The 72,089-nt window shown below is 44.7% G+C and overlaps 3 protein-coding genes across 4 annotated transcripts; 2 read left to right on the forward strand and 1 right to left on the reverse strand.

Annotated features, from left to right (window-relative positions):
- The first annotated feature begins 18,576 nt into the window (after window positions 1-18,576).
- On the forward strand, window positions 18,577-21,319 carry LOC121575057 (caveolin-2). 2 transcript variants are annotated; one of them, XM_041887866.2, is made up of 3 exons: window positions 18,577-18,992; window positions 19,395-19,582; window positions 19,836-21,319. In XM_041887866.2, the coding sequence occupies exons 1-3, from the start codon at window positions 18,753-18,755 to the stop codon at window positions 19,984-19,986; spliced, it is 579 nt and encodes a 192-aa protein (XP_041743800.1). In that variant the 5' UTR covers window positions 18,577-18,752; the 3' UTR covers window positions 19,987-21,319. The 2 variants fall into 2 exon arrangements, with proteins under 2 accessions (XP_041743800.1, XP_041743801.1); XM_041887867.2 differs by having other exon boundaries at window positions 20,894-21,319.
- A 1,352-nt stretch (window positions 21,320-22,671) lies between these two features.
- LOC121575877 (caveolin-3) lies at window positions 22,672-25,339 on the forward strand. The gene is made up of 2 exons (XM_041889165.2): window positions 22,672-23,036; window positions 24,590-25,339. Exons 1-2 carry the CDS (start codon window positions 22,914-22,916, stop codon window positions 24,929-24,931), a joined length of 465 nt encoding a protein of 154 aa, XP_041745099.1. The 5' UTR covers window positions 22,672-22,913; the 3' UTR covers window positions 24,932-25,339.
- Window positions 25,340-33,722: 8,383 nt separating this feature from the next.
- On the reverse strand, window positions 33,723-58,643 carry LOC121575876 (isotocin receptor-like). Its single transcript, XM_041889164.1, has 2 exons — window positions 57,626-58,643; window positions 33,723-34,382 (listed from the first exon to the last, which is right to left on the reverse strand). Exons 1-2 carry the CDS (start codon window positions 58,554-58,556, stop codon window positions 34,129-34,131), a joined length of 1,185 nt encoding a protein of 394 aa, XP_041745098.1. The 5' UTR covers window positions 58,557-58,643; the 3' UTR covers window positions 33,723-34,128.
- Window positions 58,644-72,089: the final 13,446 nt, after the last annotated feature.

Below are 72,089 nucleotides of genomic sequence, written 5' to 3' on the forward strand. Positions count from 1 at the left end.
GTACCTTCCTTATAACCCTTATAGTGGACTATGCTAGAATGTCAAGGGTTGGAGTGATTGAATCTAATGAATGTCTCTAGTATCATAGAGATAGACATACATACATACATACTGCATCTCTATATACTGTATCTCTAGTTCTAGTATTCCTTTATAACCTTGGTAGTGGTCCATGTTAGACACCCATTACCCTTTTTACCATACCCCCTTTAAACATAAAGTACTTTATTAACAGTTCTGTTGGGCAGTTTTGTTGGGCAGATGGGCGGTCCAACATCATGATCACAGTAATTAGTAGACAACAAATGAGCACTGGTTTCCACTTTCTCTAAAGCCCAGCTGGGAAGCCATCATGCTGGGAGGAAAGATTGTTGGTACTTGGTAGTAAGGCCATTATTGCATTGTTCCATTAGTTTGGTTTGTATGTACCTAACCTACTAAATGCAACATCAATAAGCTGAATTTAATTTTATTTTATTTGGGGTTTGCAAATACAACATAAATCACAAGTTAACAGACTTCATTTGAAATTCCAGAGGATGACATATGAAAGCATGAATTAAAACTCTAATTTCCCAAGTCGTCTTAAAATTATATAGAATCATGGAATCCCACATCATGGCAATGTTCTCATTAACTGTAGTTAATCGACTCTCTCTCTATTTACCAGGTGGTATATTAATTTGAAAGGGGAAGACAATTACATAGGTCTACTTGAGCACAGAGTCAGAGACGATCCAGTTCCTCAAAATAAATCTCTCGAGTTGCCATAGTAACCAGGAGTCTGGAGCAGTCCAAAATGTTCATTTAAAGACACGCTTTGAAGAATGATAACTTTCAATGGAACTACAGCCCTACCCTCCTCTCCACTAATGAAATAGTGGAAAAGAGATCTGGTATTGTTTTGGTAAAGGGAGTTTGAATGACAGTTTGACGTCACATGAAGCACAGGTCAGGCACAATTACACACTCCAACCACCATCTTTTGGTACGGTAACAGTTGTAAAACAACAATCCGAAATTCACATTCCTTCAGATAGAGTAATGCAGTTTCTAAATCAATATAGTGCCTCTTAGATGCAAACATTTTCTAGGAACAGTAATTGACATGGGAACTATTTGCTCCTCACAGCTTGTGCTAGTTATTGTCATCATCAGTGAACCTGTAGCCCTTGTCACCACTAGTGATGGCTAATTGGTGTCTGATTACTACAGTGATCAGATGTTTAAAATCAATGGGATTAGTCTGACTTCAACTATGGAGAGAAATCGAATCTGATGTTACCATTTTTGTGTGTGCAGTCAGTGCATGCTACAATCCACAAATTCATACTGTACAATGTCAGGTTTATTTTGTGTTCTATCTCCCTATATCCATAACTAAATATGTAGTTTAATGGTAAATTCTGTATTTTTAATTTAGCATTAATACAGTATGTACAGTATGGTCCCAGTTCTTGCTGAAGGGGTGAAGGTGTGTCTCCCTCACAAGTAAAATGTTTAAAACATTTTACAATGAGAGTGTCTGAGCATACGGTTCCTTCAGAATGTATTCACACCCTTTGACTTTTTTTTATTCACACCCTTAAAATTGATTTAATTGTCATTTTTCTGTCAAAGATCTACACAAAATACTAATGTCAAAGTGTAAGAAAAATTCTAAGAAAAAAAGAAGAAAAAGAAAACACTAATATATACGTTTTTTATAATAGTTCTAGGCCCTCTCCTATTCTCTCTATACACCAAGTCACTTGGCTCTGTCATATCCTCACATTTTTTTATTTTATTTTTTATTTCACCTTTATTTAACCAGGTAAACCAGTTGAGAACAAGTTCTCATTTACAACTGCGACCTGGCCAAGATAAAGCAAAGCAGTGCGATAAAAACGACAACACAGAGTTACATATGGGGTAAAACAAATCAAAGTCAAAAATACAACAGAAATACATATATATATACAGTGTGTGCAAATGTAGCAAGTTATGGAGGTAAGGCAATAAATAGGCTATAGTGCAAAATAATTACAATTAGTATTAACACTGGAATGATAGATGTGCAAGAGATTATGTGCAAATAGAGATACTGGGGTACAAATTAGCAAAATAAATAACAATATAGGGATGAGGTAGTTGGGCGGGCTAATTTCAGATGGGCTGTGTACAGGTGCAGTGATCGGTAAGGTGCTCTGACAACTGATGCTTAAAGTTAGTGAGGGAGATAAGTGTCTCCAGCTTCAGAGATTTTTGCAATTTGTTCCAGTCATTGGCAGCAGAGAACTGGAAGGAATTGCGGCCAAAGGAGGTGTTGGCTTTGGGGATGACCAGTGAGATATACCTGCTGGAGCGCAGACTACGGGTGGGTGTTGCTATGGTGACCAATGAGCTAAGATAAGGCGGGGATTTGCCTAGCAGTGATTTATAGATGGCCTGGAGCCAGTGGGTTTGGCGACGAATATGTAGTGAGGACCAGCCAACAAGAGCGTACAGGTCACAGTGGTGGGTATTATATGGGGCTTTGGAGACAAAACGGATGGCACTGTGATAGACTACATCCAATTTGCTGAGTAGAGTGTTGGAGGCTATTTTGTAAATGACATCGCCAAGTCAAGGATCGGTAGGATAGTCAGTTTTACGAGGGCATGTTTGGCAGCATGAGTGAAGGAGGCTTTGTTGCGAAATAGGAAACTGATTCTAGATTTAACTTTGGATTGGAGATTCTTAATGTGAGTCTGGAAGGAGAGTTTACAGTCTAACCAGACACCTAGATATTTGTAGTTGTCCACATACTCTAGGTCAGACCCGCCGAGAGTAGTGATTCTAGTCGGGTGGGCGGGTGCAAGCAGCGTTCGGTTGAAGAGCATGCATTTAGTTTTACTAGTGTTTAAGAGCAGTTGGAGGCTACTGAAGGATTGTTGTATGGCATTGAAGCTCGTTTGGAGGTTTGTTAACACAGTGTCCAATGAAGGGCCAGATGTATACAAAATGGTGTCGTCTGCGTAGAGGTGGATCTGAGAGTCACCAGCAGCAAGAGCGACGTCATTGATATACACAGAGAAAAGAGTCGGCCCAAGAATTGAACCCTGTGGCACCCCATAGAGACTGCCATAGGTCCAGACAACAGGCCCTCCGATTTGACACATTGAACTCTATCTGAGAAGTAGTTGGTGAACCAGGCGAGGCAGTCATTTGAGAAACCAAGGCTATTTAGTCTGCCAATAAGAATGCGGTGGTTGACAGAGTCGAAAGCCTTGGCCAGGTCAATGAAAACGGCTGCACAGTACTGTCTATTATCGATCGCGGTTATAATATCGTTTAGGACCTTGAGCGTGGCTGAAGTGCACCCATGACCAGCTCGGAAACCAGATTGCATAGCGGAGAAGGTACGGTGGGATTCGAAATGGTCGGTGATCTGTTTGTTGACTTGGCTTTCAAAAACTTTTGAAAGGCAGGGCAGGATGGATATGGGTCTGTAACAGTTTGGATCTAGAGTGTCACCCCCTTTGAAGAGGGGGATGACTGCGGCAGCTTTCCAATCTCTGGGGATCTCAGACGTTACGAAAGAGAGGTTGAACAGGCTAGTAATAGGGGTTGCGACAATTTCGGCGGCTAGTTTTAGAAAGAAAGGGTCCAGATTGTCTAGCCCAGAAGATTTGTAGGGGTCCAGATTTTGCAGCTCTTTCAGAACATCAGCTGTCTGGATTTGTGTGAAGGAGAAGCGTGGGGGGCATGGGCAAGTTGCAGCGGAGGGTGCAGAGCTGGTGGCCAGGGTAGTGGTAGCCAGGTGGAAAGCATGGCCAGCCGTAGCAAAATGCTTGTTGAAATTCTCGATTATTGGTGGTGATGGTGTTTCCTAGCCTCAGTGCAGTGGGCAGCTGGGAGGAAGTGCTCTTATTTTCCATGGACTTTACAGTGTCCCAAAACTTTTTGGAGTTAGTGCTACAGGAAACAAATTTCTGTTTGAAAAAGTTAGCCTTTGCTTTCCTAACTGCTTGTGTATATTGGTTCCTAACTTCCCTGAAAAGTTGCATATCGCGGGGGCTATTTGATGCTAATGCAGTACGCCACAGGATGTTTTTGTGCTGGTCAAGGGCAGTCAAGTCTGAGGAGAACCAGGGGCTATATCTGTTCTTAGTTCTGTATTTTTTGAAAGGGGCATGTTTATTTAAGATTGAGAGGAAATTACTTTTAAAGAACAACCAGGCATCCTCTACTGACGGAATGAGATCTATATCCATCCAGGATACCTGGGCCAGGTCAATTAGGAAGGCCTGCTCGCTGAAGTGTTTTTGGGAGCGTTTGACAGTGATGAGGGTGGTCGTTTGACCGCGGACCGCTACGGACGCAGGCAATAAGGCAGTGATCGCTGAGATCCTGGTTGAAGACAGCGGAGGTGTATTTAGAGGGTAAGTTAGTCAGGATGATATCTATGAGGGTACCCATGTTTACGGATTTAGGGTTGTACCTGGTAGGTTCGTTGATCATTTGTGTGAGATTGAGGGCATCTAGTTTAGATTGTAGGATGGCCGGGGTGTTAAGCATATCCCAGTTTAGGTCACCAAGCAGTACAAACTCTGAGGATAGATGGGGGGCAATAAATTCACATATGGTGTACAGGGCACAGCTGGGGGCTGAGGGGGGTCTGTAGCAAGCGGCAACAGTGAGAGATTTGTTTCTGGAAAGGTGGATTTTTAGAAGTAGAAGCTCAAACTGTTTGGGCACAGACCTGGATAGTATGATAGAGCTCTGCAGGCTATCTCTACAGTAGATTGCAACTCCACCCCCTTTGGCAGTTCTATCTAGACGGAAAATGTTATAGTTGGGGATGGAAATTTCAGAATTTTTGGTGGCCTTCCTAAGCCAGGATTCAGACACTGCTAGAACATCAAGGTTGGCGGAGTGTGCTAACGCAGTGAATAACTCAAACTTAGGAAGGAGGCTTCTGATATTTACGTGCAGAAAACCAAGACTTTTACGGTTACAGAAGTCAACAAATGATAGCTCCTGGGGAGTAGGAGTGATACTGGGGGCTGCAGGGCCTGGGTTAGCCTCTACATCACCAGAGGAACAGAGGAGGACTAGAATAAGGATATGACTAAAGGCTTTAAGAACTGGTCTTCTAGTGCGTTGGGTACATAGAATAAAGGGGGCAGTTCTCCGGGCGTTGTAGAAAAGATTCAGGGCATTATGTACAGAAAAGGATATGGAAGGATATGAGTACAGTTCAGGTAACCCTAAGCGTTGGGTAACAATGAAAGAGATAGCGTCACTGGAGGCACCGATTGAGCCGGTCTCGCGTGTATGGGGGGTGGAACAAAGGAACTATTTGAGGCAGTTTGAGAGGGACTAGGGGTTCTACAGTGAAATTGTATAATAAGAACTAACCCAAACAGCAATAGGCAAGGCATAATTTACATGGGAGAGAGGCATAAAGCAGTCACAGGTGTTATTAGAGAGAGCTAAGACAACAACTGGAAATAGCGATAACGTTTGGGCTAAGGCTAAACAGAATAAACAGGACAGGGTACCGTGTAAAGGAACAGTCCAGCAGGCATCAGCTGTGCAGCTGAGTGATCATAAGGTCCAGTGAACAGCAATATGTGAGTCCAAGAGCAGTTCAAATTGGTGCTTCAGCACAGCTAGCAGGGAGCACAGTTGTAGTTTGCGTGTGCTAGCGGGCCGGGGCTGGCAGATGGATCTTCGTGGTCGTCGCAACGGGAAGCCTGTGGAAACCACATCAGACTATTTCGCCGGGCAGACCAGTCGTGTTGGATCGGGCGGGGCTCAGTGTCAACACTAGGAGGTCCCGTCCGGTTGACAGAGAGGTAGATAGCCGGGAGATGGGCCTGAGGCTAGCTCAAGGCTAACTGGTGCTTGCTATAGGGCAATGGTAATCAGCCAACAACAGGTTGCAGCTAGCTAGCTGGTTGCGATGATCCGGCGCTAGGGTCCAGTGATTCCGGCAGAAAGTCCAATAAGCTCTGGGTCGATAACACGCTGGGTCGATAGCACGCTGTGCAGACTGGCCGACGAATTGTCCAGGCTAGAGCTAGAGATGGCTGGTGGATAGTGTAGGCCACGGACAGTGGTGAAGACGCTAACGGTGACTAATAGTAAGTAGCCATTCAGTTGCAGCTACACTATTTTCAGCTTACGGCTTACGGTTCTTGATGAAAGTTATAAAGAAATAATAGAATCCTTTCCACGTTGGGTGAGGCGGGTTGCAGGAAAGTATATTTAGTTAAAGAATGAAAAGTAAAAATTGAGAAATATATACAAAATAGACAAAAAAACAAGAAATGGGATATTTACACAGGGACAATGAATAAAAGCGACCGCACTGCTACGCCATCTTGGGTAATTGTGGTCTCTCCTATCATTGCTACGCAGACGACACACAATTAATCTTCTCCTTTCCCCCTTCTGATAACCAAGTGGCGAATCGCATCTCTGCATGTCTGGCAGACATATCAGTGTGGATGTCGGATCACCACCTCAAGCTGAACCTCGGCACGACGGAGCTGCTCTTCCTCCCGGGGAAGGACTGCCCGCTCAATGATCTTGCAATCACGGTTGACAACTCTGTTGTGTCCTCCTCCCAGAGTGCAAAGAACCTTGGCGTGACCCTGGACAACACCCTGTCGTTCTCCGCTAACATCAAAGCGGTGACCCGATCCTGTAGGTTCATGCTCTACAACATTCGCAGAGTACGACCCTACCTTACACAGGAAGCGGCACAGGTCCTAATCCAGGCACTTGTCATCTCCCGTCTGGATTACTGCAACTCGCTGTTGGCTGGGCTCCCTGCCTGTGCCATTAAACCCCTACAACTCATCCAGAACGCTGCAGCCCGTCTGGTGTTCAACCTTCCCAAGTTCTCTCACGTCACCCCGCTCCTCCGCACACTACACTGGCTTTCAGTTGAAGCTCGCATCTGTTACAAGACCATGGTGCTTGCCTACGGAGCTGTGAGGGGAACGGCACCTCCTTACCTTCAGGCTCTGATCAGTCCCTACACCCAAACGAGGGCATTGCGTTCTTCCACCTCTGGCCTGCTGGTCCCCCTACCTCTGCGGAAGCACAGTTCCCGCTCAGCCCAGTCAAAACTGTTCGCTGCTCTGGCACCCCAATGGTGGAACATGCTCCCTCACGATGCCAGGACAGCGGAGTCACTGACCACCTTCCGGAGACACTTGAAACCCTACCTCTTTAAGGAATACCTGGGATAGTATAAAAGTAATCCTTCTACAAAAAATAAATAAAAATAAATGGTAAAGTGGTTGTCCCACTGGTTATCATAAGGTGAATGCACCAATTTGTAAGTCGCTCTGGATAAGACCGTCTGCTAAATGACGTAAATGTAAATGTATAATTAGATAATTATTCAACCCCCTGAGTCAATACATTTTAGTATCACCTTTGCAGCAGTTACAGCTGTGAGTCTTTCTGGGTAAGTCTCTAAGAGCTTTCCACACCTGTATTCTTTTCAAAATTATTCAAGCTCTGTCAAATTTGTTATTGCTCATTGCTGGACAACCATTTTCAGGTCTTGCCATAGATTTTCAAGCAGCTTTAAGTCAAAACTGTAATTTGGCAACTCCCAGTGTCTGGTGGAAAGCAGACTGAACCAGGTATTCCTCTAGGATTTTGCCTGTGCTTAGCTCCATTCTGTTTATTTTTTATCCTGAAAAACTCCCCAGTCCATAATGATTACAATCATACCAATAACATGATACGCCCATCTTCCCCATTATCCCCAATGTATTTATACCTGTGTTCTCTGTTTGTCTGTTGCCAGTTCGTTTCGTTTCGGCAAGCTTACCAGCGTTATTCCCCTTGCGCCTGTCTTTCTCAAGTTCCTGTTTTCTATTTTTCCCGGTTTTGAGCATTCTGCCTGCCCTGACTCTGAGCCTGCCTGCCGTTCTGTACCTTGTCACACCACCCTGGATTATTGACCTCTGCCTGCCCTGACCCTGAGACTGTCTGCCGTTCTGTACCTTTTGGACTCTGATCTGGATTACTGACCTCTGCCTGCCCTTGACCTGTCGTTTGCCTGTCCCCTGTTTTTGTAATAAACTTTTGTTACTTCGACACTGTCTGCATCTGGGTCTGCTCCTGAAACGTGATAGTACGAACTGGCCATGACTGACCCAGCAGACTCGGACCAGCTCCACAATGCCATCTCCTCCTAAGGAGCCACCATTAGAAGGCACGAAGAGTTGCTTCGTGGTCTCATGGAAGGGTTCCAGACCTTGGCCGAACGCCATGACCGAGCGTTTAACACATTGCTGGAGCAATTTCGCGGGTTGTCTGTTAGGCAGCATACCATGACGGTAACCTCCCAGCCCTTCAGTAACCCGGCTGTTAGCAGTGTGGCCTCCCCGGCCACCCCGGTTTCCAGAGAACCCCGCTTACCTCCCCCGGAACGCTTCGCTGGAGAGTCGGGAACCTGTCAGGCATTTCTCGCTCAGTGTTTGCTCATCATCAAACTGCAGCCATCCTCCTTCCCCTCAGACTGCTCTAAGATGGCGTACCTCATCACGCTGATGTCCAGGAGGGCTCTCGCCTGGGCTACGGCAGTATGGGAACAACAGTCGGCCGTATGCTTCAGTCTGGAGGAGTTCATGCAGGAGGTAAAGAAGGTTTTTGATGCTCAATTGTCCGGGAGAGAGGCTGCCTGGAAGTTACTCCAGCATCAGCAAGAATCCCGCAGTGTGGCAGACTATGCAGTGGATTTCCGCACGTTGGCAGCTGAGTGTGCCTGGAAACCGGAAGCGCTGTTCGACACATTCCTGCACGGAGTATCGGAGGAAGTAAAGGACGAGCTTGCAGCCCGGGAACTACCGACGGATCTCGATTAGCTCATCTCCTTGACCATTCGGATCGATGGGCGACTACGGGAATGAAGGAAGGAGAAGAAGTCAGATTCCTCTCACCCGCCCAAGGATTCCACCTCACCTCCGAGGCATCCCGGAAGTCCCCGATGGTTTCGTGGCCGAGAGAACCCAAGGCTACCTGAATTTCCCAGAGAGTCTCCGAAGTCTGCCTTTCCACCTCACCCCGAGCCGATGCAACTAGGCAGAGCTAGGCTGTCTTCAGCCGAACGGCAATACAGGCTTCACACGAAGAGTTGCCTCTATTGCGGGACTAGTGGTCATTTTGTGTCCACCTGTCCACTAAAAGACCAGCCTCACCGGTAGGAGCGAGTACTCTGGTGGGCAATATGGATAACTTTTCCACTCCCCTCACTCGCACCCCCTTTTCAAACCATCTTGCTGTGGGGGAACCAGTCGAAATCTCTCCGGGTACTCATCGACTCTGGGGCTGATGAGAGCTTTATGGACGCTACCCTGGCATCCGAGCTGGGCATCCCCACTCAGCTCCTCTCTATTCCCATGGACGTTAGAGTGCTGGACAGGCGCTCTATAGGTCGGGTCACCCACAATACCACCCCCATCAACCTATGAGTATCAGGGAACTACAGCGAGACGATCCAATTCCTGCTAATTAAGTCTCCTCAGGTTCCCATGATATTGGGTTTCTCTTGGCTCCAGCGACACAACCCCTTTATTGACTGGTCTACTGGTGCCATCATGGGCTGGAGCCTGTTCTGCCACACTCATTGCCTGAAGTCAGCGCAGCCTGCCCCGGGACGTCTTCCTGGGGGCTCGGAAGTTGCCTCGGACCTCTCCGCCATTTCTGCGAAGTACCAGGACCTCCGGGAGGTGTTCAGTAAGGCCCGGGCCACTTCGCTTCTGCCGCACCGACCCTATGACTGCGGAATTGACCTTCTCCCAGGCACCACTCCGCCCCGGGGACGAATGTACTCACTGTCGGGTCCGGAGAACAAGGCTATAGAGACCTACATTAAGGACTCCCTAGCTGCCGGGTTCATCCGTCCTTCTGACTCCCCCCGCCGGCGCAGATTCTTCTTTGTCCCAGTGTTCAGCCCTGGACCTCAAGTTACATCCCTCCCTGCGCCTTCTTCTCCTATCGCCTCACCACCACGGAGATGAATTACGATGTGAGGAATTGTGAGCTTCTCGTGGTGAAGATGGCATTGGAGGAGTGGACGCACTGGCTGGAGGGGGCGGAACATCCGTTCATTGTGTGGACAGACAACAAGAACCTGGAATATCTCCGCACCGCCAAGCATCTCAATTCCAGGAAAGCTAGGTGTGCCCTGCATTTCCCCCAGTTCAACTTCTCCCTCTCATACCGACCGGGCTCTAAGAATGTCAAGCCAGATGCGCTGTCACGCCGCTATAGCCCTGCGGTTACACCCCCGGAATCTGAAACCATCCTTCCCACCTCGTGCTTGGCGACGGCACTCAGTTGGGGAATAGGGAAGCAGGTCCGGGAGGCACAGCGTTCCCAGCCGAACCTCGGTGGGGTCCCAGATAACCAGATGTTTGTTCCTGATGCTGTCCACTCCTCGGTCCTGGAGTGGGGCCACTACTCCTGGCTTGCCTGCCACCCGGGCTCCTGTCGGACCCTGGCCTTTGTGCGACAATGCTTTTGGTGACCTACCATGGTTCCTGACGTCTCCGTGTTCGTCGCCGCCTGCACCAACTGTACTCAGAACAAAACTCCTCGGCAAACTCCGGCTGGTCTCCTCCAACCTCTGCCTGTTCCTAACCATCTGTGGTCTCACATATCCCTGGACTTTGTCACGGGTCTTCCCCCATCTGATGGAAACACCGCCATCTTGACAGTTGTGGTACAGTTTTCCAAAGCTGCCCACTTCATTCCTCTCCCCAAGCTACCCTCTGTCAAAGAGACGGCCCAGCTCATGGTGCAGCACGTCTTCCGGATCCATGGACTCCCAGTGGACTTGGTCTCCGACAGGGGTCCTCAGTTCTCGTCCCGGTTCTGGAAGGCGTTCTGCACACTCATTGGTTTGTCAGCCAGCCTGTCCTCTGGTTTCCACCCTCAGTCCAACAGCCAGTCGAAGCGAGCCAACCAAGACCTGGAAACGACTCTACGCTGCCTGGTCTCCGCCAACCCCACCACCTGGAGCCAGCAACTAGTGTGGGTCGAATACGCGCGTAACACCCTTCCCTGCTCTGCCACGGGTCTTTCGCCCTTTGAGTGTTCCCTGGGTTATCAGCCCTAACTCTTCACAGAGCAAGAGGAAGAGGTCGGCATACCCTCTGCACAAATGTTTGTCCGCCGCTGTTGTCGTACCTGGTGGGGAGCCCGGTCGGCTCTTCTCAAGACCACCTCCAGGTATCGATGACAAGCGGACCGCCACCGGACCCAGGCTCCCTGGTATCATCTCGGGATCTGCCCCTCCGGGTGGAGTCCCGCAAACTTTCCCACCGGTTTATCGGCCCTTTCCCCATCTCCAAGATCATTAGCCCCTCTGCTGTTTGTCTTCTGTTGCTCCGTACCCTCCGTATACATCCCACTTTTCATGTGTCTAGGATCAAACCCATGTCTCACTGCCCTTTGTCTCCTGTTTCCAGGCCCACCCCTCTCACCCGTCTCATCGACGGCCAACCGGCGTACACGGTGAGGCGTCTCCTGAAGGATCGACCTCGGGGCAGGGGATTCCAGTACCTCGTTGACTGGGAGGACTATGGCCCGGAGGAGAGGTGCTGGGTCCCCGCTAGGGACATCCTGGACGCAGGCCTCGTCTCTGAGTTTCAACACCGGCACCCCGGTCAACCAGGCATGCCGCCAGGTAGGACGCCCCCTAGAGGGGGGATACTGTCAAACCCTCATCTGTTTCACCTGTCTTTGTGATTGTCTCCACCCCCCCAGGTGTCACCCATCTTCCCCATGATCCCCAGTGTATATATACCTGTGTTCTCTGTTTGTCTGTTGCCAGTTCATTTTGTTTTGTCAAGCCTACCAGCATTTTCCCCCTTGTTCCTGTTTTCCCAGTTTTTAGCATTCTGCCTTCCCTGACCCTGAGCCTGCCTGCCGTTCTGTACCTTGTCACACCACCCTGGATTATTGACCTCTGCCTGCCCTGACCCTGAGACTGCCTGCCGTTCTGTACCTTTTGGACTCTGATCTGGATTACTGACCTCTGCCTGCCCTTGACCTGTCGTTTGCCTGCCACCTGTTTTTGTAATACGTTTTTGTTACTTCGACACTGTCTGCATCTGTGTCTTCTCCTGAAACGTGATAGATACAGCCACCACAATGCTTGCAAATATGGAGAGTGGTACTCAGTCATGTGTTGTATTGGATTTGGCCCAAACATAACACTTTGTGTTCAGGACAAAAAGTTAATTGCTTTGCCACATTTGTTTGCAGTATTACTTTAGTTGCCTTGTTGCAAACAGGATGCATGTTTTGGAATATTTGTATTCTGTACAGACTTCCTCCTTTTCACTCTGTCAATTATGTTAGTATTGTGGAGTAACTGCAATGTCAGTTTTTCTCCTATCACAGCCATTAAACTCTAACTGTTTTAAATTCACTATTGGCCTCATGGTGAAACCCCTGAGCAGTTTCCTTCCTCTCAGGCAACTGAGTTAGGAAGAACGCCTGTATCTTTGTAACGACTGGGTGTATTGATACACCATCCAAAGTGTAATTTATAACTTCACCATCCTCAAAGGGATATACATATTTTTATTTTACCATCTACCAATAGGTGCCCTTTGTGAGTCATTTGAAAACCTCCCTGGTCTTTGTGAAATTCACTGCTCGACTGAGACACCTTACAGATAATTGTATGTGTGGGGTACAGAGATGAGGTAGTTATCCAAAAATCATGTTAAACACTATTATTGCACACAGAGTGAGTTCATGCAACTAATTATGTGAGAGGACATCGGTGTGTCACTTATAATGTATTACGTTATCCACATTACAATATGATTCATTATAATAATTGTGATATGTATGTGAGATACAACTCGATGGATTCTCCAATCACTGTGCAGGCAGGACATCGGATTCATGGAAATCCAGAGGGGGAGGGGTATGTCTCTTCATCAACAACAGATGGGGTGCTGACTCTAGTGCAGAGGAAGTCTTGACCCATCTTGGAATACCTGATAGTCAAATGCCGACCCTTCTACCTTCCAAGAGAGTTTTCATCTGTCATCGTGACTGCTGTATACACTGAGTATACCAAACATTAGGAACTCCTTCCTAATATTGAGTCCATGTCTCAATTGTCTCAAGGCTTAAAAATCCTTATGTAACCTGTCTTCTCCCCTTCATCTACACTGATTGAAGTGGATTTAACAAGTGACATCAACAAGGGATCATAGCTTTTACCAGGATTCCCCTGGTCAGTCTATGTCATGGAAAGAGCAGGTGTCCTTAATGTTTAGTGTACTCAGTGTATATTCCACCTCAGGACAACAACAACACCAAGCTGGCACTTAATGAACTATACGAGGCTATAAACAAGCAGGAAACCATGCACCCGGAGGCTGCTTTTCTTGTTGCCAGTGAATGTAATTCCACGTCACTAAGACACATGATGCCCAACTTTTATCAACACATCTGCTTCGCCACTAATGGCGATAAAGTGCTAGACCACTGTTACTTTACCCACAAGTAAGCATATAAGACCCTCCCTCGTTCCCCTTTCGGCAAATCAGATCATGTCTCTATACTCCTGCTTCCTGTTTACAAACAGAAGCTTAAACAGGAAGTACCAGTGACACGCTCCGTAGAGATATGGTCCAAATTGAGATATGGACTGCTTTGCTAGTGCTGACTGGAATATGTTTCGGGACTCCGCCGATAGCATCGACGAGCTAACCACCTCTGTCTCGGGCTTCATCAAGAAATGCATCGCTGACATTGTTCCCACAATGAAGGTTCGCTGCTTCCCCATTCAAAAGCCCTGGATTAACACAGAGGTATGCTCTAAAATAAAGGACAGGGCTACCTCACACAGGGCTATCGCAGCCAACCCTGAGGCTACGGCTGAGGACATACAAGAAGTCCCGCTATGGCCTCCGCAGAGCCATCAAACAGGCAAAAGGACAACATAGGAACAAGGTTGAATCCTATTACACCGGCTCCGATGCTCGTTGCATGTGGCAGGGGCTACAGTCCATTATGAAATATAAAGGAAGACCTAGCCGTGATCTGTAGCTCAGCTGGTAGAGCACGGCGCTTGTAACGCCAAGGTAGTGGGTTCGATCCCCGGGACCACCCATACACACAAAAAACAAAACAAAACAAAAATTTATGCACTCATGACTGTAAGTCGCTTTGGATAAAAGCGTCTGCTAAATGGCATATTATATTGTATTATATTATGATGCCTCTCTACCAGACGAACTCAATGCATTTTATTCACGCTTCGACAAAAACAACACCGAGCCGTGCACGAGGGCCCCTGTCGTCCCAGATGACTGGATGATGTAAGGTTTTTAATCTGATCAACACTCGCAAAGCCACATGCCAGACAGTATTCCAGGGAATGTTCACAGGCCAGATGGCAGGCATCTCCACGGTCATTTTCAACCTCTCCTTGTCCCAGTGTGTTTTCCACACGTCTCAAGCTGACCACCATCACTCCTGTTCCCAAGAACTATAAGGCTACCTGCCACAATGACTACCGCCCTGTAGCACTAACATCTGTAATCATTAAGTACTTTGAAATGCTGGTCCTGGCACACATCAACTCCATCATCCCAGACACCCTAGACCCACTCCAATTTGCATACTGCCCCAACAGATCTACAGATGATGCAATCCCAATTGTGCTCCACACTGCCCTCTCCCACATAGGAATACCTATGTGAGAATGCTGTTCATCGACTACAGCTCAGCATTCAACATCATAGTTCCCTCCAAGCTCGCCACCAAGCTCGGGACACTGGGACTGAACACCTCCCTCTGCAACTGGATCCTGGACTTCCTGACGGGCAGAGCCCAGGTGGTGAGAGTAGGCAACAACACCTCTGCCACACTGACCCTCAACATAGGAGCCACCCAAAGTTCTGTCCTTAGCCCCCTCCTGTACTCCCTGTTTACCCACGAGCAGGGGCGGTGTGTTCAATAGGGCGATATGGGCGACGCACTGCCAAACGGGAAAAGGAAGGGATTTTTTTTCTAATCAATTATATCACGGCAACAGTAGTTATCAGTGTTGTAATCTAGACGTCTGATCTGCCACAGTGCCACTAAATGTCCAATCAGGCTAAAGTCGTGCTTCAAATGGCCCCCCCCCCCCTTTTGGGGCGATTTCAGTCAGGTTGAAAATCGCCCAGAAGTCTGTCATAGACTCCCATGTAAAATCTATTTTTTTCAAATATCAGAGCTTTCAATACAATCTCTATGGGTTTCTGAGGGCTTGCACTTACGCGCTTTCGTCATACGTAACGTAACCATGAACGTAACTAAGAAAAGAGCGGGTAGCCTCATCAATCAATTCACGTACTACTATCAAGATGGCTATAGCGTTCAGTGCAACTCGATTGTCTCTTTGAAATAAGTTACTTTTTGTCGACGAACAAATCAAGATAAATTGGCAACGAAACAATTAGGACCTCCCAGACCAAATTTAATAATTCAACAGTTTTCTACTAAAGGGGGGAAGTCCTACACCCGAGGATTTTCCAAAAATTGGTACGAACGAAAAACCTGGCTAGCAGGCTGCGATGTAGCTAATGCAGTCTTCTGCTACCCCCTGCTTACTCTTTCACCCTGAAGGCGGCACGGCAGACAGCACCGCTTGGACAGCGACTGGTGTGTAACGGACATGCACCATCTTTCAGGAAAGATTAAGAAACATGAGCTGTCAAAGACCCACATGGATAGCTGTTTGAGATTGTCTGCTTTGGGGAGAGTGAACATTCCCACTCAACTGGATGAGGGATACAGGCTAGCTGTCCGCCGCCACAACGATGAGGTTAGTGTTGATAATCACAAGTTTACTGGAGAACTGAAACTGACAAGGCTGACAAGATAGGACCCTTTTGTCCATTGTTATTGGATAGGAACAGAACTTATAACCAGCTCCTGACCTAAATAGATCTTAGCACAACATTTTACTCAACATATCATATTCCATATTCACTATAACAAATATATTTACTACGACATTAGCAAGAACCGCCACATCCTCAGCCGGCTAATCCAGTGTGTGAAGTTTTCGGAGTGTTTGAGTTAGCTTTGCGAGGCAAAGATGAAACTGAGGGCTCCACCAACCCTGGTAAGCCAACACTTTTGAGATCAGTCAATAAATGCTTCTGGTATTGACTTATATGCTGCCCCTGTCTTCATGTTGTTGCTGGACATATCTTTTTTAAAATGTGTGTAGGTCACCTAAATCATCAGAAAAATTGCCCCCCCTGAGAATTTTTTCAGGAGCCGCCACTGCCCACGAGTGTGTGGACATGCACGACTCCAACTCCATCATCAAGTTTGCTGACAACACAATGGTGGTAGGCCTGATCACCAACGGCGATGAGACTTCCTACAGGGAGGACGTCAGAGAACTGGAAGTGTGGTGCCAGGACAACAACCTCTCCCTCAACATCAGCAAGACCAAGGAGCTGATTGTGGACTAGAGGAAACACGGGGGGTGCACACCCTCTGTTCCTAGTTCCTCTGTGTCCACATCACTTAACATGGTCCTCTCACACCAGAACAGTCATGAAGAAGGCACGGCTGAAACAATTTGAAATGGCCCCTCAGATCCTCAGGAACTTTTACAGCTGTACCATTGAGAGCCTTCTGACTGGTTGTAGCACCACCCACGTCCAGAAGGCCCTACAGAGGGTGGTGTGGACGGCACAGTGATTCACTGAAGGCGAGCCAGTTGGTGTCTGAGAAAGGCCCGAAAAATTGCCAAAGACTCCAGCCACTCGAGACATGGACTGTTCTCTATGCTCCCGTCTGACATGCGGTACCGGTGCATCAAGGCTCAGACAAACAGAATCCTAAATAGCTTCTATACCCTGGCCATAAGACTGTTAAATGGCTAACAACTACTGCTCTCCCTCTCCCACAGATTATCCACACTCTCTCTATGCCCGTCCACAGGTCTCTACCCACTCAGACACAACCTGCGCTGCTGCTAAAATGATTATTGATTACATTTATTACACCATTATGTTGCTGTCCATTGATTATTGGGTGCGATTACTATTAATATTTATCTATTTATCCTGCTAATGGTCACTATTATGCCTGTTTACATGCATATATTACTATTACCATAAGTATTTATGTATTCCTGCTACCAGTCACTTTTCAGCCCGGTTTACATGTATATCCAGATAAAATTAACTTTATATGTATAAACCCACCTCAACCACTCCAGTATCCGTGCACATTGAATAAGGTACTGGCACTGACCTGTATATACTTGCATTCTCTTATTCTTTAACTCTCATCGTAGTTCTTGTTTGTTTTTTATTCATACTTTTATTTTTTTATTATATTTTCTACTATTATCTATATTATTATATAATATTATTATTATTATCACTGCATTGTTGGGAAAGAGCTCTCATGGTTTTAAACCTATTGTATCCTGTGCACGTGACAAATAAACTTTGAGAATATGGCTCCACAATGAACACACATTTGGTTACTGGTTGGGTTTCCATTTTCTTTGGCTACATATCTATAACACATTTATTACACATTTTTAAGCATTTCATGAAGGTGTTATAGCAGGTCCCAACCACATTATTAAAGGTTAATGAAATATATCCATAGCATAACTATAGCGCAGTCATGTCATGCAGGAGCTCCTATTTAGGTATCTTTAAAATGAAGGCATGGCACGTTGACCAAGCCCTGCGCCAGCTGCCTCTATCAAAAGTGAGGATGATGTTCCCTGAGAGACCAGAAGGGGGCAGTGTTGTGCTGCAGCCTTTACACACTTTAGTTGATCCTCTTCTTCTTCGAAGTATGGGTGATATTCATTAGGAACAAAATGGGAGCAAACGGGCCGAAACAGTGAGAGACTACCTGAACTTGTCAATTAAGAATGCTAGTTTTCATTTTCCTTTGCAAAGCGTTATGCTACATGTGCACTATTGAATACGAGCCTGGACTGTTTTACAATACCTTCCTGTGGGAACCGGGCCAGGGAAAGTTATGAATTCGAATAAGTCACAGAGTGCAGGGTTGGCCAACGATATCACAAGAACGCATAACCTATCTATTTTTGGTGTCCGTATGTAAGTGTGTTTGTGAGATCCTGTTGCCATATCACTATGACATTCATATCACAGTTTTGGCTCACTGTAGGAAGCTTTCATGTGCACCATGTTTCTTCTTTCTCCTTTTCATATCAAGTGGAAAGTGTCTTTTTACTTCTGTTCATACATTTTGCAAGTCAAAACCAGTAACCTATTGAGTTGTCATTGTCCTCTGTAATGTAAAGTCTCTATTGGATCAGATGAGTAGATCAGTCTATATTCACAGAAGCAGGCTGAATATAGTCCCCTCTCTAGGTATTTATATCCTGCAGCAGGGAGGGTCTCTCCCTGGGCCTGAGCCTGTGTATGGCGAAGTGATCCACACACCAAAGCCCCTTTGAAAATTCCAGCCAGGCCAGTCTCACTTTCCCAATATAACCCACTGCTGCTGGCCACGCCCTTGTAAACAGCCTGGTTGGTCGCCCTCTTCCTGAGAGTGTCACAGTTTGACAGTGTGTGTGAGTGTGGTGGGTGTGTAGGTATGTGTGTGGGCAGAGCGAGTCTCTTTCTGGCCCTGGGCTTGTGAGTCCTGTTGTTCTCTACTCTCTCATGTTTTAATCATTTTTTTTCTTCAATTCAAATCAATTAGAAAAACGTTATTTGTTCCCTTGAATGGGCACCATGATGAGGGAAACAGATCCAGTGGGGACAGAGATTGACCTGGGAGACTCTGATGATGAAGACCTTGCCGAAGACCTGGATGAGGACTGTGTGGAGCCTCAGCTGCTATGGAAAGCTGAACTGGGGGATGGGATGGATGAGGAGGAGGCTGTGTCCCCGTTAGTTGACGTTAGTGACACCAAGCCCCTGCTGAATGAGAGAGACCCTAGAGGAGTCAACGACTGTCTGAAGGTATTTCAAGCGCATTTGTTGTGTTTATTCATTTTTAGCAATTTGCATGACTTCATGAGTGGGTTCTTTGTGCTTTCTGGATTGTCATCTGAAAAGGGTAATTCTGTCACAATCGTAATATTAGGTGATGTGGGGTCAAGCATATAATCTGTCTTAACCCAATTAGTCAAACCTAATTTCTTTTAAACTAGCAAACAGATCTGAAGCATTTTATACGGTAATACAGTCTGTGGCATGTCAGTTGGTTTTCTATGCTTGTACTGCCCTCTTGTGGGCATGTCATTGACTGCACTTTATCCATATATCTTTGAGTGGCAAAAATGTACTTTCTGTGCAGTAGTTTGAAAGGAAACATAAGTCATTGTGTGAACGTCCACCCTGAGACTATGACTCTGCCTTTAGGTGACCTTTGAGGATGTGATAGCGGAGCCGGTGTCAGTGCGTAGCGGAGACAGAGTGTGGATCTGGAGTAATGCCCTGTTCGAGGTCACAAGGGTCTGGATCTACCGGATAGTAACCGTCCTGCTGGCCGTCCCTATGTCCATCATCACTGGACTGCTCTTCGCCATCCTCAGCTTCCTACACATATGGTAAGTATATAATATCAGTTCACTGCCCACTGAGTACAGTATATGAACCATAAGTCAACATGTTGAAATTCTCTCTTCTCTTCTCTTCTCTTCTCTTCTCTTCTCTTCTCTTCTCTTCTCTTCTCTTCTCTTCTCTTCTCTTCTCTTCTCTTCTCTTCTCTTCTCTTCTCTTCTCTTCTCTTCTCTTCTCTTCTCTTCTCTAACCTTCTATTTTCTTCTGTTACTCCATGTATTCTTTATCTAACCCTGACAGGTTCTTTAGCCCATGCGTCCATTACATCCTTATTATCACATACTGGCTGCAGAGCCTATGGAGCATCATACTGGACATTGGTGTCCGCCCATTCCTCACTAGTGCCTCAAGGTGCTACAGTGGAATCAGACTTCGCCTGACACAGGAATGAAAGATTGATAGCGCTTCACATAGAGATAATGGGAATATCAGGATTGGGTATATGGGATTTTTCCGAACGTTACCCTACTATGGAATGCCCTCTGGGGAGACTATCAGGGCTGGACAAAGTCTTTGTAGGATGCTCTAGGATCAGACCAGGGGCACAACTACAGGCCTTTTGGTGGAACATTGGACCTTACAACTGAACTGAAATCAGTGCGATTGATCAAGACTGGAGAAAAGTGTTTATCAAGCTCCAACAAGAAGATTGGTTACCTATCTGAGAAGTTGTCACAAGTGAAGGTGAAAAGGAGAATGTGTAAAGGATCCACAATCATTTAGGGTAAAACATTTTAACTAGTTTACACTGGAAGTGTGCTTTGAAGTGTACTTTTTCACATGATGTGATAGTGTTAGATTATTCACTTGTTTGATGAGCACATTTAGTATAATTCAGATACAGCACTGGAATATAGTGTTATCTTATTCAAATCTGACCACACATTTCAAAATGTGCCTCCACTATTTTTGTTGTATTGTAGAAAATATCAAGTTTATCTTTATCTATTCTGATAAAAATGAAATATATCTTAAATAAAGTGTTATAGATTATGATCAATATATCAATATCAGACTTATTTTCTTATACAAAATCAATCCATTGAAATATCCCCTCTTCTTCTAATAGACACAACTTTTCTGAATATCAACGTTGTACTGAGTACAGTAATAAGATTCAAATAGATGGGTAAAGGGGCTCTTGTTCTTGAAAGGTGGTACAATCCAAATGTTGAATTTATTCATTTACACCCACTCTGCTTGCAGGTGACCTCATTATGTATGATTAGCCTTTCTTATGCTAACACCCAGTAGGATGAACTCCTTTCTGATGCTCTCCCTTTATCCTCACTCCACAGCTCAGGGTCTGGACACTCCTCTCTTCCCATTGGAAAGCCCTCTGCATTCCCCAGAATAGGAAATGGGACATTTCAATGAATTGAACAATAGCACAGGCAAACTCCCTGTATTTGAAGTGAACCATGTTTCACACACACACACACACACAGTGACTGGTCTGAATGTGATTTGCTTGACAGTACTTAGTGGGACCACTCAATGAGGTGAGGAGGTTGTCCTGTACTGATGTTAGTATGAAAAAGGCTTGATTTTACATAATCAGATAACCAAGGGTGTGAAGGAATAAATCAAACATTTGGATTATACGTTACCACTTTTCAAAAACAAAACAAAATATCCTGTTACCCAACCCCATGGATATTACAATCAAGTGAAGGAAACTGTGGTTGAAATAAAGCAGATATATTTGTTGTTGTTGTTTTAAACCATTTCATAAGTAAAGTCGTCCTACCATTTTATTACTGTATACTGCAAAATACTTACAACGTGAATTAGGAGATGAAAAGAGTGTCACTTAATTAATTACGTTACAGTTTTGTGGTTGCTATGGAAACAAGCAGATGTTCATGGTCCATTCCATCATCAGCAGCATGATACATCTCCTGCCAAGTTGTATTTTAGGTGAGTCTCAGGTTTTATGGAGAAGGGAAATTATTTTTATGTTGTTTATCACCACAGTCTGCTCGCAACTTAAGGTATAGAAGTAAATGTATCATACTGCATAGGCCTACGTCAGTCTCAGATCTTTGCACAGTTTTCTGTCCTAGCAGCAGATCCACCCGCTCAAACATATACGACAAGTCTCTGCATGGAGGGAATAACCAGAACATATCTTGGTAATGTATCATAAGGTACTATAAATAGATGCCTCATAGAAAGTGTCAAGTTTCAAGTTTTATTAGTTGTATGTACGGGATACACATGGTATACACCATCCAATTAAATGCTTACTTGCAGGTTCTTTCTCAACAATGCAACAACAATAATACGTAAGACAAGAATACGAACATAAAGTAAATGGCTCAGTAAAATTGAATTTTTTTTTTTGCATGAGTATCATACATCCAATGTCATCCAATGCTCTGTAGGGACACCACTTGTCTATATCTGAGCATTGCTATATGACAAAGCACACTTACAGTTAGTGTACTGGTGGGAGGTTTCCAATATCTTCACACTGTTTCCAATATCTTCATTTTCACCCCCTAATAAAAAAATAAAAAAGATATATCTTTACACTGTATGTAGTAGGCTACAATAATAACTGTGGTGAACCATCAGGGAAGTGTGAAATGCAACATATAGTAGGTCTGCTCTCTCCTTTAAGAAATGATTAGGGTCCCAGTGTGAGGTATGGCATGAGTGTGGATGGAGAATGAGCCACACCGGTGTGTGTTTACAATATATTGTCAATGTGTAGGAAAGGGAAACCTAGTCAGTTGTACAACTGAATGCATTCAACCACAATGTGTTGAATCAGAGGGGTTCTGACTTAATCGACGCCCAGGGAGCAGTTGTTGTTTGGCGTTAACTGCCTTGCTCAAGGGCAGAACGGCAGATATTTATTGCCAGCTCTGGGATTTGAACCAGTGACCTTTCAGTTACTGGCCCAACACTCTTAATCGCTAGGCTACCTGCTGCCCCTGTAGTCTATGTGTGTTTGTGTGTTTATGCCATGCTATGGCTACAGTGGCTACAGTCTGACAGGACAACTAGGGGCTGTCAGTAGTGGCAGCTGCCTGCTGGGTGCTGCTGGAATTCCAGGAGTGACATCACAGTGAGTGGTGATCCAGAAGCCTGGGCACAGCCACACTCTGTCCCACTCCCCACTCCCCACTCTGCCCACTCCCCACTCTGCCCCACTTTCCACTCTGCCCACTCCCCACTCTACTAAAGCTACTACTGCCCAGCTCCAGGATAGATAACAGCCCTGCTCAGACCGTTCGTCTCGGACCCCTGTACTCTTCCAGGACCTGGGACCTGCCTTGTACCTCTCTGCCCCCCTCCTCTGACTAACATATGACCGTGACCATGGCTGACATCAACAACGGTTATGAACAGAAGTTCCAGACGGACAGACATCATAAAGAGATTGACCTGATCAACAGAGACCCCAAGCAAGTCAACGAGGATGTAGTGAAGGTAGGCTACTTTACATTTAAGTGTGTGTGTGTGTGTGTGTGTGTGTGTGTGTGTGTGTGTGTGTGTGTGTGTGTGTGTGTGTGTGTGTGTGTGTGTGTGTGTGTGTGTGTGTGTGTGTGTGTGCATGCATGTGCGTGTGTGCACCAGATAGCTAAGTATGGGCCTATTGAAGTTTTGTCGCCCCGGACTGGATGTGGAAATGCCTTGGCTTTTTTGTGTCAGTGGCAGTATGTTGTCTCATTGTACAGAGGGTTCCGAGTCAGGTTGGGAGGAAAACGAAGGAAGTCCCTCTGTTATATGTGCACATGTGTCTATGTTAATGACTTATTCAATTATAATTTATTGCTTGTGCTATGGAGTAGCCTGGTGGATAACTTGATCTGGCTGTTTATCCTTTGGGTTACGATTGTGCCCCATCAAAATGTTCCCTGAAATAGCCTGTATTCCTGTAGTGCTTTACCAGCCCAGCTACAGATAGTAGCTCTATTTCTGGAAAGGCCAATGCAAGGGTGTGAGATGCAGTTAAACATGTTTATCTGCCAAGACTGACATCATTGAATTTGTTCTAATCTCATTTTTTTAACATAATGTCTTTGATGGTTTTCTGTGGTATTCTTTGATTTGCTCATTAAGCATTCAGCTTTTGTGGCTTTTATAGCACAAATGGGCCTCTGTATAGATATACAGTAAGTGTATTGGTAAGTACCGGTAGTGATATCATATAGACTGTAGCTTACAAATACTGTTCCTTTAATTAGATCTGTGACTTTAAAACAGGCAGGTTGTTAGAAAGAGAACATCTATGTGTTCATGTTATGAGAATGTATCCATTTGCCCTGTCATAAGTGACTTCTTAAAGACACTGTCCAGTGTCTCCAAATTTCTATGAAATATTATATAAAATATTATACTTAATTATTATAATATGATTGAAATAGTTTTTCTTCCAAAAAATTGCAATTAAGTATGTTAAAAAGCAGCTTTTCTGTGTTGGATTGGTGTGGCCTACTTCAACAACAGAATGGTGTGGGCGTATACTGGTCGTTAAAATATTCATGCGAGTAGACCGCTGATTGGCCAGCTCATCTTCCTCAGGAGTAGCAGGCATTTTGAAACGGTCTGTTTGAAATACAAGTTTGAGGTGGGGTTTTTGAAGTGTTTTATTTTCTTTCTCAAATGTATGCTTTGGCCACAAATATGAGTATAGGATAAGTCAACAACATTATGTCTGTATGAGATTTTCACTGGACAGTTACTTTAAGATATTTGCTCATGATATAAGTATTTGCTTGGGACAGTGAGAGGTTTCACAAAATATAATGATGGTCAAGCAACAGTTTTGAGCTAAAATAATTTAGCTAAAAGAAGGTCTAGCTGTGATTGGCTGTAGCATTATGTACTACAATACCCATAATGCTTTGAGTAAGATATTAGGTTTAATTGTAGTACAGATGTTCCTGAAGCTAGCATAATGTTGTCTTGTCTAATTGGCATTTGTGTCAGAAGAGGGATCCTGATATCAATTACAATGGCCTCTCTGTCTCCCCCTGCAGGTGGACTTTGAGGACGTGATTGCTGAGCCTGACGGGACTCACAGTCTGGACGGGGTGTGGAAGGCCAGTTACACCACCTTCACTGTGTCCAAGTACTGGTGCTACCGCATCCTGTCTGCCATTTTGGGGATCCCCATGGCTCTACTGTGGGGCTTCCTATTTGCCTGTCTCTCCTTCTGCCACATCTGGGCTGTGGTGCCTTGCATTAAGAGCTGCATGATAGAGTCCCAGTGTTTCAGCCGTATCTACTCCCTGGCCATCCACACCTTCTGTGACCCGCTATTCGAAGCCCTGGGAAAGATATTCTCAAGTGTTCGGGTGGTGCTACGGAAGGAGATGTAAGGTTCAGAAGCATGGGCCAGATTGAGAATTGTATAGGGTGGGGATGGTCCTGCCCGGTCTACTCTCCATCCTAAAGTAGGCTAATTCCTTGGCCTCCTGTCTGGTTGCTGATGCTGGGTCTGGGTCTGACTCAAACAGAGCTTGTAATTGATGGAGATTAGTTTGTTCAATCAGAAGACAAAAAGAAGAGTGCTCTCACCTGGTTGCCATACAGATGTAGGATCTTAATTTGATCACTCTTTTGTTGCTGAGAATTCAAACTTTTAGTGTATTCAAGGTATAAAAAGGCTCCTAAAGTTTTACATTTCCACTTTAAAAAGTCAGAATTGATTTTCCCTAATGAAAAATGTGTCAACCCCTACAAAACTGTCCATTAATTATAATCTACATAATAATTATAATTTCCTGTTGCTACAGGATTATTTCCCTGCTGTAGCAAACTGGCTCAAATTAAGATCCTACATCTGTACATGTAGATGGGGGGGGGTCAATCATGGTCTATACAACATGGTACACTACAAACAACACTCCCCCATGCTTGATTGATTTAATGGTTTACTTAAGCCAATTCCATGCTCTATTTTACAAAATTTTATTTGATTGTGTTCTCTTTTTAGTCATTTTTCACACATTGATTGTACAATAAATGAATTGTTTATTGTTACAGTTAGCTGTGATGTCTGTCTTTAGTTCTAGTCATGACTTCGAATCTGCCTACAGTACGTGATTGATGTAGAAAATATTCAGTGAAGGAATTCCCAGTATGCTCAGGCAAGGGTGAGGCCAGATGGATCTACACAAACATGTCTTAGTGCCAGTAGTGAAGAGTATATCTAATGTATCTATGTGTGAATGATATGGAAATGCAATCTATAGGAATTTACAACATGTTTAGCCATATCAGAAAATTATCTGATGACCTAGAGATGACCAGTATAAAGATGCCAAGTTTGGTCTTATTCAACTCAGGTAACCATCAACAAAGGATGTGGAATATTCTGTTTTCTGATATAAAGATTCACCATAAAATCCTATTTATGTTAAAGATAAAGTAAAGAACAGGAAGGCCTGCAGACTGTTTATGCTCCCAATTCATCTGAAATGGATCTTCATCAGGTCAAACAGACTGAGTGCTCACATCCTGAAATATACACATTTCACCTCACATGACCATTACGCAGATGACGCATGGTGTGTGTGGAAACAATTCAATTCACTTTTGAGCATAGTCAATCATAATTAATCACAGAGGTACATATGGTCATAAAGGATTATATATATACAAATCGGTTCAAGTTAAAACCTAGGCAACAGTAAAAAAAGAGATTACATTGGAAACTGTTGGAATACCTGCCCATATGACCATTACGCGCAGGACACGCAGTGGCAGTAGATATAATTACAGTGACCTATTTCAAAAATAACTTGTGTACCTCTAATAATTTGAAATCAATGAGATGGGCACATGTAGTAATTCTAGAAAATCAAATATCTACATATGTACAAAATTACCAAGTGGAGACAAATTGTCATCACTCCATGGTACACTCCAAACATGGATCTATAAACACAGAGTAAAGGTTATAACCGAACCCAGGGTCATGTTCATTAGGCATTAAATGGGAAAAAAGGATTGAAAAACGGAGTGACTACCTGGACTTGTCCAATAAGAAACACTCATTTCAGTTTTTCATTGCAAAATATTTTCTGTTGCGTGCCCTAATGAACACTACCCAAGTAAACCCACACTTTTTTTGAGAAAAAATATCTTACATTTTTGGCTACTAGGTCAAACTATAAGGTACGTTTTCCAGCCTCTGCATGTTGTTCACCGCTCCCTTGCAGGGAGTGACTTGATCTGAATCAGACATTGAGAGGACTTGAGTAAAACAAGACCTTTACAAACATGACACCTTATTCATTCATTCATACTGACAACAATCTGACTGCTTATTAGCTTATTTAGTGTGGATGGACCAAGGTCCTCTATCTATGCATAAAGAAGAACAGAAATTTAAGCAGACACAAATTATTTATTTTTTCTCATACATTAGTGATACATTTATTCTATTTACATTCAAATAAATAATTAATATGAAGGGAATCTTTAGTTCCTGTTATATATTCTAAACACTGTAAGGCACGGGTCTCCAACAGGTAGATCACTAGCTACCAATTAGCTCGCAGCCCACCTATGAGTTGCTCGCCAAGTAATTCTGAAAGTACATGCATTTTTTTCATGTGTTCCATCACAAACTTCCATAAACATAAAGCTCCCGGCTACTATCCAATCAAAGCCACACTGACATTATCCCACTACTGGTTAGCCTCTATTGTTTGAAAAGCCAAACGTAACACAATATCTGCCAATTAATTTCCAACAATATTCCCCGTCTGCCCGTTTGGTGCGTGCATTTGTCTATCATTCTGTATGTAGCCAGTTATCGATGCTAATGATAACCATCTTGTGGGTAGTTAACTGCAAAGTAGGCTTACCGCTGCAACCTGGTCTCAGAGTATTTGTAATTATTCTCAAATCAAATCAAATGTTATTTGTCACATACACGTGTTTAGCAGATGTTATAGCGGGTGTAGCGAAAGGCTTGTGCTTCTAGCTCCGACAGTGCAGTAATATCTAACAATTTCACAACATATACCCAATACACACAAAAAAGTAAGGAATGGGATTTAAGAATATATACATATATGGACAAGCAATGACAAAGCGGCATGAACTAAGATACAGAAGAATATTATAGAATAGAATGCAGTATATACATATGAGATGAGTAGTACAAGATATGTAAACATTATTAAAGTGACTAGTGTTCCATTTCTTAAAGTGGCCAGTGATTTCAATAGGCAGCAGCAGCCTCTAATGTGCTAGTGATGGCTACAGTGGGGAAAAAAGTATTTAGTCAGCCACCAATTGTGTAAGTTCTCCCACTTAAAAAGATGAGAGAGGCCTGTAATTTTCATCATAGGTACACGTCAACTATGACAGACAAAATGAGAAAAAAATATCCAGAAAATCACATTGTAGGATTTTTAATGAATTTATTCGCAAATTATGGTGGAAAATAAGTATTTGGTCAATAACAAAAGTTTCTCAATACTTTGTTATATACCCTTTGTTGGCAATGACACAGGTCAAACGTTTTCTGTAAGTCTTCACAAGGTTTTCACACACTGTTGCTGGTATTTTGGCCCATTCCTCCATGCAGATCTCCTCTAGAGCAGTGATGTTTTGGGGCTGTCGCTGGGCAACACAGACTTTCAACTCCCTCCAAAGATTTTCTATGGGGTTCAGATCTGGAGACTGGCTAGGCCACTCCAGGACCTTGAAATGCTTCTACGAAGCCACTCCTTCGTTGCCCGGGCGGTGTGTTTGGGATCATTGTCATGCTGAAAGACCCAGCCACGTTTCATCTTCAATGCCCTTGCTGATGGAAGGAGGTTTTCACTCAAACTCTCACGATACATGGCCCCATTCATTCTTTCCTTTACACGGATCAGTCGTCCTGGTCCCTTTGCAGAAAAACAGCCCCAAAGCATGATGTTTCCACCCCCATGCTTCACAGTAGGTATGGTGTTCTTTGGATGCAACTCAGTATTCTTTGTCCTCCAAACACGACGAGTTGAGTTTTTACCAAAAAGTTATATTTTGGTTTCATCTGACCGTATGATATTCTCCCAATCCTCTTCTGGATCATCCAAATGCACTCTATCAAACTTCAGACGGGCCTGGACATGTACTGGCTTAAGTAGGGGGACACGTCTGGCACTGCAGGATTTGAGTCCCTGGCGGCGTAGTGTGTTACTGATGGTAGGCTTTGTTACTTTGGTCCCAGCTCTCTGCAGGTCATTCACTAGGTCCCCCCGTGTGGTTCTGGGATTTTTGCTCACCGTTCTTGTGATCATTTTGACCCCACGGGGTGAGATCTTGCGTGGAGCCCCAGATCGAGGGAGATTATCAGTGGTCTTGTATGTCTTCCATTTCCTAATAATTGCTCCCACAGTTGATTTCTTCAAACCAAGCTGCTTACCTATTGCAGATTCAGTCTTCCCAGCCTGGTGCAGGTCTACAATTTTGTTTCTGGTGTCCTTTGACAGCTCTTTGGTCTTAGCCATAGTGGAGTTTGGAGTGTGACTGTTTGAGGTTGTGGACAGGTGTCTTTTATACTGATAACAAATTCAAACAGGTGCCATTAAAACAGGTAACGAGTGGAGGACAGAGGAGCCTCTTAAAGAAGAAGTTACGGGTCTGTGAGAGCCAGAAATCTTGCTTGTTTGTAGGTGACCAAATACTCATTTTCCACCATAATTTGCAAATAAATTCATAAAAAATCCTACAATGTGATTTTCTGGATTTTTTTATCTCAATTTGTCTGTCATAGTTGACGTGTACCTATGATGACAATTACAGGCCTCTCTCATCTTTTTAAGTGGGAGAACTTGCACAATTGGTGGCTGACTAAATAAAAAAATGTCCCCACTGTATTTAACAGTCTGATGGCCTTGAGATAGAAGCTGTTTTTCATTCTCTCGGTCCCAGCTTTGATGCACCTGTACTGACCTCGCCTTCGGGGTGAACAGGCAGTGGCTTGGGTGGTTGATGTCCTTGATCTTTTTGGCCTTCCTGTGACATCGGGTGCTGTATGTACTTAAATTTAGTATGATATATTATGTTTCGTATTGTATGTATTAATTTGTGGATGTCCATCACCCATTTCGTATGATATGTTACGAATTACAATTCGTATTATATGTTACGAATTTGCAAAACATACAATATGTTAGAAATTTGCTAAACATATGATATGTTACGAATTCTAGCTAGGTGGCTAGGTGGCTATCGTTAGCTAGCTTGCTAACGTTAGCTAGGCTAGGGGTTAGGGGTTAGGGTTAAGTTTAGGAGTTAGTTTAAAGGGTTAAGGTTAGGGTTAGGGGAAGGGTTAGCTAAAAGGTTTAAGGTTAGGGTTAGGGGAAGGGTTAGCTAAAAGGATTAAGATTAGGGTTAGGGTTTGTGGGAAGGGTTAGCTAATATGCTAAGTAGTTGCAAAGTAGCAAAAAAGTATTAAGTAGTTGATTCAAATTCACAACCTTTGGGTTGCTAGATGTTCGCTTAATACGCCCACCCCACTTTCGTTGTTGCCTTAAGTAACCATCTGTCTTATGTAACCATACCAAACGTAACATACAGTATCATGCTAATTTTAGAGTCCCGGTTTTAAATTGTCTATGTTACCTCTAGTCTATAAGACCAGGCTGGCTTACTTGACAGAAAGATATCATGATTATTTGTATCAATTGGGTGGCCATTGTTTTGCAAACTCTGCCATGATGTGTGCTGCAGCAGTACGCCTAACAGAAGAACATCGCTAGACCAACACATTCCTCTCTTACTTACAGGTCCAATATAGCCGTTTTTATCTCAATATTAAATCATTTCTGAGTAACAATTAAGTACCTTACTGTGATTGTTTTCAAATGAAATATTTATAAAAAAAATTAAAAAAAAGCTTCTTAGCAAAGAGCAATTTCTCAAGTAATAATTTTGCTAGGACTGTCTGGGAGTGGGGAGGGGAAAACTGAAAATTAGCTGTTATTGGCAGAAAGGTTTGGAACTCTCTTTCTTATTGGTCTAATTAATTGACCGCATGGTTATGTCACCATGGAAAGCCAAAACAGGCAGAAATTTCAGGCAGTCTTTACAAACAGCTCTTACACTAAAGGGGCATTATCATCATTTTCAAAATGTTATGGGGCCCCCTTAGAGTTGTTTATTAACCATTATTTTATAAGGTATATTGACAGAAAAACACATCTCTTGTACACCGAGGTAGAGGAGAAAAGAAGAATTGCCTATTTGAAAGCTATAAAATTAAATTGTAGCGCGTGACGTTTTTGTTTATTTTTAAGTAGCTCTCATGCTAGAAAAGTTTGGCAACCCCTGCTGTAAGGTGAATTAGAAAGGTGAATGTGAATGAGCAGATACATATACACACAAAATAACACCTGCGTTGATCTAATCACCCACACAACGATAAAGAAAAAAGATACATTCAATAGTGTTGGAGCACATTTAAAAGCATATGCACGTTTTAATATTTTACAAAGCTACAGCATAACTTAGGTTGCGTCAGCAATTGAACCCTATTCCTCTATAGTGCACTATTTTTTACCAGAACCCTATATGCCCAGGTCAAAAGTAGTATAGTGTATAGGGAAAAGGGTGTATTTGATATCCCCTCCATGGTTTGAAGATATAGGCAATCTAATCTAACATTTCTCTGTGTAGAGATCAATAATAATGCAATATCCCTGGCTGAGCAGTAAGGTCACCAAGAGAACAGGTTTCATTGTGAAACTTCATTCTATTTCCCATTTTGTTATCGTGGTGACTGAAAGGTCAGCTTGGTGTGTGAATAAGCTCTGCTGAGTTTCTCTCTAGCTAGACCTGAGAAATACAGAGAGAGTCATAGAGCTGTGTGTAGAAACAAATCTTATATCAATTAGAATCCAATATAACCATTTTGCTAAAGAAGAGGGGGGAGGAGAAAAGGTTGGCGCGGAAACACAGTCTCTTTTAATATTTTCCTGAAAAAGCCATACAGGTAGAGAATAGCCTGTGGAGTGGAGAGTAATATATAATGGATTCCTCCTCTGAGTGTTATATGGTGGCCTATGTGAGGGGTAGAGGGCACATCTTGGCCATCCCTCTGTGGGGCCTTGCATGATGAAGGTCTCTCTTAGGATATCTAGCCACCCCAGTACTGTCCCTTACATGTTGAGGGTCTCTTTAAGGTGTCTTTCAGGGTATCTGGCCACCCATTCCTGTTCTTCACATGATGAAGGTCTTTCATAGGATACCTGGCCACCCTAGTCCCTCACATGTTGAGGGTCTCTTTCAAGGTCTCTTTCAGGGTATCTGGCCACCCACTGCAGATCCTTGCATGAATAAGGTCTCTTTCCCACCCCACTCTGTGGCCTTGGATGAAGGTCTTTCAGGTTTAGAGAGTACCTATCCCACCTCAAACCTTACATGAGAAGATCTTACAGATATCTGGTGGTCCACTGCTTTTCCTCCATGGTCCTCAGGAGCTGGAGATTTGGGCCTTGTTTCCCAGTTGTGATGTAACTTAAGCATTACAATGATCGTGCCAACTTTTTAAGTGTTTCCCAAATAAGCAAGTATCCTTACCCAATAATAATACACTAAATCATAGATTGGGCACATCATTGCGCATATGTTGTCACACAACATTAAACATATTGAGGCAAAAATTACAGACAGTAGCCTAGTGGCAAAATAGAACTCAATTGATTGAACATGAAATTGATTTCAATATGATTGAAATATACAGTGCCTTCAGAAAGTATTCATACCCCTTGGCTTATTCCACATTTTGTTGTTACAGCCTGAATTCAAAATTGATTAAATATTTTTATTTTCTCACCCATTTACACACAATACTGTATAATGACAAAGTGAAAACATGTTTTTAGAAATGTTACCAAATTTATTGAAGATTAAATACAGAAATATCTCATTTAACCTAAGTATTCACACCCCAGAGTCAATACATGTTAACCTTTTGCAGCGATAACAGCTGTGAGTCTTTCTGGGTAAGTCTAACAGCTTTGCACACCTGGATTGTACAATATTTGCACATTATTCTTTTAAAAATTCTTCATGCTCTGTCAAGTTGGTTGTTGATCAATGCTAGACAGCCATTTTCAAGTCTTGCCATAGATTTTCAAGCCGATTTAATAAAAAACTAGGCCATTCAGGAACATTCAATGTCGTCTTGGTAAGCAACTCCAGTGTATATTTGGTCTTGTGTTTTAGATTATTGTCCTGCTGAAAGGTGAATTTGTCTCCCAGTGTCTGTTGGAAAGCAGACTGAACCAGGTTTTCCTCTAGGATTTTGCCTGTGATTAGCTCTATTCCATTTATTTTTATCCTAAAAAACTCCATGGTCCTTGTTGATGACAAGCATATCCACGATGCAGCCACCACCATGCTTGAAAATATGAAAAGTGGTACTCAGTGATGTGTTGTGTTGGATTTGCACCAAACATAACACTTATTCAGAACATGAAGTTAATTTCTTTGCCACATTTTTTGCAGTTTTACTTTTAGTGCCTTACTGCAAACAGGACACATGTTTTGGAATATTTGTATTCTGTACAAGCTTCCTTCTTTTCACTCTATCATTTAGGTTAGTATTGTGAAGTAACTACAATGTTGTTGATCCATCTTCAGTTTTCTCTTATCACAGCCATTAAACTCTGTAACTGTTTTAAAATCACCTTTGGCCTCATGGTGAAATCCCTGAGCGGTTTCCTTCCTCTCCTGCAACTGAGTTATGAAGGACACCTGTATCTTTGCAGTGTATCCAAAGTGTAATTAATAACTTCACCATGCTGAAAGGGATATTCAATGTCTGCTTTTTATTTTATTTGTACCCATCTACCAATAGGTCTTTGCGAGGCATTGGAAAACCTCCCTGGTCTCTGTGGTTGAATCTGTGTTTGAAATTCACTGCTCGACTGAGGAACCTTACAGATAATTGCACACCAAGTAAGTCCATGCAACTTGTGTGTTGACTTATTAAGCACATTTTTACTCTTGAACCTATTTAGGCTTTTCATTACAAAGGGATTGAATACTTATTGACTCAAGATATTTTAGCTTATCATTTTTAATGATTAAAAAAAACATAATTCCACTTTGACATTATGGGATATTTAAATTCAGCCTGTAACACAACAAAATGTGGAAAAAGTCAAGGGGTGTGAATACTTTCTGAAGGCACAGTATTGGCCCATATAGCTTATTTATCTTTCAATGCAGTCATCTCGGTTTTCATTTGAAGAATCGTTTTATCCTTCACTTGTAACAATTGAAAATACTTGGGCAACTTTATATTTGTATTCAACTTCGTTCTGAAGTTATCGCGGTCACAGTCAGACAGATAGCCTAAACATCTTGATTCTATGTTTAGCTAAGATATCCTGTGAATAAAGGGGCAAAAAAAGCATCTAACGATGCACTTAGCTGCACAAGCCTTGCATGGTGAAGATCTAAGTCTTCACCATGCAACCCCCTCTCTGACTGGTATGAAGAAGGGCTTTCGGGAGTAGCGAGTTCCTGTCCCACCCCCACTCATCTCCTCCATGGTCCTCACTCCTCATGTGCTGGTGGTCTGAGTGATGCTCCTCTGACTACTATGGTTCTTGATGACGTAGGTGGGGGTGGAGATGCTCCTGCGGCTCTGCTGGCGGTCACACCCTCCGCACTGTGAGGCCTTCAGGTACAGTGAGGAGCAGCAGATGAAGCACCTCATCAGGTCGTGGAACAGGTGGCCAGCGAAGAACATATAGATCCACGGGTTACAGCAGCTGTTCAGACTTGCCAGCAGCATGGCAATGATGAACGCCATGTCTAGGATAGAGAGAGGGAGAGAGAGAGAAGGAAGGAGACTTTGAATTCAAAATGAAGGCTTCCTGAATACTGTAATTTCCACCTGGCGACGGCTTTCAATATACAGGTAAATGCCAAAATAAAGGAAACACCAACATAAAGTGTCTTGATAGGATGTTGGGACACCCCGAGCCATAACAGCTTCAATGCACCTCTGTATAGATTGTACAAGTGTCTGGAACTCTATTAGACAGATGCAACACCATTTTTCCATGAGAAATTCCATTATTTGGTGTTTTGTTGATGGTGGAAATCGCTATCTCCGGTGGCACTCCAGAATCTCCCACGAGTGTTCAATAGGATTGAGATCTGGTGACTGAGACGGCCATGGCATATGGTTTACATCGTTTTCATGCTCATCAAACCATTCAGTGACCACTCGTGCCCTGTGGATGGGGGCATTGTCATCCAATGGGGGCATAGCCAAGGTAGCCAAAATAATGGCCTGCCCACCATTTTTATACATTACCCTAAACATGATGGGATTATAATTGCTTAAATTAATTTAGGAACCACACCTGTGTGAAAGCACCTGCTTTCAATATACTTTTTATCCCTCATTCATCAAGTGGGCCTAAAATGTAATCCATCATCAACAGAGAACTTTCAACTTTTTATTTAGTTTTATAATGCATTCATGCAAGGCAAGCTTCCTAATATATAATGTATAACACCTAAACAAACGAAGGAACAATAGAAAGAATAATACCAGTTTTCCATTCTCCTTACAGTACTGTATGTGAGGCTGATGAAGTGAGTGTGTACGTCTTCTCTCCCACTCCCTGTCTGTGTGAGTTATGATCAGAGCCAGAGTTGAAGATGAGATATGGTGACAGCCTCTCTCTCTCTCTCTCTCTCTCCCCATAGCCTCTCCTTCATTCTACAGACTGTTGAATATACATTAGGCTATAAAGATATATAGGACAAAGCCTCAAGGGCAAACTCGATCTGGTATAGAAGTGTTTGATCCTAAAGAAGACCGCAGCAGTACCCAATGTTACAGTACAACCACAGAAATAGAATGACTATATTATATTACGTGGTCCTCTGTAGCTCAATTGGTAGAGCACGGCGCTTGTAACGCCAGGGTAGTGGGTTCGATCCCCGGGACCACCCATACGTAAAAATGTATGCGCACATGACTGTAAGTCGCTTTGGATAAAAGCGTCTGCTAAATGGCATATTATTATTATTATTACATGAGTAGGAATGCACTGACAAACAATTAGGACAGTTGAGAGCTGAACAGCTAAACAGGTGTCAATTGGTAACACATGGATGTAGTCTTCTTGACTACTTTCTTATGTCATTCTCTCTGGGACCAAAAGTGAAAAAAGTGTTGATAGGGGACAGAATGCGGTGGGACCATCAAATAATTGGCATATATAGTACTATTACAGAATTTCCACATGGGCGAGGGTATTGGAAATTTAATCAAAGCCTAATGGATGATAACTTGTTTTTAACTAGGACAGAAAAATGTATAACTGACTTTTTCCGACATAACATACAGTACCAGTCAAAAGTTTGGGCACACCTATTCATTCAAGGGCTTTTCTTTATTTTTACTATTTTTTACATTGTTGAATAATAGTGAAGACATCAAAACTGTTAAATAACACATATGGAATCATGTAGTAACCAACATTTTCAGATTCTTCAAATAGCCACACTTTGCCTTGATGACAGCTTTGCACACTATTGGCATTCTCTCAACCAGCTTCATGAGGTAGTCACCTGGAATGCATTTCAATTAACAGGTGTGCCTTCTTAAAAGTTAATTTGTGGAATTTCTTTCCTTCTTAACGTGTTTGAGCCAATCAGTTGTGTTGTGACAAGGGAGGGGTGGTATACAGAAGATAGCCCTATTTGGTAAAAGACCAAGTCCATATTATGGCAAGAACAGCTCAAATAAGCAAAGATAAACGACAGTCCATCATTACTTTAAGACATGAAGAACTTAGAAAGTTTCTTCAAGTGCAGTCACAAAACCCATCAAGCGCTATGATAAAACTGGCTCTCATGAGGACCGCCACAGGAATGGAAGACCCAGAGTTACCTCTGCTGCAGAGGATAAGTTCATTAGAGTTACCAGCCTCAGAAATTGCAGCCCAAATAAATGCTTCACAAAGTTCAAGTCACAGACACATCTCAACATCAACTGTTCAGACGAGACTGTGTGAATCAGGCATTCATGGTCGAATTGCTGCAAAGAAACCACTACTAAACGACACCAATAGAAAGAAGAGACCTGCTTGGGCCAAGAAACACGAGCAATGGACATTAGACCGGTGGAAATTTGTCCTTTGGTCTGGAGTCCAAATTGGAGATTTATGGTTCCAACCGCCGTGTCTTTGTGAGATGCGGTGTGGGTGAACTGATGATCTCCGCATGTATAGTTCCCACCGTAAAGAATGGAGGAGGAGTTGTCATGGTGTGGGGGTGCTTTGCTGGTGACACACTTCTCTCTGTTGCACACTTCTGTATGCCTGTGCGTTTTCCACAGGTAGCACCTCATTCCCAGCATAAGGCGCTGGTAGATTCAGGCGCGGCTGGGAATTTTGTTGATAAGAAATGTTGTTTAGCCTTAGGGATTCCCCTTCTCCCTGCTGACGTTCCCTTCCCCGTTCATGCCCTAGATAGCCTTCCGTTGGGTGCGGGCTTGATCAGGAGGTCACGGGCGCCACTTAGGATGTGTGCGCAGGGGGGTCATCAGGAGATGATCCAGCTATTTCTGATCGACTCGCCTGCGTATCCGGTGGTGCTGGGCATGCCCTGGTTGAGTACCCATAACCCATCTATTTCGTGGCAGGAGAGGGCTCTGAAGGAGTGGTCTGCCCATTGTGTGGGTCGATGTTTAGGCGTTTCCGTAGGGGCTACCTCGGTGGAGAGTCCAAACCAGGTGCCCGCATTGCACGTTCCCCCCTGAGTATGGGGATTTGGCTATTGTGTTCAGTAAGTCGAGGGCGACGCAGTTGCCTCCCCCATAGGCAGGGAGATTGTGCGATAGACCTCCAGGCAGGAGTTGCGCTCCAACGGAGCCATGTGTATCCTCTGTCTCAGGAGGAGAAGAGAGCTATGGAGACTTACATAGACGAATCTCTGAGACAAGGATACATACGGCCCTCCACTTCCCCTGCGTCCTCGAGTTTCTTTTTGTGAAGAAAAAAGGATGGGGGGTTACGCCCGTGCATTGACTACCGTGGTCTCAATCAGATCACGGTGAAGTACAGTTATCCACTCCCGCTGATTGCGACCATGACGGAGTCATTGCACGGGGCGCGTTTCTTCACTAAATTAGATCTCAGGAGCGCGTACAACTTGGTGCGCATTAGGGGGGGCGATGAATGGAAGACAGCCTTTAGTACCACCTCGGGCCATTACGAGTATCTTGTCATGCCATACGGGTTGATGAACGCTCCTTCAGTTTTCCAATCATTCGTGGATGAGATCTTCAGGGACATGCAGGGGCAGGGGGTGGTCGTGTACATAGATGACATTCTCGTGTACTCGCCTACCCGAGTCGAGCATTTGGCCCTGGTGCGCCGAGTGTTGCGGAGGCTGTTGGAGCACGACCTGTATGTCAAGGCAGAGAAGTGTCTGTTCTTCCAGGAGTCGGTCTCCTTTTTGGGTTATCAGTTGTCTGCGTCAGGGGTGAAGATGGAGGTAGACCGGATGTCAGCCGTGCGTAATTGGCAAACGCCAACCACTGTGAAGGAGGTGCAGCAGTTTTTGGGGTTTGCGAATTACTACCGGAGGTTTATCCGGGGTTTTGGACAGGTGGCAGCTCCATAACGTCTCTTTTGAAGGAGGGTCCGGTGCGTCTGCAGTGGTCAGCCGAGGCGGACAGGGCGTTTGGGAGGCTGAAGGACCTGTTTACCTCGGCCCCCAGTGCTGGCGCATCCGGATCCCTCTTTGCCATTTCAGGTAGAGGTGGACGCGCGTCAGAGGCCGGTGTAGGAGCCGTGCTTTCGCAACGGTCCGGCGCGCCACCTAAACTCCGCCCCTGTGCTTTTATTCCAAGAAGCTCAGTCCGGCGGAGCGAAACTATGATGTAGGGGACAGGAGCTGTTAGCCGTGGTACAGGCCCTAAAGGTGTGGAGGCACTGGCTTGAGGGGGCTCAACACCCTTTCCTCATTTTGACGGACCACCGTAACCTGGAGTACATCCGGGCAGCGAGGAGGCTGAACCCTCGCCAGGCGAGGTGGAATATGTTTTTGACCCGGTTCACATTTAAGATCACGTACATCCCTGGGTCACAGAACGGTAAGGCAGACGCACTGTCTCGGCGGTATGACACGGAGGAGAGGTCCGTGGAGCCCACTCCCATACTGCCGGAGTCTTGTCTGGTGGCACCGGTAGTGTGGGAGGTCGATGCTGAACTCGAGCGGGCGTTACGCACCGACCCTAGTCCACCTCAATGCCCGGAGGGTCGAAGTACGTTCCGCTCGAGGTTCGGGATCGATTGATCTATTGGGCTCACACGTCACCCTCCTCTGGACACCCTGGTATCGGCCGGACAGTGCACTGTCTTAGTGCCAAGTACTGGTGGCCCACGTTGGCGAGGGATGTGAGGGTTTATGTTTCCTCCTGCTCGGTGTGCGCCCAGTGTAAGGCGCCTAGACATCTGCCTAGGGGTAAGTTACTACCCCTGCCCGTTCCACAACGACCATGGTCTCACCTCTCGGTGGATTTCCTCACTGACCTTCCTCCTTCACAGGGGAATACCACTATACTGGTCGTTGTGGACCGGTTTTCTAAGGCCTGTCGTTTGCTCCCTATGCCGGGCCTTCCTACTGCCCTGCAAACCCATGTGTTCCGGCACTACGGGGTACCCGAGGATATTGTGTCTGATCGAGGTCCCCAATTTACCTCCAGAGTCTGGAGAGCTTTTATGGAGCGGTTGGGGGTCTCGGTGAGCCTCACCTCGGGTTACCACCCGGAGAGTAATGGGCAGGTGGAACGTGTGAACCAGGATGTGGGTAGGTTTCTTAGAACATACTGCCAGGACCGGCCGGAGGAGTGGGCCAGGTACGTTCCCTGGGCCGAAATGGCCCAGAATTCCCTACGCCATTCCTCCACTAACCTAACCCCTTTCCAATGTGTGTTGGGTTACCAGCCGGTTCTGGCACCTTGGCAGCAGAGCCAGATCGAGGCTCCTGCGGTGGATGAGTGGGTGCGGCGCTCGGAGGAGACATGGAACGCTGCACACATCCACCTGCAGCGGGCCCTCCGTCGTCATAAGGCGAGCGCCGATCTCCACCGCAGTGAGGGACCGGTGTACGCACCTGGTGATCGAGTCTGGCTCTCTACCAGAAACCTGCCCCTCCGCCTGCCCTGTCGGAAACTGGGTCGGCGGTTTGTAGGGCCATTTAAACTCCTGAGAAGGTTGAACGAGGTGTGTTACAAATTACAACTACCTGTTGAGTATAAAAGTATTAACCCCTCGTTCCATGTGTCTCTTCTCAGGCCGGTGGTAGCTGGCCCACTCCAAGAAAGTGAGATCAGGGAGACTCCTCCGCCCCCATTGGACATCGAGGGGCACCGGCGTACTCCGTGCGGTCCATCTTGGATTCGAGACGTCGGATGGGGGGGTCTCCAATATCTAGTGGAGTGGGAGGGGTACGGCCCGGAGGAACGGTGCTGGGTGCCGAGGAGAGACATTTTGGACCCGTCTCTCCTGACGGAATTCCATCGTGGGCACCCGACGCACCCTGCTCCGCGTCCTCCTGGTCGTCCCTGAGGCCGGAGTCGGCGCACGTCTGGAGCCGCGCGTCAAGGGGGGGGTACTGTCTTGGTTTCGGCCGAGGCTGCCTCTCTTCCTTGCTCGGGCAGGCTTCGGCGTTCGTCGTCTCCGGAATACTAGCTGCCACCGTTGCATGTTTCTATGTTCGTTTGCTTTTGTCTGATTGTTGTTACACCTGTTATCGTTTAGTGTAATTAGTGTCCTAATAGTTCTCGTTGTGTTTGTCTAGTGTTGTGTGTTATTGTTTTACTGTCGTGCCGGTAGGCTGTTATTCTACTGTTTGCTCGGTTGAGCTATCTCTCCATATTGTTTGGAGTGTTTTGTCGCACCTGTTAGTGCGCCCGTTATTTTCGCCTACGTGCGGAGTTTTCGCCTCAGGGCATTTATTCGTGATTGTATTTGTGTGCATCTACTAAAGTCTGTTGGACTAACGTTCTGCGTCCTGCGCCTGATTCCACCACCACACCCACCTACATCTACCTTGACAAACACTTGTTTGGTTACTACATGATTCCATATGTGTTTTTTAATCGTCTGGTTGTCTTCACTATTATTCTACAATGTAGAAAATAGTAAAAATAAAGAACCCTTGAATGAGTAGGTTTGTCCAAACTTTTGACGGGTACTGTAGATATATATATATTTACAAAAAAATACATGGGGGATTGGAAATGATCCAGACAATTACATTGATGGAAGCTACAATCTATCTGTAATATTAAAGCTGATCTATCCCCTAAAAAGAAAACGATATAGGAGGGTAAATCACAGAATACAGAGTTTATTCTGTAGCACAGAGTTACGCTGGATAGCGTCAAATAGTCCAGTGCACAAAACAGGCGCACTGGAATGAAACAGGCACACAGGGAAAATATACCCCGGCAATACAAAATACACGTAGCTCAACCGAGCTACTCTCTCCTCACAATAAACAATCACCCACAAGGACAAGGGGGGCAGAGGAAACACTTATCTCGCTGGATGTTGTCATTAACACTGTAAATCCTTCTCTGGTCATGGATCTTAATTTGTGCAAAGACACAGGTCTTTTCTCAATTAGATTTGCTCAACTCCTGCATCCTCTTTCCTCCGTCCTCTCTGGCTTCCTTTTGAAAAAGGTCAAAGGTAATCTAGGAGAGGTGGCGAGGAGAGGGAAAGTGGACGAAAATGTGCTTGTATGAAATGAGACTGCTTCTCGCGCTCCCTCAGACAAATTACATTTACTGGGTGGAATCCCTAAATACATTTATAAAGTGATAAAAACAAATTCAGTTAGTTGTGCGGATACCGTATAGATAAAGGGATAAGTAGCATATTCTTTTTAAATGTTTGCATGCTTTTCTCCTTCATGAAAACAATAGCTGATTCAAAAGGGGTGTGGCAGATTTTTAAACTCTTCCGTGAAGGACTCGGTTTCTGTGTCATGGAGGAGAGAGGACGGAGGAGAGAGGATGGGGAACAGACTTTTGCCCAAACAAGGCCTTGTATTGCAGCTTAGCCTAGCGTAGGCCATGGCCTTCATGAAGCATGGATTAGCTCATGATTCTCACCATCCAGAGAATGAATCACACGCCAAATGACAGAGTCATATATCCACTGTCCTATTTCCTCCACATTAATGGCTCTGACAGGCGTTCAGAGCTAAGCTGACAAATAGGCTCATGGTGACAGCTCAGGCAGACACCGGTGCAAATCATTGCCACAGACGCCATCTATATCACTTATGGACCAAAGGCCTAAGGCATGGCCATGACCACAAGACATCAGACCTGAGTTCCAAAAAGTTTTGAAATCTTTGTAATACATTGAGATTTTGCATCTGGAGTGCCAGATGAGCAGGGTTCGCATTTTGCTATTGGTTCATTACAACATGCAAGCTACAGTAAATCAAGCATACTTTTACATTTAGCAGATGATCTTATTCAGAGGGACTTACAGTAAGTACATTCATCTTAAGATAGCTAGGTGATACAACCACATATCACAGTCGAAATATATGAAAGTATTACAAATAGTATTTGAACCCAGATCTGCAAGACCTGTGGAAAATACAATTTTACTGATGAGTGGGTGAACAAAAGAGGGGGATGAAGCTTTCAAACCCTTTTTTTGTTGGCTGAAGGAGCACTTTTTAGACTGATAGGCCATTTCAAGAACATAAATGTTATTTTTGATTTCACTTTTCCAATTCCAGTGCTCATTCAAAACCTGAGTTGCTCCTAGCCTCTCCCACACCCAGAGGCTCCAAGGCTGACACCTTGATGTCACAGTACATTTACCCTCCCTAACTCTCAAAAGGCCCTGCAGGGCTTTTGAAATGAATAACTGCTACTTTTCTCCTCCACATCCCCTAATTTGGTTGTTTCCATTTTGTGGTGTATTTCTGGATTGTAACAACATCATACACTACATGTGGACACCTGCTCGTCAAACATATTATTCCAAAATCATGGGCATTAATATGGAGTTGGTCCCCTCTTTGCTGCTTTAACAGCTTCCACTCTTCAGGGAAGGCTTTCCACTAGATGTTGGAACATTGCTGCAGGGTCTTGCTTCCATTCAGCCACAAGAGCATTAGTGAGGTCGGGCACTGATGTTGGCCGATTAGGCCTGGGTTGCAGTCGATGTTCCAATTCAACCCAAAGTGGTTCGATGAGGTTGAGGTCAGGGCTCTGTGCAGGCCAGTCAAGTTCTTCCACACCAATCTCAATAAACCATTTCTGTATGTATCTCGCTTTGTGCACGGGGGCATTGCTGAAGGAAAGGGCCTTCCCCAAACTGTTGCCACAAAGTTGGAAGCACAGAATCGTCTAGAATGTCATTGTATGCTGCAGCGTTAAGATTTCCCTTCACTGGAACTAAGGGGCCTAGCCCGAACCATGAAAAACAGCCCCAGACCATTATTCCTCCTCCACCAAACTTTACAGTTGGCACTATGCATTGGGACAGGTAGCGTTCTCCTGGCATCTGCCAAACCAAGATTAGTACGTCGGACTGCCAGATAGGACCTTGTGAAGATGCTGGAGGGAACAGGTACAAAAGTATCTATATCCACAGTAAAACGAGTTCTATATATACATAACCTGAAAGGCCGCTCAGCAAGGAAGAAGCCACTGCTCCAAAACCACCATAAAAAAGCCAGACTATGGTTTGCAACTGCACATGGGGACAAAGATCATACTTTTTGAAGAAATGTCCTCTGGTCTGATGAAACAAAAATAGAACTGCTTGGCCATAATGACCATCGTTATGTTTGGAGGAAAAAGGGGGTTGCTTAGGAGCCGAAGAACACCATCCCAACCGTGAAGCACGGGGGTGGCAGCATCATGCTGTGGGGGTGCTTTGCTGCAGGTGGGACAGGTGCACTTCACAAAATAGATGGCATCATGAGTAAAGAAAATGATGTGGCTATATTGAAGCAACATCTCAAGACATCAGTCAGGAAGTTAAAGCTTGGTCGCAAATGGGTCTTCCAAATGGACAATGACCCCAAGCATACTTCCAAAGTTGTGGCAAAATGGCTTAAGGACAACAAAGTCAAGGTATTGGAGTGGCCATCACAAAGCCCTGACCTCAATCCTATAGAATATTTGTGGGCAGAACTGAAAAAGTGTGTGCGAGCAAGGAGGCCTACAAACCTGACTCAGTTACACCATCTCTGTCAGGAGGAATGGGCCAAAATTCACCCAACTTATTGTGGGAAGCTTGTGGAAGGCTACCCAAAACGTTTGACCAAAGTTAAACAATTTAAAGGCAATGCTACCAAATACTAATTAAGTGTATGTAAACTTCTGACCAACTGGGAATGTGATGAAAGAAATAAAAGCTGAAATAAATAATTATCTCTCCTATTACTCTGACATGTCACATTCTTAAAATAAAGTGGTGATCCTAACTGACCTAAGAGAGGGAATTTTTACTAAGATTAAATGTCAGGAATTGTGAAAAACTGAGTTTAAATGTATTTGGCTGAGGTGTATGTAAACTTCCGACTTCAACTGTAGTGTACATCAGCTTTGAGCTTGATGGTTTGTTTGGCCATTCCAGTGGTATGTGATGTGTTTTGGGTAGTATACAGTGAATTCGGAAAGTATTCAGAACGCTTCACTTTTTCCACATTTTGTTACATTACAGCCTTATTCTAAAATTGATTAAATTGTTTTATTTCCCTCATCAATGTACACACAATACCCCATAATGACAAAGCAAAAAACTTTATTTATTTTGTGCGCAAATCTATTAAAAATAAAAAACAGAAATGCCTTATTTACATAAGTATTCAGACCCTTTGCTCAGGTGCATCCTGTTTCCATTGATCATCCTTGAGATGTTTCTACAACTTGATTGGAGTCCACCTTTGGTAAATTCAATTGATTGGACATGATTTGGAAAGGCACACAACTGTCTATATAAGGTCCCACAGTTGACAGTGCATGTCAGAGCAAAAACCAAGCCATGAGGTCGAAGGAATTGTCCGTAGAGCTCCGAGACAGGATTGTGTCAAGGCACAGATCTGGGGAAGGGTACCAAAAAATGTCTGCAGCATTGAAGGTCCCCAAGAACACAGTGGCCTCCATCATTCTTAATGGAAGAAATTTAAAACCACCAATACTCTTCCTAGAGCTGGCCGCCCGGCATAACTGAGCAATCAGGGGAGAAGGGCCTTGGTCAGGGAGGTAACCAAGAACCCGATGGTCACTCTCACAGAGCTGCAGAGTTCCTCTGTGGAGATGGGAGAACATTCCATAAGGACAACCATCTCTGCAGCACTCCACCAATCAGAGCTTTATGGTAGAGTTGCCAAACAGATGCCACTCCTCAGTAAAAGGCACATGACAGCATGCATGGAGTTTCCCAAAAGGCACCTAAAGACTCTCAGACCATGAGAAACAAGATTCTCTGGTCTGATAAAACCAAGATTGAACTCCTTGGCCTGAATGCCAAGCATCACGTCTGGCACCATCTATACAGTGAAGCTTGGTGGTGGCAGCATCATGCTGTGGGGATGTTTTTCAGCGGCAGGGACTGGGAGACTAGTCAGGATCGAGGGAAATATGAACAGAGCAAAGTACAGAGAAATCCTTGTTAAAAACCTGCTCCAGAGTGCTCAGGACCTCAGCCTGGGGTGAAGGTTCACCTTCTAACAGGACAATGACCCTAAGCACACAGCCAAGACAGTGCAGGAGTGGCTTCAGGACAAGTCTTTGAATGTCCTTGAGTGGCCCAGGCAGAGCCCGCACTTGAACCCGATCGAACATCTCTGGAGAGACCTGAAAATAGCTGTGCAATGACGCTCCCCATCCAACCTGACAGAGCTTGAGAGGATCTGCAGAGAAGAATGGGAGAAATTCCCGAAATACAGGTGTGCCAAGCTTGTAGCGTCATACCCAAGAAGACTCAAGGCTGTAATCGCTGCCAAAGGTGCTTCAACAAAGTACTGAGTAAAGGGTCTGAATACTCATGTAAATGTGAAATTAATGTGGAAAACGTCAATGTGACACTCTGGCTCTAGGACTTGTGTATGTGAGCTAGAGTGTATGTTGTTTTGTTGGGACTTGGGTGTATTTCTATGTTGGTTAGTCTAGGTTGTTTGTTTCTATGTTTGGTCATTGACTCCCAATCGGAGGTAACGAGTGTCAGCTGTCGGCTCGTTATCTCTGATTGGGAGCCATATTTATACTGTTGTGTTTCACTGTTTGTTTGTGGGTTTTTGTTCCAGGTTCAGTATTTTGTCTGTTGGACTTCACTATCGTCTTTTGTTGTTTTTCCGTGGTTGCTTTAATTAATAAAGTCATCATGTTCACTCGCAACGCTGCGCATTGGTCTGCTCATTTTCAAGACGATCGGGACAGAAAAACCCACCATCAAAGGACCAAGCAGCGTGTCCAGGAGCAAAGAGACTGGACATGGGTGGAGGCGCCGGGTAAGGAGATCGAGAGGCTGGCGATGGCCCAGGTGGGCAAATCGTGGTCCTGGGAGGACATGCTCGGGGGCAAGGGACCTTGGGGGAAGATCAAGGCCCTGGCGAGAGAGGAGCATCGGCGGCAGCAGGTTTTTTCGTCGGAAGGACGAGAGGCAACCCCAAGAAATTTTTTTGGGGGGGGGGCACATGGCTTGGGCGGCTGGGCAGCAGGAGGCTGCCACAGGGAGAAAAGGAGAAAAGGCTAACGGAGTACGGGAGCCATTGGCGAGTAGAGGAGGGAAGTGTTTGTGGCACGGCGTGAAGGACTGATGTGTGTTGCCAGTCCGGTCCGGCCCGTTCCTGATCCTCGGTTGAGGCCAGTGGTGTGTGTTCCGGTACGGACCGGCCTGTTCTACTCCAAGCACCAGGTCCACGGTGTGCTACGCCAGACCGGAGCCGCTAGAGCCTTCCGCCAGACAGGAGCCGCTAGAGCCTTCCGCCAGACAGAATCATACACCAGCGATGGAATCAGCAGGAGCCGACGCAGCCCGTACAAGACTGGAAGCCCAGGTTCGGGTCCAGCAAGAGCAGCTCCTGCAGATGGGAACCGTCCTGCGGGAGGTGATGACCACTCTCCGAGGCTGGGGTCCGCCTCCACCGCCAGCCGCTCAGCCTGCACCGTCAGCCAGCCATGAGCAGCCAGATCCGTCAGCCAGCCATGAGCAGCCAGATCCGTCAGCCAGCCATGAGCAGCCAGATCCGTCAGCCAGCCATGAGCAGCCAGATCCGTCAGCCAGCCATGAGCAGCCAGATCCGTCAGCCAGCCATGAGCAGCCGGATCCGCCAGAGCCGTCCAGCCAGGATCCGCCAGAGCCGTTCAGCCAGGATCCGCCAGAGCCGTTCAGCCAGGATCTGCCAGAGCCGTCCAGCCAGGATCCGCCAGAGCCGTCCAGCCAGGATCCGCCAGAGCCGTCCAGCCAGGATCCGCCAGAGCCGTTCAGCCAGGATCCGCCAGAGCCGTCCAGCCAGGATCCGTCAGAGCCGTCCAGCCAGGATCCGCCAGAGCCGTCCAGCCAGGATCCGCCAGAGCCGTTCAGCCAGGATCCGCCAGAGCCGTCCAGGCCGGATCCGCCAGAGCCGTCCAGGCCGGATCCGCCAGCCAGCCAGGATCCGCCAGAGCCAGCCAGCCCGGATCCGCCAGAGCCGTCCAGCCCGGATCCGCCAGCCAGCCAGGATCCGCCAGAGCCAGCCAGCCAGGATCCGCCATTCAGTCCGGAGCTGCCCCTTAGTCCGGTACTGCCCCTTAGCCCGGTGCTGCTCCTTAGCCCGGTGCTGCCCCTTAGCCCGGTGCTGCCCCTTAGTCCGGTGCTGCCCCTTAGTCCGGTGCTGCCCCTTAGTCCGGTGCTGCCCCTTAGCCCGGTGCTGCCCCTTAGCCCGGTGCTGCCCCTTAGTCCGGTGCTGCCCCTGAGTCCGGTGATGCCTCTTAGTCCAGGGCTGCCCCTTAATCCTGTGGGGTTTAGTTGGGGGGTGGTCATGTGGAGGAGGTTACACAAGCGGGTAGTGACTATGGTGGGGTGGGGACCACGACCAGTGCCTGAGCCGCCACCATAGACAGACGCCCACCCAGACCCTCCCCTAGACTGTGGGCTGGTGCGCCCCGGAGTTCGCACCTTTAGGGGGGGGTACTGTGACACTCTGGCTCTAGGACTTGTGTATGTGAGCTAGAGTGTATGTTGTTTTGTTGGGACTTGGGTGTATTTCTATGTTGGTTAGTCTAGGTTGTTTGTTTCTATGTTTGGTCATTGACTCCCAATCGGAGGTAACGAGTGTCAGCTGTCGGCTCGTTATCTCTGATTGGGAGCCATATTTATACTGTTGTGTTTCACTGTTTGTTTGTGGGTTTTTGTTCCAGGTTCAGTATTTTGTCTGTTGGACTTCACTATCGTCTTTTGTTGTTTTTCCGTGGTTGCTTTAATTAATAAAGTCATCATGTTCACTCGCAACGCTGCGCATTGGTCTGCTCATTTTCAAGACGATCGTGACAGTCAAGGGGTCTGAATACTTTCCGAATGCACTGTATATGATATCTGTATAGAAAACAGACTGTATTTGGACTTTATGTGTATACCAGAAGTGTATATATACTGAATGTATACGCAGAGCAGGTGAAGTGAATATAAAGTATGTGAGTGTATTATACATGTTGGTATTTGTGACTCATTTCAGGAAACTAGGCTTATGTCGCGCGTCACTACTTCATAGGAGATGCATTTGAATGTAAACATAAATGTTTTATCAAAGTGCATTTTTTGGCAGAAATGCCTTCTGGAACATGTGAACTTTCATTTGCCTTAATAACAAACTTTTATGCTATCTGTAAATACAAATTAAATGGTTAAATTACAATCCTTGTTGGTTTAGCCACGGAAAAAGACAGGAATCTTCCTGCTAGCCATGATTGGCTGAGATAATGGATGGGCTGGACATGCCGAGAGATAAGTTCAGATTGGTTTGCCATGTAGCATGCTTCTGTCTATAACATGAGCTGCTCAGTATGTGTAGGTAATCCTTTCGAATGCAGCTTTTTGGAAAGATTTCACAAGGAACTGCAAAAGTGTTTGATTGCAAATATGCGGAGGGAGTCAAAAAGAGAACACACAAAAAGATTACAGCTTCAAACTAAGGGCAACCATGGCATCCGTGACAAAGAGGGAGAAGCGTTCATCCATGTATACGGGTAAGATAGTCTAGCTAGCTAGATATTATGTAAATGTATGCATTCACTAACTGTAAGTCGCTCTGGATAAGAGCATCTGCTAAATGACAAAAATGTAAATGTAAATATTATACATTTCTAATTTTGTCAGAAAGTCATTTTCATTGCAAGTTAAAGCATACTGTTAGCTATCTAGCTGGCTCACTAGCTAACGTTACGTGTATGATCTGTGCAGTAATATTATTCGAATCTCAGAGCCATTTGAATTGCTAGTTATAGCCCAATGTTAGCTAGCTAGCTAACATTGAACCTAGTTGGTTAGCTTTAGCTACAGATTCATGCAGGGTAGTAACATTATGAGTTGGAATCATTGTTCATTTTTTAGCTAACTACAGTGAGGGAAAAAAGTATTTGATCCTCTGCTGATTTTGTACGTTTGCCCACTGACAAAGAAATGATCAGTCTATAATTTTAATGGTAGGTTTATTTGAACAGTGAGAGACAGAATAACAACAACAAAATCCAGAAAAACACATGTCAAAAATGTTATAAATTGATTTGCATTTTAATGAGGGAAATAAGTATTTGACCCCCTCTCAATCAGAAAGAGTTCTGGCTCCCAGGTGTCTTTTATACAGTTAATGAGCTGAGATTAGGAGCACACTCTTAAAGGGAGTGTCACGACCCGGTGCGAGAAACAGTCACTAATAATTGTCAGAACCCAGAAGATGAGGCAGACACAGCTGTACTAGAGATGGTGGTTTAATTAAAGAACAAAATCTTCAGGCAAAGAAACTAAATCCACAATGTCCAAAAATAAAGCCAAGAGGCACAAAGAGGAAAACCTCCAAAAAACAAAAGAAACTCCACAAAGTGGTAAAAAACAGCAGGGAAAAACAAACCTCAAAAGACTACTCAAACAAAACACAAGAACTAAACCAGAGAACCTCTGGAAAATCCCACCAGAGAAATATCTATATAAAACAAGGCTTGGGCTGGGGCTGGGTGCTAACTTACAAACACTGAGCAAGGAACTGAGGAACACACAGGGTATAAATACTAACAAGGGAATGACCTACAGGTGCAAACAATAATTAGAGCAAGAAAAACAAAAGGTACAAAAAAGGTGCAATGGGGACATCGAGTGACCAAAACCCGAACAGTCATGGCCAAAACCTGACAGAATCCCCCTCCTAGGAACGGCTCCTGACGTTCCTACCAGCCTTCTCAGGGTGGAGGGCCCTGAACTGACGAATGAGGTCAGGGTCCAGTATGTCCTTGGCAGGAACCCAGGAGCGCTCCTCGGGACCGTAGCCTTCCCAGTCCACCAGATACTGCCAGGACCGCTGCACCCGGCGGGAATCCAGTATCCGGTGGACGGTATAAGCCGACTGGCCACCGATGACACGGGGCGGAGGGGGGAGGTCTGCCTGCCGGGATAAGGGGAGAAAAAAACAACAGGTTTTAATAAAGAAATGTGAAATGTTGGATTGATCTTAAGTGATCTGGGTTAGTGCAGGCGAAAAGTAACGGGATTGACTCTCCTGGCAATCTTAAAGGGACCGATGAACCTCTGGGACAGCTTGCGAGACTCCACCCGTAGTGGTAGGTTCTTAGTTGAGAGCCATACTCTCTGGCCGGGGTACAGGGTAGGACCGGGACGGCGACCTCTGTTGGCTTGTCGTTGGTACTGCTGAGAGGAACGCAGAAGATTAAGACGTGCCTTCTTCCACGTAAGCCGACAGCGTCTGATGAACCTCGAGGCTGAAGGCACTCTGACTTCTGCCTCCTGGTCCGGGAACAATAGAGGCGCATAGCCAAACTGACACTCATGCGGGGACATACCAGTGGAGGAGGAGCACAAGGTGTTGTGCGCGTACTCGGCCCAAACAATGAAGGATGACCAAGTGGACGGGTTGTTGGAAACCATGCATCTGAGGGTGGTTTCCAGCTCCTGATTCATCCTCTCAGTTTGGCCATTGGACTCGGATGGTACCCTGAAGATAAACTGGCCGTGGCCCCTATGAGTTGGCAGAAGGCCTTCCAAAACCTTGAGGCGAACTGGGGACCTCTGTCGGAAACCATATCTTGCGGAATCCCAAAGACTCGGAACACATGGTTAATCACCAACTCAGCTGTTTCCTTGGCAGAAGGTAATTTGGTCAAAGGAACAAACCTGGCCGCCTTAGAAAACCTGTCGATGATGACTAGGATCGTAGTATTACCATGGGACGGAGGAAGGCCAGTAATAAAGTCCAACGAGATATGGGACCAGGGTCGGTGGGGAATAGATAGAGGGTGAAGGAGTCCTTGAGGGCGGAGGTGAGAAGATTTGCCCTGGCAGCACACGGAACAGGCCTTGATGAAAGTGGCAACGTCTTCTTTTATGGTGGGCCACCAGAACTTACGCTGGATGAACTCCAAGGTGCGGCCTACGCCCGGGTGACAGGTGAGGCGAGAGGAGTGCCCCCACCGAAGGACTTGGGACCTTGCTGCCTTGGGAACAAACAACCGATTAGCAGGACCTCCTCCAGGGCCCGGTTCGATGGCTTGAGCTTGTTTCACGGTATCCTCCACTTGCCACGAGATCGGAGCCACGATCTTAGCGGCCGGAAGGACAGTCATGTCAGTATCTTCTCGAATGGCAGGAGAGTAGATTCGTGACAAGGCGTCCGGTTTGAGATTCTTCGACCCGGGTCTATAGGTGAGGATAAACTGAAATCGGCTGAAGAAAAGAGACCATCGAGCTTGTCTGGCGTTCAACCGCTTCGCCTGCTGGATATACTCCAGATTCTTGTGGTCCGTAAGCACTTGAAACGGTTGAGAAGCCCCCTCGAGCCAGTGTCTCCATTCCTTCAATGCCATCTTAACCGCTAGGAGTTCACGATCCCCCACATCGTAATTCCTCTCGGCCGGGGTAAGCCGGTGAGAGAAGAAGGCGCAAGGATGAAGCTTCTTGTCTTCACCCCTCTGAGACAGGACAGCTCCAACCCCAACCTCTGATGCGTCTACCTCCACCACAAAAGGTTCATCCGCCGTTGGTAGTGTCAGGATGGGAGCAGAGAGGATGCGCTGCTTGAGTCCTTGGAAGGCCGTCTCAGCTTCTCTACCCCACAGAAACCTTGTGTTGCCACCCTTGGTTACCGCCGAGAGAGGGGCTGCCACCGAGCTGAAGTTCTTGATGAACTTGCGGTAAAAATTGGTGAAGCCCAGGAAACGCTGAACTTCCTTAACGGACTTGGGGGTGGGCCAATCCGCTACCGCCTCTACCTTCTTGGGGTCCATCTGGACTTGTCCGGGTTCCACTATAAATCCCAGGAATTGTACTCGAGAGGAATGGAATTCACACTTCTCCGGCTTAACGTACAAATGGCTGTCTAGGAGGCGTTTGAGCACTTGTCTGACATGCTTAGTGTGTTCTTGAAGGGAGCTCGAAAAGATGAGGATGTCATCCAAGTAAACAAACACAAAGATGTTAAGCATATCCCTAAGCACATCGTTTATGAGCGCTTGGAACACAGCCGGAGCGTTGGTCAGGCCGAAGGGCATCACCGAGTATTCGTAGTGACCAGTAGGCGTGTTGAAAGCGGTCTTCCACTCGTCCCCGGGTTTGATCCGCACAAGATGGTATGCGTTCGCAGGTCAAGCTTAGTGAAGACAACTGCTTCCTGGAGCAGCTCAAAGGCTGTGGCCATAAGGGGTAGCGGGTAGCGGTTACGGACGGTTATGGCATTGAGTCCCCGGTAGTCGATGCAAGGTCGTAATCCACCGTCTTTCTTGGCCACAAAGAAAAACCCTGCTCCCGCCGGCGAGGTAGATGGACGCATGAGGCCTGCTGTCAGAGCGTCCTTGATGTAGGTATCCATAGCAGCTCGTTCGGGAGGAGAAAGGGAAAAGATCCGACCCCTGGGAGGGCAGGTCCCCGGCAACAGGTCGATGGTGCAATCGTAAGGTCTATGGGGTGGTAGTTTGGTGGCCCTCTGTTTGCTAAATACCAGTTTGAGGTCATGGTAACACTCGGGGAACTCGGGACAAGTCGATGGATTCTAGAGACTCGGAAGGAGAACTCTGGGAACTCGGGAAGATACAAGTGGCTTGGCACGTAGGACCCCACTGCTTGATAGTGCCCACAGACCAGTCGATGTGAGGGTTATGGCTGTGAAGCCAGGGATAACCAAGGACGAGAGGAAACTCGGAACAGGAGATCAGATGAAAGTTCATCACTTCCTGGTGTTGGGAAACTGAAAGTCGTAAGGGGGTAGTGGCACGAGTGACAAGTCCAGATCCCAAAGGACTTCTATCCAACGTAGTAACCCTTATGGGGTCACTTAGAGGTTCAGAAGGAACGCCATTCTCCTTCGCCCAGATCCCATCCATGAAGTTACCTGCGGCTCCAGAGTCTACCAAGGCTTGAAGAGAAAACTTGTGGTCGTCCCAGGAAAGGGTAACTGGAATGAGCAGGCGGGAGTTGGATGGATGGGAGGAGGTTATGTTTCCCGTTACAGTCCTCCCAGGCCTGCACGGGAGAGTGCGTTTCCCTGGAGCCCGGGACACGTGGAGCGGAAATGGCCCGGTTTGCCGCAATATAGACAGCATCGCTCCCTCATCCGGCGGTCTCTCTCAGCCTGGGAGATGCGTCCAACCTGCATGGGTTCTGGTGGAGCCAGCGAGGATAAAGGTGGAGACTCGGAGCTGGAACCGATAGGAGCTAGGGTGAGCGGTCTATGGTTTTGTTCTCTCTCTCTCAGACGCTGGTCTATGCGTGAAGCCAACTTGATAAGGGACTCGAGGTTGTCCGGTGGTTCCCGAGTGGCCAGTTCATCTTGGATGGTGTCAGAAAGACCCTTCAAAAAACACACTGTGAGCGCCTCGTCGTTCCAGCCACTTGCTGCTGCCACAGTGCGGAACTGGATGGCATAGTCCGTCACGCTGCGCCCGACCTTGGCGGAGAGTCAGGAGCTGTTTGGCTGAGTCAGGGCCGTTGGTAGGACCTTGAAACACTCGCTTGAATTCTTCAGCAAAGGTAGAGTAGTTGGCACAGCAGGGACTTTGGGCATCCCACACAGCAGTAGCCCAGGCTAGGGCCTTTTCCGACAGCAGGGTGATGATATATGCTATCTTGGACCGGTCGGTGGGAAACGACGATGGTTGCAGCTCAAAGGAGAGAGAACATTGGGTGAAAAACCCCTTACAAACACTCGGATCCCCTGAGAACCGTTGGGGAGGCGGCAGACGAGGTTCAGCCAGGGGATTAACTGCCAGGGGCCCTTGAATCGGATGAACTGGAGCAGAAGCGGTTGCCGGGGAAAGTCGATCCGAAATCTGCTTTATGGAAGTCAGCATCTCTGACAGAAGTTGAGAATGTCTAGCCATTAAGGCCTCTTGCTGAACCAGAGCAGCTTCGTGGCGTTGGACAGTCCCCTCATGGTGGGACAGCATGGAAAAAGATCCTGGGTACTGGCTGCCTCTGGGTTCATAATAATGGCTCAGTGTTTCTGTCACGACCCGGTGCGAGAAACAGTCACTAATAATTGTCAGAACCCAGAAGATGAGGCAGACACAGCTGTACTAGAGATGGTGGTTTAATTAAAGAACAAAATCTTCAGGCAAAGAAACTAAATCCACAATGTCCAAAAATAAAGCCAAGAGGCACAAAGAGGAAAACCTCCAAAAAACAAAAGAAACTCCACAAAGTGGTAAAAAACAGCAGGGAAAAACAAACCTCAAAAGACTACTCAAACAAAACACAAGAACTAAACCAGAGAACCTCTGGAAAATCCCACCAGAGAAATATCTATATAAAACAAGGCTTGGGCTGGGGCTGGGTGCTAACTTACAAACACTGAGCAAGGAACTGAGGAACACACAGGGTATAAATACTAACAAGGGAATGACCTACAGGTGCAAACAATAATTAGAGCAAGAAAAACAAAAGGTACAAAAAAGGTGCAATGGGGACATCTAGTGACCAAAACCCGAACAGTCATGGCCAAAACCTGACAGGGAGTGCTCCTAATCTCAGTTTGTTACCTGTATAAAAGACACCTGTCCACAGAAGCAATCAATCAATCAGATTCCAAACTCTCCACCATGGCCAAGACCAAAGAGCTCTCCAAGGATGTCAGGAACAAGATTGTAGACCTACACAAGGCTGGAATGGGCTACAAGACCATCACCAAGCAGTTTGGTGAGAAGGTGACAACAGTTGGTGCGATTATTCGCAAATGGAAGAAACACAAAATAACTTTCAATCTCCCTCTGCCTGGGGCTCCATGCAAGATCTCACCTCGTGGAGTTGCAATGATCATGAGAATGGTGAGGAATCAGCCCAGAACTACACGGGAGGATCTTGTCAATGATCTCAAGGCAGCTGGGACCATAGTCACCAAGAAAACAATTGGTAACACACTACGCCGTGAAGGACTGAAATCCTGCAGCACCCGCAAGGTCCCCCTGCTCAACAAAGCACATATACAGGCCGGTCTGAAGTTTGCCAATGAACATCTGAATGATTCAGAGGAGAACTGGGTGAAAGTGTTGTGGTCAGATGAGACCAAAATCGAGCTCTTTGGCATCAACTCAACTCGCCGTGTTTGGAGGAGGAGGAATGCTGCCTATGACCCCAAGAACACCATCCCCACTGTCAAACATGGAGGTGGAAACATTATGCTTTGGGGGTGTTTTTCTGCTAAGGGGACAGGACAACTTCACCACATCAAAGGTGCGATGGACGGGGCCATGTACCGTCAAATCTTGGGTGAGAACCTCCTTCCCTCAGCCAGGGCATTCAAAATGGGTCATGGATGGGTATTCCAGCATGACAATGACCCAAAACACACGGCCAAGGCAACAAAGGAGTGGCTCAAGAAGAAGCACATTAAGGTCATGGAGTTGCCTAGCCAGTCTCCAGACCTTAATCCCATAGAAAATCTGTGGAGGGAGCTGAAGGTTCGAGTTGCCAAACGTCAGCCTCGAAACCTTAATGACTTGGAGAAGATCTGCAAAGAGGAGTGGGACAAAATCCCTCCTGAGATGTGTGCAAACCTGGTGGCCAACTACAAGAAACGTCTGACCTCTGTGATTGCCAACAAGGGTTTTGCCACCAAGTACTAAGTCATGTTTTGCAGAGGGGTCAAATACTTATTTCCCTCATTAAAATGTAAATCAATGTATAAAATTTTTGACATGTGTTTTTCTGGATTTTTTTGTTGTTATTCTGTTTCTCACTGTTCAAATAAACATACCATTAAAATTATAGACTGATCATGTCTTTGTCAGTGGGCAAACGTACAAAATCAGCAGAGGATCAAATACTTTTTTCCCTCACTGTAGCTAGCTACTTATCTAAACAAAAAAACAACACTATGCAAGTAACCATTTTACTGTACCATTTACACCTTCTGTATCTTGTGCATGTGATAAATAAACTTTGATTTTATTTGATACAGTGTGTGTTTACCAGAGACGGTAATGTGAAGAACAACATGCACCTGCACCAAAGTCAAATTAGGATATAACGTTTGCCCAACGAGACAGTGTCCATTCTCCAGTAGAATGCCCTGCTTTTATTTCGTCACACTCACAACCGTAAGCTATTTTCTGTAATAGCTCACCATTAACTTGTAAATAATTATCTTGTTGTGAGTTTATTTTCCTCTAATATTTAATAGAAATTAGCTCAAGTTAAGACGTTGTCAGCTATATGATATGGTCATTATTTGAACTGGCTAGCCAACTAACTTAACGTTAGCTAGCTAGCTAACAAGTTAGAAACTATCCAAAACATTGTTTAGAAATGTGCTTTTAGTTGCCTGGTTTGCTAGATTGACATATACTAAATTAATTTTTAAACGGGTGGGTTTATTGATGATAAAATACACCAGTTATGCTATTTTGGACCGCCAGGCTGCTGATGTCATGCAGCCCGTCATTTTTCTGTTTATACTTTTTCATTACGACAACGACAAGTTTGATGTCGGACGACAATAGAATGTTCATAATGTCACTGCGACAACTGTCTACAGACATGGCGATAGACGTAGTATCAACCAGCCTTTAGTCTTGAAATCTTTGGTTGTTTAGTACACTACCGTACTCACTCTGTTTAGCACATGGCCTCACGTGAATCCTTAAAGAGATGGGTGGGGCTAAGGCTTAAGTGGGTGTGAATTATGCTGAAGGAGTGTAGGCAATGAAGAGCTCTCCAGTAGGTGTACCAAAACATTCAAGGGACATTTTCTCAAAAGTGGGGTTACAAATGTATCAACCGAATCAAGCTGGTAGGTCACATTTGAGCCGGATCAAAAAGCAATTGAAAATGCCCTCTTCCCTCTTCATGAGCAGATCCAGAACTCTCTTACTAAAACAACGTTTGACCTGTTCAGATAGTGACAAATAGCACCAGGAGAGAGACAGGAGAACAACATGTCTAATACAAGACATTCCCCAACTAATGACCCCGTCCCAAAAAAGAGCAAAAGAAAAACTGGAGAATAACAGCATATGGATTATGTTACTCCCTGTGCCTCCCTCACTTGTTTTGCAATGATGAATCATTTTGCAGGGCGCACTAGAGGGGGCTCTTCTACCTTGTTTCACTCTACAGTGTGTGAGTGTGTGTGTGTGTGTGTGTGTGTGTGTGTGTGTGTGTGTGTGTGTGTGTGTGTGTGTGTGTGTGTGCTCAATGTATGGAGCCAACAATTTATCTACATTATGCAGCATTGCTATGACGCACATTTGGCAACTTGATTTACTTTTCTGATACGGTGCGTAATAGGCTTCTCCTTATAACCCCATCCATGCATTGTGTAATTCACGCATAAAGCCCTTTATAGTTTACCTTCTCTGGGCGCAGCAGGGTCCCATGCCGACCACATTTGTACGAAGAAAAAAGGAGTCCAACAAACAATATAAGCTACGACTATGACAAAAGTCATTTTGACAGTTCGGATCTTCGCTTTTGATATGAGCCTCACGCTGCTCACCCGAGAGAGCGCTGCGCCTTTAGACGCCCGCGGCGTCAGAGACATACACTGATCCCGTCTGGTTTTCATTTTAAAGTTTTGCCATATTTTAAAACTTATCAGGCCATAGCAAACACTTAGGATAGCCACTGGAATGATGTAGATTGTAAGACTAATCCATGTAATGTACGCCTTGGCGCCCCAGGGTTGCACGAAGTCTCCCCAACAGTCATAAACTCCGTTTCCCACCTCCCTCAAGGAAAATATATACACTTGAGGGGTACTGAAAACCAGACTAAGCATCCAAGAGGCAATCACATAAAAACGGTCCTTCCTCTTGTGCAGAGAGCGGAGGGGCTGACATATCGCCAAGCATCTATCTATGGACATTAGAACAAGCATGTAGGTGGACGCGAACATCCCGACAACCTGTAGGTACTTCACCAGCCTGCACAGTAAATCCGACCCGTAGAAGCGGAATGTAATGTCCCAAATGAGCTGCGGGAGGACCTGGAAGATTGCCACCACCAGGTCCGCAATACTGAGGTGTTTCATGAAGTAGTACATCCGAGAGTGGCTGTGCTTGCTCGTGTGGATAGCCAAGAGGACGCAAAGGTTACCGACCAGCGCGAGCAGCAGGACTAGGACAAGAACGGTCACCTCCACTTTGGCCACCTCCTCGTTCCGCTTCAGGGGGTTCACGCCGGTCTGGTTCCTGGTACCGGTCTCGTTTCCACCGCGACTCGAGTTGGTCCATGAATCGTTCATCATCACCCACACGTCTTGGTCTCGCAGGTCCTCCATCATTCATGGGTAAACTGGCCACTAATGCGTTTCACCCTGATCTTAAAAACACTGCTTCCAGTACCAGAGATCGGTGAGGTGAGTGACTGATTGGCTCCTTATCTGCTCCTTGTTCATTTGTTTATCATTTCCCGTTTTTCCAAACTTTAACAAGCTTGTTTTCCGTTTACATGTTTCGACGGTAGGCCTATAAAGGCAAAGTTCATTCCAATAGTAAGGTGTCCCAATTACGCGTAGTCTCTGAGAGATAGGCCTACGTTCTACGTAAACAAAAACAAAAATACTGTTTACAAGTCAGTGACAAAAAATTCTAACATGGATGAATTAATACATAAATATATGATATGCACAATTTGCTAATACTATCTTAATCAATTAATCAATCAATGTCAACCATATTAATAGGCTACTAATAATAAACTAATTATAATAATCATAATAATCTTGCTAATTATAATTCCAATCATACTTACTAATCATGATCAAAATAACAACATGAGAATAATTAATATTCATTCACATACCGTATTATAAAGACCGAGACTTTCCAACTTTACGCAACTCGTGTGCAGAGATTTTTTCTAGAGGGGCTTTTGCTATCCGCATCCCTTGGTGTCTGTGCAGCGTGCATGAGGTCTAATGAAATGCTTCAAGCACAGTATACCAAGTTGAGGAAGCTGCGACCCTCTCTCTGTCCGCGCGCAATGTGTCCCGCATCCTTATTGGTACCACTATGGTTTCGGTGGAGGAGCGGCTAACGGCCGTCGCTAGATGGCTATGCAAGCCACGGTATGTATGATCTTCCATTCTGTAATTAACACAGGACATGAATTGTTTGTTTTGACAGTAATTAAAACAAAAACAAAATGCGTTATCAGTGGTTTCACCAATATATGTTTAATTGGCACACTGTTTTACGCATTAAAAGTATTTGCTCTATTTAGTATAAATTCATACAGTGAAGTAGGCTCCCTCGACAATCAAGTAGGCTACCTCGACCACCGTTTTATTTTCACCAGTGTTTGCTGGATGTGCGTTAGTGGTTCATCAGTGAGAAACATAATTTGCCAAACATGCAGGGATAGCACCAATCACAAGTATCCATTTATTGAACTGTAGTTCAATTAATTAATTTCAATAACTTTAAAAATAAACAAAAATATAACTTACTAGGCCTATGTACTCTATGAAAGCACTTGGGCTTAATCCAATAATTCCAGTGCATGCATACAGAATACCAACACATATGGCTAATAACCTCAAATGTAACTTCAACCTGAAACTTGAGCTGAGCAGACTTAAAAGACAAACCATGTTAGGGGTTAACATAATATGAATATGATAATCCATTCCTCTTACAGAATCCATTCCCCTGCCCCCATTTTATCAAATAAAAGGCCACACCCATTCACCTCTTGTTTAGTCTGATTGAAACGTATTTTTATGTATGCCATGAAAGTCCTGAGGGTGTGAAACTGAATTATCCCTGGTATTGTCAATGAGGGACAATTCAATTCACAACCTCAGAATAGGAAAAGTACTCTCACATCTCCATCGGCATGTTGCAGGTGCGTGGTAATCAAACAAATATTAACTCCAGTACCATACCTGTGTCAATATACTATATTTATACAACGGGTGGGTCTAATGCTGAATGCTGATTGGTTAAAACCTAATTCCAGCCGGTGTCTATTCCACAAGTTACCACTGGCTACATCTATGATGTTAAAATGCCTATTTACTCTGTTCCTGTAATGAATACTCAGGGAGAAAAAGGTGTAGATTCACTGTGTTTATTACACCTTCACAGAAGGCAGGACTCGTGGTCACAGGAAGGCAATGGTCATACACAGGTAGGAAAATAGGCAGGTGAAACAAAACTAGGACTGAAGGCTAAAACTGGTTCTCACAAACGAGCTAGGAAAAGGCTTAGTAGAGTCAAAACAAACAATACCTCACAAGGCACAAACAGAATGAACTGAACTAAATAAGGAGATAATGAGACCAGGTGAGTAACTAACACAGGTGAAATCAATGAACAAAAATGAAAGACAGGGCTACGGTCAAGAACACAAGGTGAACAAAGAAAATTAATACAGAACCTTACAGTTCCATCTGACTGCGCAATCCACTGTCTCATCAGCCCAGCCAGGCACTTTATAAACTTGATCTCCACTATAAAAAGCATCTAGACATTATCTCACATTTCTTTTAGACTAAGATTTAGTTGTCAACAGTGGAGATTTGTATAAACCTTGCTGTCTGTCTCTCCGACATTTGCAACATTGTTTCAATATTCAAAATATATCTCCAAATGTCCCATAGTACTGAACGTGTCGGGATGAGACAGACAGGCAGGCAGCGTTTCTCAGCCAGTCGAAAATCATTAATCAGCATCATTTTTATGGATATATACAAAGAACTATCTATAGAAAACAGGTAAAACGAAACGAAGTGCAGCTAGTTTGCTGTTTTTCCAGCTTCAGTTTGAAGTGATTGTGTTAGCTGTGTTGTTGGCTAGCTCCTCTGAACAAGTGTCCTGATGAGAAAGCAAATTTTCTACGGCAGGTGAAATCGCGCATCATTAGGTCATTGTTATGGATGTATCCAAATAAATGTCACTAGAAAGCAGCTTAAACAAACGCAAATGAAGCTACTTTGCTGTTATTCTGGCTGCACTGTTTAACGTGACTGTAAGTTAGCCATAGTTGGCCAGCTAGCAAGCAATAGATAAGAACGTTGCCAGCCAGTATGGCAATGGAACATTTAGAAAGAACGACTGGGTCGCGTTTATAGATACAGAACAAAAAGACTGAACAACTGGGTCGCGTCTCTGGCAACCGAACCAATAGAATGAATGACCAGCCGGCTTGGGTAGCAACCCTAGATTTGTATCGGGACTATATATTGTGGAAGGATAAAATAATATGAATAAATTAATCCAAATAGCATTTTTAATGAAAATATGTAAATCATTATTTGAATATGTTGGTAACCTGTTGTATAAAAGTGATAATGCACTCGAAGCCGGTGTTTTGAGGATATACAGTGCCTTGCAAAAGTATTCATCCTCTTATCGTTTTTTTTTTTACAATTTTGTTGCAATACAACCTGTAATTTAAATAGATTTTTATTTGGATTTCATGTAATGAACATCCACAAAATAGTCCATGAAAAAATTAACTTGTCTCAAAAAATTATACAAAACAAATAACGGAAAGTGGTGCGTTCATCTGTATTCACCCCCTTTGCTATGAAGCCCCTAAATAAGATCTGGTGCAACCAATTACCTTCAGAAGTCACATAATTAGTTAAATAAAATCCACCTGTGTGCAATCTAAGTGTCACATGATCTGTCACATGATCTCAGTATATATACACCTGTTCTGAAAAGCCCCAGAGTCTGCAACACCACTAAGCAAGGGGCACCACCAAGCAAGCGGCACCATGAAGACCAAGGATCTCTCCAAACAGGTTAGGGACAAAGTTGTGGAGAAGTACATATCAGGGTTGGGTTATAAAAAAATATCCACAACTTTGAACATCCCACGGAGCACCATCAAATCCATTATTAAAAAATTGAAAGAATATGGCACCACAACAAACCTGCCAAGAGAGGGCTGCCCACCAAAACTCACGGACCAGGCAAGGAGGGCATTAATCAGAGAGGCCACAAAGAGACCAAAGATAACCCTGAAGGAGCTGCAAAGCTCCACAGCGGAGATTGGATTATCTGTCCATAGGACCACTTTAAGCCGTACACTCCACAAAGCTGGGCTTTACGGAAGAGTGGCCAGAAAAAAGCAATTTCTTAAAGAAAAAAATAAGCAAACACGTTTGGTGTTCGCCAAAAGGCATGTTGGAGACTCCCCAAACATATGGAAGAAGGTACTGTGGTCAGATGAGACTAAAATGTAGCTTTTTGGCCATCAAGGAAAATGCTATGTCTGGCGCAAACCCAACACCTCTCATTACCCCGACAACACCATCCGCACAGTGAAGCATGGTGGTGGCAGCATCATGTTGTGGGGATGTCTTCCAGCAAGGTTCACCTTCCAGCAAGACAATGACTCTAAGCATACTGCTAAAGTAACACTCAAGTGGTTTAAGGGGAAACATTTAAATGTCTTGGAATGGCCGAGTCAAAGCCCAGACCTCAATCCAATTGAGAATCTGTGGTATGACTTAAAGATTGCTGTACACCAGGAACCCATCCAACTTGAAGGAGCTGGAGCAGTTTTGCCTTGAAGAATGGGAAAAAATCCCAGTGGCTAGATGTGCCAAGCTTATAGAGACATACCCCAAGAGACAGCTGTAATTGCTGCAAAAGGTGGCTCTACAAAGTATTTTCTTTGGGGGGGTGAATAGTTATGCACGCTCAAGTTTTCTGTTTTTGCATCTTCAAAGTGGTAGGCATGTTGTGTAAATCAAATGATACAAACCCCCCAAAAATCCATTTTAATTCCAGGTTGTAAGGCAACAAAATAGGAAAAATGCTAAGAGGTGTGAATACTTTCTCAAGCTACTGTATTGGCACGGTTTGCCGGCCCTCGACTTCGTCTAATAATACCTGTGCCAATATATCCTCGAAACACCGGCTTCTGGGGCATTATCACGTTTTCTATGTTGTCTAGTCAAACACATAAGAAAATGTCCTAAGAAAACGACCCCCTATGATTTTATAGGATGCTATATGCTATCCATGAACTGATTAACTTAATTTGATTACTGTATATTGTGCCAATTCCAAACAGTAAGACAATGTTCCAAATAGCACCCTATTCCCTACATAGCGCACTGCTTTTGACTAGCGCCCTATGGGCCCCATTTAGGGAAAAGGAGTGCCCTATAGGGAAAAGGGTGCCATTTGGGATGCAACCTCATTTTCATAGAAAGCTACTTCATGGAAACACTCCTACCATTTTATTTTAATTTGACAGGGTTGCATAGCACCCTATGATGAGCTATTACCCTATTATTACTTATGTATTTTCAAACCAATGTATTCTAATTAATTTATTGGCCCAATGTTCCAAGTGTCTAAGAGTCAATGTCCTGTGTTACTGTTGAAAGGTTTGTAAGGTGCTCTTTGAAAACTGACATACAATGTAGAATTGCAGCACACACAGAGTGCACACCACTCCCAGAGCTGAGAAAGTGCAATTTATTTGAGTGGTTGAGGTACAACATGTCTAAAAGGCCTGATACATGCGACAAAGGAAAGTAGTGCAATTTGCTGGCAAATTATACAAAATGGATGTGGTGATTCCATTCAACCAAAGCACAGCTACTACACAGGAGCAGTGGGACTACTGAATGTGTCAGTCAGCGTGTGTCTGAAAATAGATTTTTGCTTTGTGCTTTTACTTTGTGAGAAGAACTCCAGGTGACTCACAGTCCTCTCTAGTTTTCCTCCTTCAATTCACCACATCAATACATTTTGTTTCCTATCCCTCATGCTCTCTCACGTTTGACTCTTAAGCATAATCAAGATACAGAGAACGTCATAGAAAATGCTGCCACTCTTTCCCCAAAAAAATAACCTGAAAGTGAAGAGAGCAGGAAACTTTCTTGAAAGCAGGAAACGCACTGAAAAAAAGAACTGTGACGTCTTCACGACTAAAAGGCCTGCGCTTTCGGGTGGGTACCTGTGAAACCATTTTAGGTGTGTGTGTGTGTGTGTGTGCATGTGCGTGTGTGTGCGTGTGTGTGTGTGTGTGTGCGTGTCCGTGCGTGCACGCATGTGTGTGTGTGTGTGTAAAAAGAGCGAGAGGCAGAGATATGAGCGTTTTAGAGAGAGTTTGATGTCTATTTGAGGGTCAAGGTAGGAAAGGGATGTTCAGATTGAGCCCCCCGGATGGATGGAGAGTTAAGGGGGAGTGGGGACGTGACAAGGTTTACCATCTGGGCTTGGATCACAATCACATGCTCACTGGACGTGTGCCAAGGTTTTAAGGTTGAAGAACCGTATCATGCGTAACATTATCACAGTAAACCTCCAACCTGCAAAATATGTATATCAAAGCACTATCAAACATTATATTTGGTTGTTACAAATTCCAGGAATTAACATTTCAATTAGCAATATATGAAGAGTTTATTTCCAATATGCTATATACACCAGTTTTTCCACATTTGTGTTTTTTCATCAGAAATGATTGCTTTTGGGTCCCTTTGTGTGTGTGTGTAAAATATATTTTATTCATAGCTATATATCCATTGTTTAGCTGGAATGGAATGTTTGTATACTGTATAGTTGACTGTGATATGTGGTTGTCTCACCTAGCTATCTTAAGATTAATGCACTAACTGTAAGTTGCTCTGGATAAGAGCATCTGCTTAATGACTAAAATGTCAAATTTAAATGTTTTACATACAGATCTCATATTACTGTATTGATTCATTTTTAAAACATGTTTTAACTTGTATCATTTGTACAGTTCTTTATGAAAAATGTAGTTATCTGTTACATTTGACTGTGTAAAGCCTAGCAGTACTAATTATGTCTCTGAGAGTGAGGTGGATATATAGCATTTAGCAAAAAAAACATAATTATGAGTCTCTCTGCAATGAAACCATCAAGTGATAGATTTCAAACAAATACAACCCCATGCCATGATTAGATAGTGAAAAAAACTCACCAATCTCTTTCATAAGTTCTTTAAACAAAAAAAGCTAATTTAGTAAAACATTTAAAAAAATGCATATATAGCGTGCTTTATGCTAAGTGCATTTTGGTAAGACTTTAAATTAGGTACTAACAGACAACAGGCCTTTTAACGTCACCACAGAAAAAAAGTTTGATATGTGCTTTCATAGATATTTTATGTAGTTGAAAAAACAACAACTGTAATATCACTATGTGGTGTCTATCTGCTGTCATATGAGAATTTAATTATGTAATTCAAATGATCATCGATTCAACCAAAGATAGCCATACAGTAGATACAACAGGGTGACATAGTTATGTACAGTCGTGGTCAAAAGTTTTGAGAATGACACAAGTATTGGTCTCCACAAAGTTTGCTGCTTCAGTGTTCTTAGATCTTTATGTCAGTAGTTACTATGGTACACTGAAGTATAATTACAAGTATTCCATAAGTGTCAAAGGCTTTCATTGACAATGACATTCCGTTTATGCAAAGAGTCAATATTTGCAGTGTTGACCCTTCTTTTTCAAGACCTCTGCAATCCGCCCTGGCATGCTGTCAATTAACTTCTGGGCCACATCCTGACTGATGGCAACCCATTCTTACATAATCAATGCTTGGAGTTTGTCAGAAGTTGTGGGTTTTTGTTTGTCCACCCGCCTCTTGAGGATCGACCACAATTTCTCAATGGGATTAAGGTCTGGGGAGTTTCCTGGCCATGGAACCAAAATGTAGATGTTTTGTTCCCCGAGCCACTTAGTTATCACTTTTGCCTTATGGCAAGGTGCTCCATCATGCTGGAAAAGGCATTGGTCGTCACCAAACTGTTCTTGGATGGTTGGGAGAAGTTGCTCTCGGAGGATGTGTTGGTACCGTTCTTTATTCATGGCTGTGTTCTTAGGCAAAATTGTGAGTGAGCCCACTCCCTTGGCTGAGAAGCAACCCCACACATGAATTGTCTCAGGATGCTTTACTGTTGGCATGACACAGGACTGATGGTAGCGCTCACCTTGTCTTCTCCGGACAAGGTGTTTTCCGGATGGCCCAAACAATCGGAAAGGGGATTCATCAGAGAAAATGACTCTACCCCAGTCCTCAGCAGTCCAATCCCTGTACCTTTTGCAGAATATCAGTCTGTCCCTGATGTTTTTCCTGGAGAGAAGTGGCTTCTTTGCTGCCCTTCTTGACACCAGGCCATCCTCTAAAAGTCTTTGCCTCACTGTGCGTGCAGATTTACTCACAGCCTCAATTTAGCAAATGGTCTGTCTGGTACTAAAAGCCTTGTCATGTCTGCTCTTAGGAGTGTGTGCATGTGTGGAGCTATCACACACTGGCTCCTTTCCTTGCTCCACACACCTAGCTCAAATTCTCTGCTTCTTTCTGAGGTGAAAAACAAGACAGATTATATATCTAATACAGAAACACTAGATTCTCTCCTGTGATTCGAGTGATTCTCCCTGGACATTTAAGTAGGACATAAGGGTTGTGTGAAAATGTGAGGGGTCACATGATTGTGAATTGTGAAACTCCCTAAAATAAACTCCCTAAAAGCATTTCCCCAGTAATTTACATGATTATTAAACAGGAGTACCATTATTTGTTTTTAGTTAGTTTAAATCACACTGTTCCAGCCAAGGCATGCAGTGTTCAAAATACAATAATGGCACACATAACCCCATTCATGGTACATTAGGTTGCTTATGGCAATACGTATATGTAATTATAGTAAATCACATGTACTTTAGCATCCAGAGTATTAACACTCATCAGTTTTACTGTAACAACAACTGTAACTTCTTTGTTTGACCTGGATTTAGGGCAGGTGTCCTGCTGCCGCATGTTCATTATAATGGCCGTGTGAACAGTATGATAGCTTTAGAGAACATTCTGTGTCAATTATAGCTCCTACTTTGTTTACACCACCATCAATGTTCCATCATACATATACAGCCCTCCAAAAAGTACATACAACCCATATTTTTTGCTTTGTGCCTAAGTTTCCTCAAACCCTCATATTCAGTATGACCTTTAAAATTAATCTATTCTCTTATCTTGTATCTTCTCTTTTCATCTCTCTTTTCCTCTCCTTGGTTTATTTGTTCTGTCTCCTGTTACGATGCTCTGAACATCCATTAGAGCTGATGTTTCGTTGTACTTTTCTGTGGTCAGTCATCTTCTCTTATGGTCTGTTGGTCTTTGCTGTGATTACTTTGGTACAGAGTGGTGTAGAAAATTGTTATTTGGTCTTTGTTCTGATTATTTTGGTGCAGTGGTGTAGAAAAAGGTTATTTGGTCTTTGTTCTGATGATTTTGGTGCAGGGTGCTGCAGAAAAAAGACCTGTTGGTCTTTGCTGTGATGATTTTGTTACAGAGTGCTGTCATTGGCAAAATCCTATTGCTAAATAGTACCTCTAAAAAGTTGGAATTATAGTTTCTGATGATAGTGGTAGCAGTAGCATGATAGGGGACTGTGTGTGTGTGTATGTGTATGTGTGTGTGAGCTTTCCACACCTGGATTGTGCAACATTTGCCCATTATTCTTTTCAAAATTCTTCCAGCTCTGTCAAATTGGTTGTTGATCATTGCTAGACAACCATTTTCATGACTTGCCATAGATTTTCAAGTAGATTTAAGTCAAAACTGTAACTCAGCCACTCAGCCACATTCACTGTCTTCTTGGTAAGCAACTTGTGTTTTAGGTTATTGTCTTGCTGAAAGGTGAATTCATCTCCCAGTGTCTTGTGGAAAGCACACTGAACCAGATTTTCCTCTAGGATTTTGCCTGTGCTTAGCTCCATTCCGTTTATGTTTTATCCTGAAAAACTCCCCAGTCCTTAACAATCATAAGCATACCCATAACATGATGCAGCCACCACCATGCTTGAAAATATGAAGAGTGGCACTCAGTGATGTGTTGTATTGGATTTGCCCCAAACATAACACTTTGTATTCAGGACAAAAAGTGAATTGCTTTGCCACATTCTTTGCGGAATTACTTTAGTGCCTTGTTGCAAACAGGATGCATATTTAGATTTTTTAAATTCTCTACAGGAATCCTTCTTTTCACTCTGTCAATTAGGTAAGCATTGTGGCGAAACTACAATGTTGTTGATCCATCCTCAGTTTTCTTCTATCACAGCCATTAAACTCTGTAACTGTTTTAAAGTCACCATTGGCCTCATGGTGAAATCCCTGAGCGGTTTCCTTCCTCTCCAGCAACTGAGTTAGGAAGGACACCTGTATCTTTGTAGTGACTGGGTGTATTGATACACCACCAAAAGTGTAATGAATAATTTCACCATGCTCAAAAGGCACTTCACTGTGCATGCAGATACACTCGCACCTGCCTGCTGCCATTCCTGAGCAAGCTCTGCACTGGTGGTGCCCCGATCCCACAGCTGAATCAACTTTAGGAGATGGTCCTGGCGCTTGCTGGACTTTCTTGGGCGCCCTGACACCTTCTTCACAACAATTGAACCTCTCTCCTTGAAGTTCTTGATGATCCGACAAATGGTTGATTTAGGTGCAATCTTACTAGCAGCAATATCCTTGCCTGTGAAGCCCTTTTTGTGCAAAGCAATGATGACAGCATGTGTTTCCTTGCAAGTAACCATGGTTAACAGAGGAAGAACAATGATTTCAAGTACCACCCTACTTTTATAGCTTCCAGTCTGTTATTCTAACTCAATCAGCATGACAGAGTGATCTTCAGCCTTGTCCTCGTCAACACTCTTACCTGTGTTAACGAGAGAATCACTGACATGATGGCAGCTGATCCTTTTGTAGCAGGGCTGAAATGCAGTGGACATGTTTTTTTGGGGATTAAGTTCATTTTCATGGCAAAGAGGGAATTTGCAATTAATTGCAATTCATCTGATCACTCTTCATGACATTCTGGTGTATATGCAAATTGCCATCTTCAAAACTGAGGCAGCAGACTTTGTGAAAATTTGTATTTGTGTCATTCTCAAAACATTTGACCACGACTGTACAGTATAACTCCAACACCTGAAAAAAAGTACCTGGATGTGCGTGCGTATCTTCTAAAACTTTTGTGTCATGTAATCACATGTTGCTTTACATGTTGTCACATCAACGTCACATAAGACCATGTGAAAACGTGATTTTGGAACACTTCACATGTCAAATTCTTGTGGTTTTTCTGTAAAGGATACTGTAGATGGATTCGATAAACAACTGTAGCAAGACAGAACTGTCACAGCGCTGTGGCTCATATGAGGGGCATTGGTTTCTTACGTTTCTTAGATTTTTCCCAGACCTCAAAAGTCATCCCCTGATGTGGTTTAAGCATTATTGTAAACACAGAAAATCAAATGTTGTTGTTTTATCTATTAAAAAAGTGGGGAAAACACTGCGGGAAAACCTGAAATAATGGGAGAAATCTGAAACCCCCCCAAAAAAATCAGAGAAAGAAAAAGAAAAATGAATTAGGCAAAAAAAATGAAAATGGATTTTAAAAAGGCTAACAAACATTTTTTGCTGCACATGACTGCATTTTAGAGTTTGTGTCATCCTGCAGCACAGCAGTTTGGGGAAAGTTGAGGTCAGGTCCAATATTGGCAATGCGTCCAAGAGGAAAAGAGGTTGGGCCATCCTAGAAATGTTTTAGAGTAATATAATATATAAAGCTTTGCAGACGCTTTTATCCAAAACGACTTACAGTCATTCGTGAATACATTTCTACATATGGGTGGTCCCAGGTAATGAACCCACTATCCTGGCGTCGCAATGCTCTATCAATATGCATGACATGGTTATAAATGCTTTGTGAAGCCATTTGTAACACATGTATGTAGTGTTTATGAAGGCTTTATGAAGCCTTTATAAACTGCATGTATACCCCGTCAATTCAAGTGTTACCAAATTATTTTTTCCCCATGGCCTTTTAGTGCAGAATGGGTTACTCATGCAGGGCAGGGACAGACTAAATCCCTTGACTAAATAACAAAAATCAACATGGAGCTTTGTTTTTCACACACAGTTATCAGGAAGACAAACATTTGCCAACCAAAAGGAACATGTCCCCAAGCATATGTCAATGTTGAATGTCCTTCATGCGACAAATCTCCTCATGTGAATGCACGAGGTACAGACCATGTAAAGTATGTAGTTTAAGAGCATATAGTGCAGAAGAAAGGTAAAGATGGGCGAGCTTTGTTACTAAAGCCAAGAGATGAGATTGGTAGAGGGCTTTGGAGGTGTTCGTTGCATGGAGTAGTCTTGGTAGCGGTCTGGTTATGGCTGGTGTCGTAGGATCCAGAGGTAGAAACATGGTTATCCCTCTTACACCAATAAGTATCGCAAAAAGAGTATGGGTGTTAATGGGAGTAAAAATTTTAGCAACTGCAAAGTTTAGGCAGGAGAGGAAGGGAAATGTGGCCCCGGATCTGTTTGTGCCATCTTGCCAACTCATGGCATGACAATGACCATAGCAGTTGGCAATCATGGCATGACAATGACCATAGCTGTAACGATCCCGGCTGTCTGAGTCGGGGTCTGGTCGTAATCTCCAGTTTCCCGAGGGTTCGGGAACGCTCCGGGGAGCGCTCTGGTTTCCGCACCTGCTTCCTATTAGCAATCTGCACACCTGGGCCTAATCAGCACCTTTCTTAGGCTCTGGCCCAACATCCAGTTCCTGCCGGATCGTTAGCCATGAACAGTAGGTGTACTGTGTATCAGTTCAAGAGTATCTTGCGTGAGTTTTGTTATTTTGTACGTTGAGTTTTGTGTTCTTACCTCCGTTTTTGTTCCACCTGCAGTCACACGTCCGAACCTTCACTCCACCTCTGCCTGATGGTCGGCGGCTGCCGAGCCATCACTGGACCCAGACTGCACCCCCCAACTACTCAACCACGCCGCCCCGCTCTGTCCCTGGATTATACTGCACCTTTTTTGTCGTATCTAATAAACCCTCACCTTCGTTCAACTCTCCTTGTCCTGGTCTGCTTTTGGGTTCTGGCTGAGGGAACTGTGACAGAACGATCCGGCCCATTATGAACCCAGCGGACCTGGACTCTGTTCGCCATGCCATTACCCAGCAGGAGAAGATGTTGGGCCATCATAGCATGGTACTACAGGAGATCGCGTTGTCAGTTCGGAACCTTTCTACCGGCCTGACGGAGGTCCAGAACCAACGCCAGTGTCCGGTGGAGGACTCACTACCGGTTTCACCCATCTCGCCTGCCGCTTCTGAAGTTGTGTGTCCCTCCGTGAGCCCAAGGTCCCGACGCCGGATAAATATGAGGGGGGAGCTGGGAAGATGCCGTTCCTTCCTTATGCAGTGTGGATTAGTGTTCGATCTACAGCCCTACTCTTATGCCACTGACAAGGCTAGGATAGCCTTTTTGATTGAGTTGCTGCGTGGTCGAGCGCTGGAGTGGGCTTCAGCCGTTTGGGAACGACAGGATCCCTGCATGGCTTCATACCAGGGGTTCACGGCCGAGATGAGGAAGCTCTTCGACCATTCCGTCCGAGGGAGGGACGCAGCTAGGCGTCTGTTTTCTCTTCACCAAGGAACTCGTAGCGTGGCCCGACTTCGTGATCGAGTTCAAGACGTTGGCTGTGGAGAGTGGGTGGAACGAGGAGTCTTTGCAAGCGGCCTTTTACCAGGGCCTGTCGGAGCAGCTCAAGGATGAGTTGATCTCCTATCCGGAGCCTAGTGACCTGGACAGCTTGGTAGCCTTGTCTATTCGGGTGGATAATCGAGTCCGAGAGCGAAGGAGGGAGAAGCAATGGGGTCCGTCCAATCGATCAGCTTCTCAGTTCCCAGTCGGATCGGGTGGTGGACCAGAACACGCCGATCATTCTCCACCACTAAGGATTAGTAGAGAGGACCTCTCTCCCGATTCTGAACCCATGCAAGTGG

This window comes from Coregonus clupeaformis, chromosome 10 (assembly GCF_020615455.1).
Source record: "Coregonus clupeaformis isolate EN_2021a chromosome 10, ASM2061545v1, whole genome shotgun sequence".
Taxonomy (NCBI): domain Eukaryota; kingdom Metazoa; phylum Chordata; class Actinopteri; order Salmoniformes; family Salmonidae; genus Coregonus; species Coregonus clupeaformis.

Coding starts and splice junctions, on each gene's coding strand:
- LOC121575057 (XM_041887866.2), top strand. CDS start 18,753: ATGGGCACCATGATGAGGGAAACAGATCCAGTGGGGACAGAGATTGAC. Junction 18,993..19,394: donor GAGTCAACGACTGTCTGAAG/GTATTTCAAGCG, acceptor CTCTGCCTTTAG/GTGACCTTTGAGGATGTGAT. Junction 19,583..19,835: donor CTCAGCTTCCTACACATATG/GTAAGTATATAA, acceptor TAACCCTGACAG/GTTCTTTAGCCCATGCGTCC.
- LOC121575877 (XM_041889165.2), top strand. CDS start 22,914: ATGACCGTGACCATGGCTGACATCAACAACGGTTATGAACAGAAGTTC. Junction 23,037..24,589: donor TCAACGAGGATGTAGTGAAG/GTAGGCTACTTT, acceptor CTCCCCCTGCAG/GTGGACTTTGAGGACGTGAT.
- LOC121575876 (XM_041889164.1), bottom strand. CDS start 58,556: ATGATGGAGGACCTGCGAGACCAAGACGTGTGGGTGATGATGAACGAT. Junction 34,383..57,625: donor CCCTGCTGCGCCCAGAGAAG/GTAAACTATAAA, acceptor TCTCTATCCTAG/ACATGGCGTTCATCATTGCC.